A 72,089-nucleotide genomic window follows, 5' to 3' on the forward strand; every position below is an offset into this window, starting at 1 on the left:
TGACTTGGAAGCCGCTCCCTCAGCTGAAGGATCCTGGAGAGTTTCTCCCAACTCTTTAAGGAGTTCCCTCTGAAGCCTTGTAAAATGCATCAAATAGTTCAGCGATCAAAGAGTAAATGCCGCTGAAGAGAAAACACACTTCCCATACCTATCCATGGATCTAGACTCCTTGTTTGGTGGATGGATAAAAGAGGAAGTCTCCACAAGTTCCTTCTTGGTGGCTGCTGCCATCACCATAGCATCAACTGGCACGCCTTTAGAGAGAAAGGCCTTGTCATCTTGTGCAGTCATGAATTTGTTTGGCCTTCTGGGAATGGGCTCCATGGTGTCTGGAGCACTCCACACCTTTCGACTCACTACAAACAAAAGTGGGTCGAAAGGCAAAGACACCCAGGAGGCGGAAGGTCAGGAACCAAATGCCAAATATGTCCAGGTACATGAACTCATCCTCAGAAGGGGCAAGGGACTTCCAGTTTCTGCTCTGCCTAAGGATCTCCAGAATGTCTGAGAATTAGACATCTTCAGAGGAGACCATGGGGATCCTTCCGAGTCATCCAAGTCTGTGTCAGAGGTGATGGACTCAGGGGAGTCCACATGTTTCCTCTTACATTTTTTCTTCCTGGGAACCTCCTCTAAGGCATGCTCAGGAGAGGTCTTGGAAGAAGAGGGGTCACTCTATGGGGCATCCTGGGGCATCGGTTCCCTACCCTTGGGACGGAGAGAAGGATCCGAGACAGACACAGGTATCGATGGGGATGGAGCCAATGGAGCCAAGGGTGGGGCTGTCTCGGTGGACAGCAAACTCTTCATTATCTTGAAGGCACCATGATCTGGAACAGAGGGGAAGCTCCGGCTCTGAGGAGCCTGGAGACCTCCTCCACACTGAAGGCAATGGCTCCAAGACAGATGTGGGAGTCGAAATCACCTGCACTGAAGCTCCGAAAGGTAGTGTGGGGTCGGACAAGGGTCCGATGCCACTTCCTCCTTCTGAGTCAATGAGGGAGTCTCGGCACCCAGACCCCTCGACAGAGTGGACTGTCGAGGAGGTTGGAGCAAATGTCGGAACCGACAGAGTAAGGGTCATTGGAACCAACAGTTCCACCACTACTACTTCCATGCACTTCAGCTCCAAACTGGACACAGTCAGAGAAGGAACCGAGACAGGGGCTGGACTGGACACATGAGCCACTTCCTTCTGGGCTGGCCCTGACAACAATTGAGCAAATACCTGTGCCTTGAGCAGCCTCTTCACCAATCTCTCCACATCATCATCTGGTAAACTCCTGGATGATCGAGAGGAGTGGGCCGAGGACTGGTGACTACCTGCTACTGATTGCAAAAGTGGTAACTGAGGCACAGATCTCACCATGTCCAAAGAAGGAGATCTCAAACTCTTTTGAGTCCAGGATGGCTCCAAAGCCACAGACGGAGCAACCTGAGAAAAGGAATCCTCAGAGCCAACAATCCACTCCAAATGATCCAAAGGTTTACATTTTGCCTTTATCAGCACTGAAGGTGGAGCCGATGAAGATGCTTGTCTATCATCAGATTTTTTGGAAGGCTGAGTATCCAATGCAACCTCAACCTGAGGTTTTAACAATCCTCTCAAGATCAGTTTGTTGCGCATCTCCTGCAAAACCCACGTACTGAAGGCATGGCAAACTGAGCATGAGTTCTGCAGGTGGACTGCAGCTAAACAATAAACACAACTTGTGTGCCCATCCATAAGTGACATTTTTGGCAACATGAGTCACATTTTTTAAATCCTGACTGCTTTGTAGTTCTTTAGACATAATTAAACACAAAGAGTATAGAATTATTATTATTATTATTTTTTTTTGAAAAGAAGGAGGGAATAAAGATAAGGGGGTAGCCTCTAAGTGAAACAGCTACTGCTCCCAAAGGGAGAAAGCCTATAACTAAAATGGCTTCTCCCAAAGAAGCAAGGAGAGAAAAAGGGGACAAAACAACAACCCTGAAGAAAAAAATGAACCGACAACAACACATAGAAAAAAGGCCTGAGAGGAAATGACAGCCTATCAACAGCAAACAACAATAGGGGTGATAAGACAGGTTAACTCTAGCAAGTAATGAAAATTAACCTAAACAAAAAAGAATTATTACAGAAAAAATTAACTACTTAGCCTGAGCCAGCTGAAGACAATCTCGACGCTGCAAGCGGCAAACGAGATCTGGATAGCTACCGCTATGCATGCTGGGATAAGGGGTTAGCCTCGAGCCAGTAAGGACTCTTTGAGCTTTAAAAGTGGCTGAGTTGGAGCCGAGATCGGCTCCGAACCCAACCAGAAAGAAGGTAGGCTAGATGGACAACATAACATCAATATTTCAATAAACTCTAGAATACATCATCAGCTGGAGTTCTAATTGGCTTTGCTTTGCTTCTATTGGGATCAGTCTGTAGATTGCAGATTGTGCACATGCATGCAACTTTCTTTTTGATTTAAACTTATATATATGTGTTTGTGTGTGTGTGTGTGTGTGTGTGTGTGTGTGTGTGTGTGTGTGTGTGTGTGTGTGTGTGTGTGTGTGTGTGTGTGTATGTATGTATATATATATATATATATATATCATATATATATATATAAGTGTGTGAAAGTGAAATATGAGTGAGGGATTTTAGGATAGGGAGGTAAGTGTGTGGAAGTAGTGTTAAGTGTGTCAGTGAGTGTGTGATAGTGACGGGCTGAATGTTTGTGTTGAGGTTTAGGGTGGGTTAAGTGAGTTAGGTTGGGGTTTAGGGTTTAGGTTAAGGTTAGTGGATATGTTGTTGTGTGCAATGTGTAGTTGGCGTTTTTGTCGGTGTTGTGGTGTTGTATGTTGAGTTGTTGGTGGTAGACCCATATATATATATATATATATATATATATATATATATATATATATATATATATATATATATATATATATATATATATTTATAATATATAAATAATCAGATAATTGATAAAATTAGCAAATACAGACTACTTTAAGCCTCTTAACATAGATTCCACACACAATATAGCCATCATTGCTATGTACATTGATTTTGTACAATCTACACAGCTATGAAAAATTTGTGGATTACACGTTGCCCTTACACTATCTCTGAAGAAACCTTGAAACAGTTGCCAGTGCTTTCATTATTCAAGGATTAGTTGTTGATATTTTTTTTAAAAAATCACATAAAGTCTTTCACAATCTATTGAGAAGAAGTTTTACAATGCAGTGTAGAAATTTCATTTTTGGTATATGCACATTTGATGATGCATTTTGCACAGTTTAGTATTGGGTAAATACCACTCTCACTCTTCATTAATGCTGCCATCTATGCCTCCACACTTCCTTTATGTGCTTAAGACATGCTGCTCTTTAAATCAGACACCTCAATCATATGCATAGTAAAACAACTATACACAGACTAAGCTTTGTCTTAGGCAGAACTCAGTACAGATTTCTGCATCTCCTAACAGCATATAAATACACCCACACACACACACACACACACACACACACACACACACACACACACACACACACACACACACACACACACACACACACACACACACACATACACACACACTCTGTTCAATGCAGTAAAGAAACTTAATGTACTCCATTGCCATAGCTCCCCCTCTACAACACCTCAGTTAATAGTCAATAAGCAAAAATGCCTGGGGATTTGCATTGACCCCTCAGTCACATTCAAAGAATACAAGGGGAACATGACGGGCTGAGAAACTGCATTACTCAGAGTATATTATTTGATGTCAAGTCACATCCCCCTTGAGTCAATAAGAAACCTAATAATCGATGTTCTTATTTCCCAGCCAAACTCGTCAGACAAAAAACACAACTCGTACATATTACTATTGACAACAATTGCAGGTTCTTTTTCCTGACTCCCCAGCCTGGGAATCGTTGGATAACATTTAACTAAAGCAAAATGGCTACCTGTCCCTGCATGAGCTTCTTTCCTTTTATGTTTTCCTACGTTCAAGCTAAATGGTTATTCCTACCATTCACACATAAACTATCTCAGTATAATATCCTATATCAGTAATTCAAATTCTGAAGATTTCCTATTAATTGAATAATCACCATTCACTCTATCCCTGGGGCAAAAAAAACTGCTGTGAAAACCTGCCATTTGCAGTCATCTTCCAACAGGCAGTAATCGACCAAATTTAATACAAACTACTACTGAATCAGAAAGAAACATATGCCTTACACTAATAACTACTAATTATTGAATAAATAGCCACTATTTAAAAGTTACTAAAAGAAGAAAACACAGGTACATGTTAAATGCAAACCTTGTGATAAACCAATAACAAACTGCACTTGTGTGACAGGGTGCCACTTGTCTGTCATAAAAAATTCATGCTTAAGTAGACACTTTGTACTTTTCTTAGTCAGAAACTATAAATATGTCTGTTGTTCCCTTGTCAAGCTACAGCTTTGTAATGATGACTGCTTCCTTCCATACAGGCATGTATATATGTACAAATTATTCTGTCAATTTATGCCATATGCATATTCTGTAAAATGCTTCAAAATGTTTTTGTGTTGTTTTGCATCTCATCTCTAAGTTTGCAATCCTACAATCTTTGATTCCTTAATGAAACCTGCAGTCCTGAAAGGTCTGCTTCTATATGACTATTCTTTGGGTTTAAACATTTCACTCCTGTGCTATAAAATACATCTTCCTTTTTCCATGTTTATTGGGCAATAGTTCTACAACATTTGCCTCCATTAAGAAGTAGAATACTTTAGACAGAAATGTATTATCCAGATGTTGTGAAATGCATTTGAGTTAATGTGTACCTCTGATCCATGACAATGCTCTTTCGCTGTTTATAATATGTTGTAGCTGATTCCATGAAGATGTTATTTTACTTTTTATAATAGGCTTTGCTTTTTACCTGGGTCACAGCTTAAAAGTGTAGGACTAGTCCACTTACCTTAATTAATTAATTAAGAAAAAACTAAAGACCAAAATTAATTCATTAATAAAAAGAAAGCTAAAAACTGGTGAAGGCCTTTCTAAGCCTAGTCAAGTTTTTGCAGAAGAATAATGACGTTCTGTACTCAAATAGGACATTGAGAGCCAGGCTCTTATAGGTTATCTCTATCCATAAGAGACATGGGTGCTAGGCCTGATGTAAATTTCCTGTTCCTCATCCACTGGTCTAAATTTAAAATGGATAATAAACAAATTCAGCTTCATATGGAGGAGAAACCTAGTCCATAGAAGAGGCAGTCTCTAGGACACATATATGTCTCTCCAGCATGTTCTGTTTAAGTCACAGACAACATTAAGGCCCTTAGACTTTTTATTTCTGGTACTGTTTGACTTATGAATATGTAGGAGCTTCATACGTGTGGGGTCTGTGGATGCCTTGTAAGCAAGGCATAGATCACCTCTCAGCAATCTATAGGAGACTTTGTAAAATTAAATGGCTTTAAGTTGCTCTGCATAAGGCAGGTTTATTGCATTTTGCATTTTTTTTTGTAAGGAACCTCTGAGGTCACTCTAGTTGCTGCATATGCCTGGTCATGTACATATCAAAGGTAGCATTGCACTCTATGACTGGTCTATTAAGGGCAAAGTACAATGGGATAATAGCCACTTTGGACTTAGAGGCCATGCCCTTACTTATAAGTGATGTGAAAAATTAAAGGAATTCTTCACCACTGTGGCAACATGGTGGTCAGAGGTAATTCTACCATACCTATCAACCTCTTAATGCAAATAATCAGGACAAAGTCTAAAATAATGGGGGGACAGAGGCCCCAAAATAGGGACAGATTTTAAATATTGTACTTATAAACTTAGAAAGCTGCTAGAATCACAGGATTTGTGTTAGCCTGCATTTTTTGAAGGAAATAAAGTCTGAAACTGAAATATATATCATCATTTGTTCATTATTTAGTGACCAATCCTCTGTGATTTGTCAGAAAACCACATATTTTTTGAGGAACAGATCAAATATTTGAGGCAAAAATCTGGACATTCTGTGAAAATCAATACAGTTGAGAGGTATGAATGCTACTGTCTGCGTGCACACTCAGATGGGTCTATGTTAGTTTGCCAAAAGTTATTTTCAGTGAACACCTATTCATTGACATGTATTCAGTGAAGATGACTTCCGCGATCCGCTGAATTTTCCAATGGCAATGAAACAATTGCCCCACAGCACAACGGAACCCACAAATAACTCAATAAAACCAACCCAAATGGGAGGCTTCACCCCCCACACCTCACAACTATATGTACCAACTCCAAGATCAAACTACAGTGCAGAAAAGGGCAAAGTTGTGAAGTTGGCCATCTGCTTCATTCCCCTTGAAAAATTCACTGAAAATATCTTTCAGAGAACTAATACAGACCCATTTGGATACCTGACCATTAAATTGACTCTTACAGGTGTATTATCAACATGGTAATTAGACAGGATGGTTGACTTCTCAAAAGGCACAGTTATGCATTTCTTAGCACTGAGTTTAAGACCATAATTTTGCTACCATTTGTTAGTGAGACATAAGCCTTCTTGAAGAATGCAAGTGCCTGCAGGAGTGTCAATGATAACCCCAGCTTACATTCATCTGGAAGCTTAGTCAGCCATAAGCCTTCAGTGTTTGCTTCCACTTCAAAGAAATAGATTTCAAAAAGGAGCAGCTGAGCCTTGGAGGAGTGTGCTGGTGACTGGCCTCTTGGTGGTAGAGGCCTCACCTATTTTGACCTCCTGGGATCAATCACTGAACCAGCCAGTTATCCAGTGGGTGAGGAAAGGATTCATACCTGATTTAGTGAGATTGTCTGTAATCCCTGAGTGGGGTATTGTATCAAAAGTCTTGGCCAGGTCAAGATAAGCTGTGTTCACAGTCTTGCCCTCATTCATTGCTCTGGTGGCCCTCTCAAAGAAGTCCACTAGATTTAATAGGCCTGATCTTCCCTTAAAAAAGCCAACTGTGAAAGGTCCAGTGTTTGCATGTTACCTATATTCTCATTTATTATGTCAAGATAATCCTTTCCATGGCTTTATATATGAGACTGCTCATATTTATCAGCCTGTAGTTATCCAGATCAGTGGTCTGACTTCCTTTGTGCAAGGTAATGACTGCAGCCATCTTCCATTCCTTAGGCACAAAATGTGACTGTAGGCTCCAGCTGAAAAGTGATTCAAGTGAACCTGTGTCATACAGTGTTTTTGGCCTTGGAAAGTGCATTAAAGACCTGTTACCTAGTAATGGTTGGAGAGATTGTGGTATATGGTATTTCCTTTGGACTATCAGGGGGAGTTGGTGGAGAAATTTAAGTTAAATATGTCAGCCAAGAGGTAGGCAATGGCCTCCAGTTTAGACTAGGTGATGCCATTTACAAAAAGTTCTGCACATTAATGCATGTTTCCCTTGAGGTTACATACAAAGCTGTAGAAAGCTTTGTGGTTGTCCTTTGCCTGAAAAGATACTTTTCCTAAAACTTTAGCATTTGAAGTAAAAATTAACCCTCGTAGCTGCCTGTTTAGCTTAGTCAAGGTTTTTTAGTATGTTGGGCTTTGTTTCTCCTACTCTTGTCCAATAATTTTTTCTTTTGCTGCATAACTAAATGATATTCTGATTCCACTTTTGAGTTTGTCTTATTTTCAATACGATTGATCACAGCTTGCTCTATACAGCTATTAATATGGCTGTACAGGGATTTTGTACTACAGCTCAGCGTATGCTATGGTGTTTACTGGGTTTGGAGGTGCTTGGAATTTAGACAAGGTGCACTTTGTAGAGAGAAGTTAGCTTTGGAATAGTTCCTAAAGGTTTTGGTTTTACTGGGTCCCAGATTTAATTTTCATTTCAACCAATACTGCGTTATGGTCAAATCTGAGGAGTTAGAACATTACATTGAGCGTGGAACATCTCTCTCTCATGTTTATGAGTACAAGGTTAAGGATGTTTACACACCAGTTAGGAAAATGGTCCTATGGTTCCAAGATGTTGTTATTAATAAGGTTAAGGAATCATTGAACTTGTGTATTATAAGTGGTATAGGATTACCAATCTATGGAGGAGTTGCTTAGAACCCCCATGAAGATCATATTGGGTTGGAAAGTGAGGGGTTCTAGTACATTAAAATATATAGTTTGGGGTTCCTGGGACATGAAGGGGAGGTCTATATTATGCGATTGAAGTGTCTACTCTTTGAACACATAATCATCGACAAATACACAGCGAATGCTGTAAACCGCAAACAGCCACATCCGCAAATTTTTTCCTCAGGGAAAAATTCAGTTGGTCATTATCGGGAATTGCCCTTTTCTTCAATGTAGAGCAATCTCACAGTTGGTATATTTAGTTAGGGGTGTGTTGGGGCTCAGCCCCCTACATTAGGGGGTGTGGGAGGTGAAGCCCCACCCCCCACTTGATTAGTGTTTTAAAGTTTTTTTTTTTTTTTTTTTTACAGCCACATGAATTTTTTCCCTGAGGAAAAAAATCACAGATGTGGCTGTGTATTTGTCAATGTTTAAAGAGTAGACTCTTTGATCACATAATATAGACCCGAAGGGGGACCTATAGGTTGTAATGATGTGGTACAAGACCCTGTTTATGATGAGTTGCACATGTATGAGTTTCAGTGGGTCATCCACATTAACTAGTTTGGATGTATGGCTGTTTTTAATATAAACTAAGACTCCTTCAGCTTTAGTTCCCTCCTGTGCAGTAACTGGTCTAAATGTGTGAAAAGCATTATAAGTTTGCACTGCCATGGTACATTCTGTGACTTTAACATTCTTCAGGGAGAGAAAGGCTTGCAGAGTTCATCTTCTTGTTTAGACTTCTGGCAATGAGCAGTACCACCTTCAGATATTCCTTCATAGGTTCAGTTAAGTCAGGAGGTAGTTTGACATTGCCTAAGAAAAGGCACTATGGGGGTGGAAAAGGTCTTTGCCTGTATCCAAAAGCCTTGCGTGGATAAGTGCAGACTGTTCCTGGCAAAGCAGCATGATCTGTCAACCATGTCCTCCCAGGCCATTAATTATTGTACCCCTTTGGACTGACGCAGAAGCTAAGCCAGTTGTTAAATCAACCATATTCTGTTGGTAATATGGCATCATCCTTGGAGAAAGTAATATGATGCTCAGAGCTAGGCTCATGCCTGATGCTTGATCATGTCTCATTTCATATAGTCAATGGAGGTATGTTTCAGGTCATTAATACCCACATGGACTATGACAGAGTAATATTGGTACCTGTGGTTCAGTGACTTGAGTACTTGTGTGACTTGGTAGATTCTAGCCCCAGAAAGGCAGCTAACCATGACTCTGTCCTTAATCTGGTGAGGAGGACATTGGTGTTCCTCACTACAGAATCACAAATGACCAGGAAATTTGGTTGTGCTCTGGTTTGCCTTAAGGGTTTAGTAGTAGAGACACTGGAAACAGAGTTACTATGTGTAGCTGTGTGTGATGTTTTAAGAGTGTTTATGTGACGGCTGAGGACATTTTTTTGATTGTGCTGTGCAGGAGGACTTAGAGTTTTAAGAAGGTTACATGTAAGAGCTTCAGCATAAGTAGTTTTATATGTAGATTCTTTACCCATTGCGGTAGGCAGGGTGCAAACATCACTGATAAACTCTATAGGATTAGTTTTGATTGTATTAGAGAGTTTTGCCTCAAGTGTTAAAGTGTATTTGCACCTCTTACATACTTTATCTGTTTTATTAAGGATAAGTTAGTTGTTAGTGTGGATGATGCAACTGCTACAATGCCTCAGAATACCTATCTGAAACAGACTGGTCATAGAGAGAGCTGGGAAGTACACATCCATGACTGCTGATCTACTAGGGAGGGGTGAAGGAAATTTAAATATTGAATGGGTCAATAACACAATGAACTTGATCAGCAATGTTCAGCTATGTGCAAACTAGATGCTCCAGTATTTAAAAAATCTGTGTAAACAGTACAGGTACTTCAGAGGGAAACTTGCACTGTGAGAGATTGGCATCTGCACAGATTACAATGAGGAATTATGCTGTGAGATATCGACATCTATACAGATCTCTGCTAGATGTTGTTGCACGGAGAGGAACAAATGTCTGAAGAAATGGTGGAAAGAAATCTAACTGACCCTAGTCAAGACCCCTTACAACTCCAAAAAGAACAAAATCTAAAACAAAAAATTACAATATTAAAAGCAAAGTTAAAAAAATGTAAGTAACCAAATTTTAAATGAATATCTCAAATACAAAATCAAATGCAGACAGAGATCAGCAATATTGAGGCAGAGAAAAGCAAGTCACAGAGCACTACAGCTAAAGATAAAACCAAATACTTGTAGTTAACTGAAGAATGCTATTTCTTAGCACCTTCGTCTAATTAGATGGATTTTAGTCACTTTCAGTAAAGGAATTCTTTTCCAAGGTTCTAGTCATGACCTCTTAAAACTCCAAAAAGAAAAAAAAAACTAAAACAAAATACTTTGCAATATAAGAGTAAAAATAAAAAAAATGTGTGTAAACAAACCTTAAATGAATAAAGGTTTAAATGAATAAAGCCGATCCAAAATCAAATGCAAACACAGATCATCAATATTTAGGACGTGAACAGCAAGTCACAGTACTACAGCTAAAGATGCCACTAAATACTTCTAGTTAACTGAAGAAAGCTATTTATTTATTGATTGATTGATTGATTGATTGATTGATTCATTCATTCATTCATTCATTCATTCATTCATTCATTCATTCATTCATTTATTTGATATTTGTTGACCAGATTAGTCTGGCTGAGCTAGTGACCATTATCAGCAGAGACCCAAGGAGAAAAGTTCCAGGTTATTATAAATCAATGTATAAATAGTTCATAAAAATATTTCAAAATAGAAATAAGTTTAGATACATAATTAAAAAAAGCAGCTATACCATATATAGTTATACAATGAGGCAGTGAAAATTGGATGTACAGGCATTTTTATATTGAAGCTAGGTGTTAGGAAGGAGCTGAGTGGAAATTTTCCAAGTTAGGTTGTAGAGGAGTAAAGTTAGAGAGTAGTGGAAAGTTATAGCTAGAGAATAAGGGAAGGAAGTTGATAGAAATAGTGAAGTTGCTAGAGAGAGGTTCAAGAAGAAGGGAAAAATACACTAATTCTTGACTGTAGTTAGTACTGCAGTGGTGGTGCTGCAGTAGCGTTGTCGCCTCACAGTAAGATGTTGTCCGGTTCGACTCTCAGCAAGAGCATCTTCTGTGTAGAGACATGTGTGAATGGGCGTACCTTTGTGGAAGGTTGTGCGTTAGGGCTGGCAACTCGGCACGTAAAAATCTACTGCCAATCATTAGCGGACCGGAGTTCCATGTGGTGATCCCTAACTGGGAAAAGCCAAAAGACACAACAACAACAACTTGACTGTAGCTAGTGGAAGAAAGAGAGTAGAGAAACTAGAGTGAGTAAGGGTAGTGGCATTAGGGAGAGAGAGAGAGAGAGTGAGAGAGAAAAGTAGTAGAGAGAAAAGGGTAAAAGGGTGGGTGAGTAGGGGAAGGGGAGAATTCATAGTGGGGATGAGAGTTAGGTAAGAGGGGGAAGGGAGATAAGTTATGTTGCATCATGACAGAGGCAGGACCTAGCCTTTAGTAGGTGGTCCTTTAGAGTTTTTTTGAAACAATTTGAGTTGGGAATAAGTCTGATGTTTGGGGGCAATTTCTTCCAGGCAGTTGCGACTCTGTGGCTGTATAGAAGTTTACCTATGGATTTGTTACGTTTATGTATATGGAGGAGAAATTGATCTGAGCTATGTAGTGTACAATTTAGGACATAGGGAAAGATGAGAGAAGAGAGAACAGGACAGGTATGGAGTTGGTTTAGTATGCAGTCAGTGAGGTAAAGTTGAGGGGACAAGAGCTGATGGTAAAATTCCAGCCAGTGCAGATTTTTTTTAGTGCAAGGCAGTGGTGAAAGCAGTATGATAAGTTAGTTGTGAATTCAGCCATTTTATTGTAAGGTAAGTTCAAGTTTAGTTATAAGGTTAGTTTGAAGGTGAGCGAAAATGGGGCTAGCATAAAGAAGTGAAGGCAGTAAGTAGGCTTGAGCCAGAGTGACTTTGGAATCATTAGTCAAGAATTTTTTGTTCCTATAAAGTAGGTCATGTTTTTGATGAGTCTTTGTAATGCAGTTATCTATGTGGAGATTGAATTTAAGCTGATCAATTATCACCCCAATAGTTTAGTGTGAGGTTCTCCTTTAATCAGTGTGTTATTAAGTGAGGTGACTGAGAAGGAGGATTTGAGGTGTTGGTGTGTCTTGGGGAGAAAAAAGAAGAGTTTAGTTTTGCTTGCGTTCAGTAGAAGTTGATTGGAAGTGAGCCATTTTTCTACAGAGTGTAGAGATTCTTGTGTGAGAGAGAGAAGGTGAGGTAAATTATCAGAAAAGGAGATAGTTGTAGAGTCATCTGCATACTGACTGAGAAAGGAGTGTGAGCAGGCATGATGAAGGTTGTTACCAAAAATATTGAAGAGGAGGGGTCCAAGGATGGAACCTTATGGAACCCCTGCATGGACTGGAAGGAAAGGGGAGGATGCAGAGAGCCATTTCACTGCCTGATGTCTGTTAGACATTTAACTTGAAAACCAGGTGATAGTAGGGTTGGAGAGAGTGAAATTAACTAATTTGGATAGAAGTAGGTTATGAGAGACCATATCAAAAGCTTTAGAAAGGCTGAGGAAAAGACTAGAGACTAGTTTATTGTCATGAGCAGCAGAGATGGCATGGATAAAAGAAATTAGTGCAATTGCAGTGCTGTGTTTAGAGCGGAAACCATGCTGGGTATGGGCAATGAGGTTTTCTTGCAGTAGATGTTGGAGAAGTTCTTTGTGGGTACATTTCTCAAGAATTTTTGAAAGTAGACATGATAACAATAGGTCTGTAGTTAGAGGGTTTCATAGAGTTGCCTCCTTTATGCAGAGGCGTGACATAAAATGTTTCCATATATCACGAACAATGCATTCTTGAATTGACCTTTTTATTAACAAGGAGATGGGGTAAGCTATGAAATTAGCTGCAAGTTGAAGGTAGAGCTGGGTAAGTTGTTACTGGAGGGGGAGCAAGGTTTTAGTTTACCAAGTAAGGATTTGATATAGGCAGTGGGTATGGGTTTTACAGTAAAGTTGGATGAGTTAGTGGTGGGAAGGAGTGTGTGTAGTTATTAGTATCTCCTTTTGTTAGTTTCTGTATAGAGAATACAAAAAGCACAGACAGAGTGCAAATACAGTTACTATTAAAACAGAAAAGCACTCGGATAGCTGTTTACTCCCAGAACACTTCAATAGCACAGTACACCACAGCCCAGAAAGAAAAAAACATTGAACACTTTCACAGTTCATTTTTGTCCAAGACTTCATCAGAAGAATGAAGAATGAAGGATTCTTCTGATGAAGTCTTGGATGAAAATGTGCTGTGAAAGTGTTCAGCGTTATTTCCTTTCTGGGCTGTGGTGTGCTGTGCTATTAAAGATGTTTTGGGCATAAACAGCTGTCCGAGTGCTTTTCTGTATAGAGAAGGTACTAAGAAGTGTTGCAGTTTGTAAGTCGGTGCGATTAGGGAAGGGATTTGGTGCAGAGGGTTTTCCAGGATAGACCAGTTTGTTAACAATATTCCAGAAATTTTGGGAGTTATTGTAGGGCTTTGTTTGAGGGTTTAGCCAGAATTTTTATATCAAGGTTAATTTGTTTTTCTTTTAAGTTGTGCAGTTCTTTGTACCATTGCAAATTAGATGGAGATTTGTGTCCAAGTTTTCCAGGCATTGTCCCTCTTGTGCATAAGGATATGAGTGTCCAGAGCAAGTCAGGGAGAAAAGTTAGATTTAGTATGAATTTTTCTGTTAAGTGCTAGGGAACTAAGAAAGATGGTATTAAATTTGAGGACAGCTTCTTCAAAGGGAAGAGTGTGAAGAAAAGACCAGTTAATGTTAGAAAGAATTTGGTTAAAGGTGGTATGGTTAAAGTTTAATAATTTATGCCATCTTTGTAGAATCGTGGTTTGGTCCAATGGGAGAAGTGTCACTGAATATATTTAGGAAGGTGATCACTGAGGGAGTTGGGGAGTGTAGAGGGGTTGTGATAGTGATTGGGGAGGCCAAAAAGTTTAATACTGGAGTCTGAGGAGGCAGATGATAGAGAAAGCCAGTCAATATCACCAACTGTAATTGTTTCATAAGAAATAGCTTGAGCGATCCAGGACAGGAAGTTTTCAAGAATTGGAATGTTATTTCCAGATGGTATGTAAATGCTAGCAATAGCTATAGTTTTTTGATTGCTTAGTTTACAGTTTAATACTAGATGTTCTGCAAAGTGAAAATCATTTGGAGGGAATGATAGTGGAAGAGGGTGAGATTGTCAGAGTTAATAATTGCTACACCTCCTGCTTTTTTAGTGAGTCTGTCTTGAAAAAATATATTGTATCTTGGGGTAATATTTCCTTGTTTGATATAAGAGGTTTTAGCCATGTATTGGAGATGGTGAGACTAGCAGGAGAGTGGAGAGATATCAAGGAGTGCAGTTCAGATATTTTATTAAGTATGCTTTGAATGCTGAGATCTAGAATAGTTAATGCTTTTTGTATTGGTGGTGGTGAAAGCCCTGGTGGGAGAATGGGAGGAGGAGGAGCATTTTGAGGGAGTAGAGGTATTAGGATTGGGTCCAGGATTGGAGTGTATGTCACCGGAGAGAAGAATGTTAAGTAAAGCATGTACTGGGCTAGAAAGGAAGGGGTTAAAGAAGAGATACTTTGGCTTATTTTTGGATGGTAGCCAGGGTTGTGGGAAAGTTTTTTATTTTAAAGAGCAGAGTGTTATTGTGGTTGAAGACAGAAAGGGTTTTGGGGAAAAAAAGGTATGTAGTAGAGAGATGGTTAAGATGATAGGAAATGGTGGGAGATGAGTAATTGATAGAAAGGGCTCAATGGTATGAGGTAGAGATAAAGAGGGAGATAAGGAGAGTGGTACAGAGGAGAAGATGTATTATGATGTGCTGTAGTGTATGAGGAATAGGTTAAGAGAAAAGGGGTTAGGGATGAGTAATAAAGACTGTATGAAAGGTTGATGATAAGAAAAGAGTTAGAGAAATGCAATTATTAAGTGGGGATGTGAAAGACAGTCTGAAATAGGGTGGGAGGTCTTAAAGGGTAGGAGGGACTGGTGGGTGATCGGAGGATTTAGCAGGCTGTAGGGTATTACCGAAGGGTATGGTTTGAAGAGGATAGAGTATAAATGTAAGGAAAGTGGAAGGGTGTGGTAATGGGGGTAGGGTAGGGGAGCTGAGTCAGCCTGAGTGTAGCAAGGGTGAATGGAGTGGGCTGACCCAAGAATGCAGAGTGCAAAGTTAGATTAAGAAAGCAAACTGTCAGTAAACAGTAATCCTTGTTGTAATGTTTTGAGTTGGTACTAAAATGTTGACAAAAATGTTAAGCAGGAGATGATGCCAAAAAGGATTAAAATTTGAGGGAAAACAGAGAGAAGGTAGGTGTAATGGACCAAAATTTGTAGTGACTGTGAAGTTAAGCTTCTATATAGTTTAAGGGAAAGAACTGAAACTAGCCCATAGAAGATGGGAAGTAAGTAGAGATAAAACTAATAGAAAGAATGGGACCACAGAGAGCTATAAGAGTGGCACAGATAGAGGTTGAGTGGGGAGCAGTGAGACAAGCTCAGTGTGCATGTTTCAGCTCAAAATAGAAGGTAAATAAAAGGCAAGCAGATTGCAGAGGTAAATCATGCTACATATAGATGGGCAAATTAACAAATCCAGAAACTATCAATTAGTTAAGGATCCAATAAGAATAACTTACTTTATATATTCAAGAACTGTCTGCTCAGGAAAACAATTTAATGTGAGAAGCCACATTAATAATTGTGACTGTTCAGTGATGCAGGGGAGTAATTTAGCTCCATGCAGGGTAACTCTAGTCTCCCATTGGATAGTTTATATACCCAAAACTGTCCGCTCAGAAAAAAAGTTAATGGGAGAAGCCGTATTAACACGGGGGTGTAATTTAGATCCATACAGGGTAATGCTACTCTTCTGTTGGCTAGACAGATGTTGAATGGCATTCACACTGCAACTTGGCAGCTACAAAAAGGTTGCTGTTGCAAGGGTCAAGGTTTCTGCTCTCCCACTAATGAGCTGGATTTTATTCATTGTCTCCAAAATAATTATTTTCTAACTTATCCTAAATCCTAAAAGAACAAAATCTTAAATGAATAAATCCATTCCAAACTCAACTGCAGGCAGAGATGAGCAATACTTAGGTAAAGAATAGCAAATCACAGAGTCCTACTGCTAAAGATGCCAGTTAATACTTGTAGTTAAATGACGTACACTGTTTTTCAAGCTCTAATTAATTGTACTTTATTTACAGTCTACAAAAACATTATTTTCTAACTGACCTGAGCCAGAACTTCTTAAAACTTCAGAAGAACAAAAAACTAAACCAAAATAAAATACAATGTGTAAGATCAAGTTTCAGTTAAATGTATTTTGTTAGACAAAAATGCAGTATTGTCTTTGCTTAAGTTTAGAAAGGCAGCCATATTAAAGCAGGCTTTTATAGTTTGCAAACGGTTTCACTGAATGCACTTTCAAACAGTGAAAATAACCTTCAGTCAAGAATACTGATAAGAACAGAATGAGCAGTACATTTCAGTACAGACATATTTCATTTGTATGGTACAAGGCTTGGGAACCAAGGTTAAAGAGGCATGTAGACATTTACAGGGATTTGGTATTGTAAGGAGATACTTCAGATACAGTCACTTTGTTAGTTTGTTTGGACTGATTTACAAAAAGTCATCACAGTGCAGTCTTCAGAAGTTTTATATAATCACTTGAGAGTGGGTAAAAAAGTCAAGTCAAATATCCAGCATTCCAGAATACTAATCATATTATTCATGAGGATCATAATATTTGTGCAGAAGCTACAGACATAATTAGCAGAATATGAATGCAGAACCTACAGATATAATGATCTGCTCTGTTACATTCTGAGTATGGAATTTATGGACAGTATAATGAGTGCAGAAGCTATGTACAGTAAGATTTGTTACAGATATTGTTGAAATCTACCTCACCTCTACATAATAAAACATTGTTCACCAAACGGCAGTGTTTGCAGATTTTATTTTGAAAGGTACAAGACGATTTGGCCCATAAAGGAGAGACTGGCACCTGTTAAGCACAGTTCTTGGTAATTAACAGATGGAGACATTCATTCTGGGTTTTATTTACTCTCTGCAAAAGAAATCTTTTCTAACTGACTCTAGCCAAGACCTCTTAAAATTCCAAAAGGACAAAAAAAAACTAAAAGAAACAAAATGGAATATAAAATCAAAGGAGAAAAATATAAGTAAGAAAAAATAATAAAGAATGCTTTTTTTCAGTCACTCTAAGACTGAAAACTTTGCAAAAGAAACACAAACTGATTTCAGAAAAGCATTCGAGGTCCATTTTGCTGATTTTGGTAATAAGGTAGCAGAAGAAGTAGCAAGAATCAACAAAACCAAACTTGAATGCTTTATTAAATTTTGTTTTTGCATATATTTCTATTTATCACATTTTAGTTTTAAAGTAACATACAACAGTAATTCTGCATTTATATAGATGTATCAAGATTTATTAATAGAAATCAATCAATATAACTCTAAATGTTTGTTGACTGAATGGTTGAGGAATGTAGGTGGGAAGTCAGCAATGCAGGCAACACCTACATCCAGTGGGAAGGAATAATTATACAACAGAGAGTACTTTAGCACCATGGACAGCTCAGTGCATTGAGGAAAGTGACTAAAAAGCATTTTTTTTTTTACTTTTTAGTTTTTAAGTAAAATCCAACAGTAATTCTAACTTTAGCAATCAGGACAGCTCAGTGCATTGAGGAACTGTGTGTGTGTGTGTGTGTGTGTGTGTGTGTGTGTGTGTGTGTGTGTGTGTGTGTGTGTGTGTGTGTGTGCGTGAGCACATGTAGGAAATGCTGTAGAGAGATATGACAGCAGACAATGCCTACAACCAGTGGGAGCTAATCATTATGCCATTCATAGTACTTCAACACCCTGGACAGCTCAGACACAGGAACAGCTACTGATAGGCGTGTGACAGAACCACAGAGGGTCAAAGCCACAAAGCCAATAAAAAAAAGCATAATAATAATAATAATAATAATAATCACCATAATAATAACAATAATAATAATAATAATAATAATAATAATAATAATAATAATAATAATAATAATAATGTGGAAATAACCAAACCTTAAATGAATAACTTCTATCCAAATTCAAGTGCAGACAGAAATCAGAAGTATTTATGAAGACAAGTCACATAGCATTATAGATAAAGGTGAAACAAAATACTTGTAGTTAACTGAAAATGCTGCTTCTAAGTTCCTTCCGCTAATAAGATGGATTTTATTAACTGCACAAAAATATTTTATAACTGACCTTTGTTAACTCCTAACAGAACCAAAAGCTAAACAAAATAAACTATAATATAACAGTAAAGATAAAAAGGAAATAACTACAACATAACTAAATAACTTCAGACCAAAATCAAATGCAGACAAAGATCAAAAGCACCTATGCAGAGAACAGCAAGTTACACAGCACTATAGCTAACATAATCATTAAATACTTGTAGGTGACAGACAAATGTTATTTCTCAGCTCCACAGTAATTAGCTGGATGTGATTCACTGTCTGCAAAAGAATTAGCTTCTAACTGACCCTAGCCAACAGTTCTAAAAACTCCAAAAGGAACAAAAACTTAAAGAATACAAAATGAAATGAAAGAGCAAAGATGAAAACTGGAAATAATCAAACCTTAAATGAACAGATCCAATCCAAAATTAAATGCATAAAGAGCTCAACAATATTTAGGCAGAGAACAGAAAGACTGAGAGCACTAAGATTGCTGTTTCTCAAACTCTCCCACTAATAAGATGAATTTCTTCACAGTCTGCAAATATTTTTTTTTCTTACTGACCCTAGGTAAGACCTTGTAAATCTACAAAAGAACAAAAACAAAACAAAATGCAATAAAACAGTAAAGAGAAAAATAGAAGTAAGCAACCTTAAATGAATAAACCTAAAACAAAATCAAATGCAGACAGTGATCATCAATACTTAGATAACAGGTTTCGGAGCCTGAATGGCTAACTGAAATCAACAGTATTTTAGAGCTCCATATAACTAGTTAAATAAGACAGGAGAAATTTTTTTTCTTCAAAGTATAAAATCTTATAGATAAAGGACTTCTTCTTTCAGCTTTTCTCGGTTAGGGGTCGCCACAGTGGATCATCTGTCCGCTCATAATTGGCAGTGGAGTTTTACAGTGTCGAGTTTCCAGCCCAGCGCCCAACCTTCCACAGAAGGCACACACACTCACACCTAGGGCCAATTTAGAGTGTCCAATACACCTACTGCATGTCTTTGGGATATGGGAGGAAACCGGAGCACCCGGAGGAAACCCACTCAACCACCTGGAGGACATGCAGACTCCGCACAGAAGGCACCCCAGCCGAAAATTGAACCAGAGAACCTCTTGCTGTGAGGCGGCAACGCTAACCACTGCACCACCATGGCCGGCCTTATAGATAATGGACTAATGTACATAATTAGAAACTTTGGTGAGGTTTTACAAACAATTTCCTGTCAAAAACTTGGAGATATATTCACTTGTTAAAATGAGCAACTGAAAGAATTCTCACCAGGATGTTGCCTTAAAGAAGGAACTACAACAGATGACATCTACTCTGCAGGAGTTGTCTTTGAAGATGGATGATTTTAAAGATAACCTGGAAATTCTTAAAATAAGCAGTCAAAAACAGGCTGACACCCTCAATGAAATGCTACAACAACACCAGACAAGGATAACAGGAATAGAGGTTTCTCTAAATGATTTAGAAAGCAGACATAAGGAAGTGGAAACAAAGAAAGAACGGCTTCTTAAACAAAACACTTGGTTGGTTAATAAAGTAGACAACTTGGAAAATAGGGAGAGGAAAAATAACATCAGGATTTTTGGATTACCTGCAAACACAGAAGGTGAGGATATTATTTCATTTTTATCAAGCTGTATCCCTGCCTTTTTAAATTTAAATGAAGGACTTTCCTTTGGCATTGAAAGGGCACACAGAGCTCTTGGGAAACATGGCACTAACTCAAACTCTCCTCCTAGGTCAATAATTATCAAATTTCTTTCATACTTGGACAAGGAACTGATTTTAAGATCTGCTTGGAGGAAGGCACTTCTAAAATATAAACAGAGCCTGACAAGATTTGATAATGACTATTCATCTAGAATAATGGAACAAAGGAAAAAAGTGTGGCCAATGATAAAGTTTCTGAAACAAAATAATATCTAGGCACAACTTGCATATCCAGCTAAAATAAGAATACTGTATGACAATGAAATGAGGACTTTTATTGACTTAGAGGAAGCCTCTTCATTTATTAAAACTAATAATGTGATTACTTTACCAGAAGATATGGATTGGATGTCACCTTCTCTCAAGAGAACAAAAGAAACAAATGTCTGGACAGATGTCAAAAAGAAGAAGCAAAAGACTGATACTGTTAAAGCCAAGTCTCTCAAAGCATCTACTATGATATGAATTGTTTTAGCATTACTTTAAAGGACCAAATTTACTGCTTCAAATTTTAAAACAAAGGTAACTAACTACTGGAATCGTTATCTATATTTTTTGAAAATAGATGACACATGAGAGTTTTCACATTACCTCAAGTATGTAAAACAGGGTACTTTTCTTTCACAGAAGGAGGGTTATATACCACATAAAATATTTATACTGTAAATCAACATACATAGTATATGTGTATTTTCTCTTAATTTTCTCTTTTCTTTATCTCTTTTCTCTTTTCTCATTATTTATTTGAACTGCATCTTGTCTCCCTTTCTAAATTCTCTCCTATTTACTATACTAGTATAGTCTGTATATATTTAATAACTCACTATCTATACATAGATAAATAATAGTCTAAAATAATCTAGTTTTAAGGTAGACTAATTGGAATAGTGAACTTAATTAATTGTTATTACAATATTTATTAGATTAATGATAGTCACTGTTATGCTTATTGGGATTGGGGACATGTTCGTGATTAACTCTCAAATGTTCCATTCATGTACATATGTCCTTTGAATTATTTCCTTTTAGTATTAATAAATACATAAAAATGGAGGGAAAATGTATTGTTGGTTAAGAGAAGTAAAGCTTTCTTCACATTCTATTTGTGTTGCCATAGCAACAGTAAACAATTGCTGCAGTGTCTAAGGACACTGTGAATCTACGAAGTGCATTTAGCCTCACCAATAACAAATAATAAGAAAAAGTAATGTTTAGTTATTAAAATGAAAAACAACCTAAACAAGGTAAAATAAATACACAATAGGATTATTTGTAAATATTTTATGATTTATCCTCACAGGATTACATATTCCTGGAAACACAACTGAAATGTTCCCAAACTGCATGTGCACTGAAATGTAGCTGCTTGATTAAAAAATATTACTCACTTTAACATGCTCATTTCACAAGCTGTCTGCATTGTAAAGGTTACATTTTATAAGTTACATGAAATTGTCAGTCTCTAGAGTACATGAAAAGATACATATTACTTTTTGCAACGTTATCTTTGCAGTTACCTCACACTCTGTACAAACTCACTTGGTAACTGATAGCTATTCATTTAAAATATCAGTTTAAATATTAAATGTACCCTTGAAATGCTATTGACATTTTGACAAAATATAATCTGAACTGTAAAATGAATGGCTTGAAAGAAGTGAAGTAATGCATAGATTTCAAAGGCAGTTCTTGACACTACAGTAAAAGTAAATATCTATATTCACAAGGAAGTATTGAAATGTTTTAGTCTTCCAGTTAAAATAGTTTACTGACTACATTTTGCAATATCAGAAGGTTTGAAAAGCTAGGAAATTACTATTCTTTGTCTTTATAATGATTATTAGACAGATGTTAGACTCTGCTTAGTTTAATGAATTGTGACATATGTTTATGAGGAAAAGTGGACTCACTTACTCACATTGGACAACACATTCCTGGAAACTCAACTGAAACATCCCCATACTACTTGTGAATTTAAATGAAACTGCCTGATTAATAAGCATGATTTACTTTAACAACCTGAATCCACAAGCTATCTGCTCTATATATGCTACATTATATATGTCACTTGCATATGACAGTCTCTAGAGCACACAAAAAAAATCATATTATTTTTGCAACATGGTATATTTGCACTAACCATACATTCTAAACTAATTCAATTGGCAACTGACAAGTTATTTGAAACATCAGTGTAAATATTAATTGTGCCCTTGAAATACTGTCGCTGTTTTGACAAAACAAAACCTGAACTGAAAAATGAATGATTTGAAGAAGTGAAGTAAGTATTGTAGAGATTTCAAAGACAGCTATTGACACTACAATATAAGTAGAAATGTTTACATGCAAGGAAAAAATGAAATGCTTTATACTTTTAGTTAAAATAGCTTATTGTTAACTTTTTGCTTTATCAGAAAATTTAAAGAGCTAGGAAATGATTTCTAATTTGTCTTTATAATATTTACCAAAGTGATGTTAGTCACTGACTTGTTTAATGGATTGTAAGTCATGTACAAGATGGACTACTGAATGTTATTTCTGTTTACCTATATTTGCTGAATTTCTTTTATTAGTACTGATTTAAAACAACGTAAAGAAAGGGAAGGGAAATCTATGTTTTTGGTCAAGGGAGGAGAGGCTTAAGAGTATTCTAACTACCTGGAGAACTCTCTAAGATGCCCTAAATACTATTTGATTAATACTTACCTAAAGTAAGTCTTCATTAGCATATAGGTACCTTCATATTCATTCTAGACCTGATGAGATTGCACATTCTGGAAGCAGGAGGTGCCCTATGCAGGATGGGAATTGTCAGGGTGATCATAGTTCATTCTTAGACTCTGCTTTGTAAATCTATAAATATGTAAAAGCACTGCACACTAGAATGTAGGGCGCCTCTACTCTGAGTCAGGATACCACTGATAAGCCATGTCTTTTCATAAGTGTAAGTTGAAGTTGGTGAGCTGAAGAGTGGGAAAGTAAAAGAAGACAGTACACCTACAGTAAATTCATATTTCATTGGTAATCACTCATTGATACCTGTAGAGTCCTTTTAGTCAAATTATTTTAGTAATAATCTATTTTTTGTTGGCTTATTTAGTGTATGTTCCTCTGTTGCATTTAATTTATCCAAAATGACATATCTGACATGTTTGGGATCTCTTAAGGGTAACTAAATATTGAATATTTTCTACATCAACATAATAATTGTTTACATTTCTAATATTCCATCCTGATATATAAAATACTATAGAACAATAATAGAATAATATAGAATTTCATATCTCTTTTAAGAAAATTCTCCATATAATAATTTAACAAATGGAGCTCAGTTGATATTGTTGGTTAAAGGTATGAGTGATAATCCAATAGATCTATCTTTATCTATTGGATTAGGAATGACTTTCATTCCATGTTTAATGGGAAATTCATATTTACTTGTATTTGATATTTTATAATTAATGTTTTATAGAAGTACTTTTTTAAAGCCTGACCAGAATTTTACCCTACTTATATTTAAAGAAGAAAGAACATTAAATTACACTCCCAAGTTTACACACATAAAAATAACATCCAATGTTATCAGAGAATATGGTAAAACTACTATAATCAAAATTAAAAAAAAAGCAAAAAGTTTCTTCCAACAATAACTTGAAATGGATTTAACATTCTTATCATTAAATACTAATGGCTTAAATAATGCAAATTAAAGATCAAACTTACTAAAATATTTAAATCTAAATAAGGCACAAGTAGTATTTCTGCAGGAAACACATTTTAAGACTAATGATAACTTTATTTGGAACCCTAAGGACTACAGACTCTTAGCTCAATCCTCCTATAGAACAAAGACAACAGGAGTATCAATTCTCTGGAAGAAAAACAGAATCACTCCAAAAGTTATTTATAAATATGAAGACAAAGAAAGTCTACTAGCATTTTTTTATAATTACATTTAATAACAGAATATGGACCTTAGCTAATCTATATTGGTTCCCAGAAATTGGACCAGGAATGGTTAAAAACACCTAGATTTTATTTCCAACAATTATAAAGGAAATCTTATACTGGGAGGAAACTTTAATTGTACCTTAGAAGCTTCTGAAACCACCAAGAATTCGACTTTTTGCATAGCAACTATTTCAAATTCCTTAAAAAAATGAACTGATTCATTTCATTTAATTGACACTTTTAAAGTAAAAGATGATAAATCCTTATTATTTTCCCATAAAGACCATAGATTTGGGACACAGACCAGAATAGACAAATTATTCGTAGTTCAAGATTTACAAACAAAAATCCTCAACTTCTTAATAGTTCCAGGGCCCTTCTCAGATCATGACTCTCTGATAATGAAGCTCCAAATAGAGTTTAAACCTTTAATCCTCTCAACTAGAATTCCATCATATGTCACAAAAATTAAAGAATTCAGTCCCTGGATGTTGTCAGAACTACAATTATTTTTTGAAATGAATAATACAACATAAATCAGTAGAGCCATGGTTTGGGACTCATTAAAAGCGTATTTATTTGGTAAGACCCTTAGCTGGTACAAAAACAAAGTTAGAGAGTGGGACTCTGAATCATTAGACTTGCAAACCAGACTCTTGACAGCAAAATTAAAAAAAAAATCAGAATTGTCCAGAAGTCAAAAAAGAAACAGAAGAATTAAATAAAAAATATAATGAAATTCTAACGCAAAAAACTTGTCTAGCCTTGGAAAAATTAAAAATAAACTCATTAGCCACCTCCCCAGATATCTACAAGAATTAAAATACAATCTAAAGCAAATTACATTAGTAGTGTATATCATGAAAATAAAGGGGAAAAATGTAGGAGACATCCTTGAAGTATTTTGGTTCCATTATATGGAACACTTCAAAAAAGAAGGTTTAAATGCCAACTAAATAAACTTAGATACAAACCTTATCAATATAAAAAAAATTCCCAAAAACTTAAAACTAGACCTATAAAAACCTATATTCTACAAAGAAATTGTTGACAGGATAAAATAAAGTAAATCTAACAAAGCTCCAGGGATCGATGGTATAATTACGGAAATTTACAAACTCTACCCTTCAACAGTAATCTCCCTTTTTCACAAAACTTTGCTAGAAGTCCAGTCAGAAGCAAAAATACCACCCTCATGGAAACACTAATTCTAAAAGATAATAAACCATCAGACCTTTGCACCTCATACAGACCTATATCATTACTGAATAATGTTAATTATAATTATAATTGAATAATAACAAAATATTCATGTCAATACTATTGAACAGAATGAAAATTCCACTTTCAAAGACAATTAATAATGATCAAACTGGATTTTTATATAACAGGCACACACATGATAATAGTAAAAGGATACTTACTCTTATAGATTATGTGAAGAAAGAAGATAGAGAAACACTTGTAATCAGATTAGACATAGAAAAAGCATTTGATTCCCTCAACTGGGAATATCTATTTAAAACTTTAGCATTATTTGAATTCCCTCCTCCCTTCATCTTATTACTAAAAAATATATACATTAATACCTTAGGCTACATTAAATTAGGTCCTTTCACCTCAGAATATATCCATATAACAAAAGGTAATAAACAAGGATGCCCCCTTTCTCCTATTTTATTTGCTTTGGCTATAGAAATACTTGCAGAAATAGTGCGCAATAATCCAAGAATAAAAGGAATAGAAGTCTATGACCAGTACATATCTAATATAATGCTTTTTGCTGATGATATTTTATTAACCCTATCAAACTCCAGAGAGTCATTAGGAGAGCTAGAAGAAGTAATGGAGAAATTTTAGAAGATTTCAGGTCTACACTTTAATAGATCAAAATCAAAATTTCTATTTTTAAATAAGAAAAAAGAATTACAAGTTACAGATAAATCCATCATAGGAAAAAAAAAGACTTACGCTAAATTATTTAGGAATAGTGTTATGCAAAAATATAAATGAAACAATATTAATAAATTCTAAAAACATTATTGAAACAATAAAAACAATATAGAAAAGTGGAACACAATTATATTAAATTTTGAAAACAGATTGCAATTAATAAAAACGGTCTTATCGCCAAAAATACTATATGTAGCATTAGCAATACAGTTAATTCCTGAAATATGCAGTCTTAAAGAAATAAACTCATGTTTAATAAAATTTTTATGGTATCCCAAAAAGAAGATAGTTGCTCTAACTCATCACATTAGACCCTGGAAACAAGGAGGATTGAACTTCCCAGAATTAAAAACAAGTAATCTCCATGGTATCCCCGAAGTCTCAAAGCAACCCTGTGCTTAAAATTACAACAGACTGGATAAACCCAAATTATTTTGCCAACTGGAAAGAATTAACAATGGCTATATTAACAAATGTATTTAATATGTTAAAAAAAACATTTTAATAATAGACAAATCAAACAAACCCTGGTACATACTATGCATACGTATACAATATAATATAACAAAACCTTCAAAAACAACAGTGATTAATTCATACAGCAATTCCTTTAGGAAACTTATCAATGCAAACATAGATCTAAAACTTTGGTTTGACCTTTTAACCCCATTTACCATCACTAAGAACTTTCCTCACAAAATATATAGGGAAACAATAACCTCCTGGGAACAAAATGGATTCTTAGGCTGGTTTCAATGTGTAAATAAATTAAATGTTTTAGATATACATATGATCAAAACTGCTTACAATATTCCAACACAGGACTAATTAACCTTACAAAGCATTCTAATGTACACTCAAGATTTATGGAGATTAATTAATAATTCCTCATTTAAAGATATTCCAAATCTAATACGTTTTCTGTATGAATTTATATATAATAGTTGTGAAAAGAAAACTTCCATTTCAAATCTATATAAAGAGTTAATAACATATAAAACAATTCCCAAACCATCATACTGGCAGTTCTTAACAAAAGGTCAGTCATTGCAGTCAACAGAAGAAATTAAAACTAACATCTTACTATCAGTTAATTACACCTCTAACACACAGTACTGGAAAATATTTAACTGGAAATACTTACATAGAGCATTTTTAACACCAGATAGAATTAAAAAGATCAGTACTACTACAAATGTTTTTTTTTTTTTTTTGCTGGAGATGTGAAAAGTCAAATAAAGCAGACTGGATTCATATTTTTTATGAATGTAATAAAATTAAATCATATTGGAATTGAATCAATCATTTTTTGCAAGCTTTATTTAATGAATCCTTTACCTTAACTAAAGTATTGATAATTCTAAATGTGAATGAAGGCCCCTACCTGAATAAAACAAATATGTATATGTTATGGACAATACTTGCTATATCTAGGAAATGCATAACCAGAAGCTGGAATTCAAATACATCCCCGACCTTGGAAGAATTCCACACTTTACTGAAGACAAATGCATTGATGGAAATAAAAATTATAGAACTCTGAATCTATCCCAGGCCATTGGTAAATAATCCTTGGAAGAAAGTTATATCTTTGTTGGACACTCTGCAATAATCAATATTGTATCTCTGATAACTGATCTGTTAATTATATATTTAATAACATATAGTGTATGTAATTGAAAGTCAGGCTACTGTAAATATTGTATATAATTGTTTAAAATGTTTAAAAATATTAGGTAAATGTTATTTTAATTGAAAATAAAAAAAATATTTGAGAAAAAAATACTTAGATAACAACAAGTCATCAAGTCATACAGCACTACTGCTAAAGATGCCAATCAATACTTGTCATTATCTGACAAATACTATTTCTCAGCTCCTCCCACTATTTATCTCAATTTTATGCAGTGTCTGCAAAATAATTATTTTCCAACTGCACCTAAGTAAGACCTCTAAAACCTCCAAAAAGAAGAAAAATAAAACAAAACAAAACAAAATGCAATATAAGAATAAATACAAAAAGTTAAGTAAACAAACCATAAATGAATAAACTCAATCCAAAATCAAATGCAGACAGAAATCTTTATACTTAGAGTACAAGTCACACAGCAATAGAGCTAAAGATGTACTTAACTGAAGAATGCTATTTATCAGCTCCTTCCACTAATTAGCAGGATTGTATTCACTGTCTGCAAAATAATTATTTTCTAACTGACATTAGCCAAAATATCTTAAAACTCCAAAAAGAAAAAAAAGAAAACCAAGAAAACAAAATGTAATATAAAAGAAAATATAAATAAATAGATGTAACAATTCTTAAATGAATAACTCCAGTTCAAAATCAAATGCAGACAGAGATCAGCAATACTACAGCTGAAGAAGTGACTAAATAATAGTAATTAACTAAGTGCTATTTATCAGCTCCTCCCACTAATTAGCTGAATTTTATTCACTGTCTGCAAAATAATTATTTTCTGACTGATCCTAGCCAAGACCTCTTAAAACTCCAAAGCACAAAAAAACTAAAATAAAACAAAATAAAATATAACAGTAAAGACAAAACAATATAAGAATTCAAACCTTAAATAAAGAAATCAAATCCAAAATCAAGTGCAGACATAGATCATCAATTCTTAAGCTGAGGATAGCAAGTCACATACCACTGTAGCTTAAGATGCCATTAAATACTTGCAGTTTACTGAAGAATGCTATTTCCAGCTCTCCCTACTAATTAGCTGGATTTTATTCACTGTCTGTAAAATAATTCTTTAATTGACCTCTTAAAACTTCAAATTACAAAAAAATAAAATAAAACAAAATGCAATATAACATAAAGAAAAAACAAATACAAGAAACCTAATCTTAAATGAAGGAATCCAATCCAGAATCAAATACAGAGATCAACAATTCTTTGGCAAAGAACAGCAAGTCACATAGCACTATAGCTAAAGAAGCCATTAAATACTTGTAGTTTAATGAAGAATGGTATTTTTCAGTGCCTCCCATTAATTAGATGAATTCTATTCACTGTTTGTATAAGAATTCTTTTCTAACCAACACTATGCAAGAAATGTTTCAATACTCCAAAATGAAAAAAAAATAAAACAACAAAAAATACATTTCAGTCTGATGAAGAACCTTGTATTTGAAAGCGCTTACTGTGTGGATTAAAACTCCTTTTATTCAGACCGCCTTGGTTGTTGGAGCTTCTTTTTGTTTTTTACTTTGAAGTCAGTTATTTTGGGAAGCTCCTACAGGTTTCCTGACTGGAGGTATTTTTTTTTTTCATTTGATATACAGTTAAAGATATACTTAACTGAAGAATGCTATTTCTTGGCTCCTCCCACTAATTAACTCGATTTTACTCACTGTCTTCAAAATAATTCTTTTCTAACTGACCCTAGCCAGAACATCTTAAAACTCCAAAAATATGAAAATAAAACCAAGAAAACAAAACAAAATGTAATATAACATTCAATATAAAAATGGAAGTAACAAAACCTTAAACAAATAACTCCAAATAAAAATCAAATGCAGACAAAGATGAACAATACTTGGCATAAAGCAGGAGTCACTCACACCTACAGCTAAAGATGTGAGTACATACTGGTAGTTAACTGATAAGTGCTATTTATCAATTCCTTCTACTAATTAACTGGATTTATTCACTGTATGAAAAATAATTATTTTCTAACTGACTATAGTCAAGATTTATTAAAACTCCAAAGTACAAAAAACTAAAATACAACAAAATGCAATATAACAGAAAAGATAAACAGAAAGAAAACAAACCTTAAATGAAGAAACCCAATACACAATCAAATACAGAGATCAGCAATTCTTAAACAAAGAACTGAAAACTCACATAGCACTATAACTAAAGATGCCATTAAATAACTGTAGTTTACTGAAGAATAATTTCTTAGCTCCTCCCACTAATTAGATGGATTTTATTCACTGTTTGCATAAGAATTCTTTTTCTAACTAACCCTATGCAAAAAAATTTTAAAAATCCAAAAGGAAAAAATAAAACAGAGAGTATTAAAATAATAATACAAAAAAAAAACACGGTGACCAAACTTTAAATAAATAACCAAAATCAAATGCAGATATAGATCATCAATTCTTAGGCTGAGAAAAGTAAGTCACACAGCACTACAACTATAGATATGACTAAATAACTGTTGCTTACTGAAAAATGCAGTTTCTTATCTTCTCACAATAATTAGCTAGATTGTATTTACTGTCTTCCAAATATTTTTTTTATTGATAATAGCCAAGACCTCTGAAAACTCCAAAAAGAGCAAAGAGCTAAAACAAAAAAAAACAAAATTCATTGTAAGAGTAAAGACAAAAAAATGGTAGTAAGAAACCACATATGAAAAAAAAAAACACAATTTAATGGACACAGAGATCAGCAGTATGTAGGCAGAGAACAGTAAGCCACTTAGCACTACAGCTAAAAATGGCACTAAATACTTATAATTAAATGAAGAATTATATTTCTCAGCTACTCCCACAAATTAGCTGAATTTTCTTCACTATCTGCAAAATAATTATTTTCTAACTTACCCTGGCCAAGAACTCTTAAAACTCCAAAAAGAACCAAATAAAAAAAATAAAAATAAAGCAAAATAAAATACAACATAAGAGCAAATGTTAATAGTTGAAGTAACCAAACTTTAAATGATTAACTCCTATCCAAAAAGAAATGTTGACATAGATCAACAATATTTAGGCAGGGAATAGCATGTAACACAACATTCCAGCTAAAGATGAAAGTAAATAGTTGTAGTTAAATTAGGAATACTATTTCTCAGCTCCTCCCACTTAGTCAGAGATTATTCACTGTATGCAAACAAATTATTTTCTGATTGACCCATGTAGACAGATATCAGTGATAAACAATAAATAGGCAGAGAACAAGAAGTCCTACAACACTACAACTAAATATGAAACCAAATGCTTGGAGTTAGCTGAATAATGCTATTTCTCAACTCTTCCCACTAATTAGCTGGATTTTGTTCACTGTTTACAAAGTAATTCTTTTATAACTGACTATCAATACCTCTTGAACTACAAAAAAAGAGTATAAAAATGCAATATATGGGCAAGGGTAAAAAGTTGAGGTAATCAAACCTTAAATGAATAGCACTCTCCAAAATCAAATGCAGAAAGAGATCAGCAATATATAGGCAGAAAATAGCATGGAACACAGCATTACAGCTAAAGATGAAACTACCTGCAGTTAACTGAGGAATGTTATTTCTCAGCTTCTCTAACTAGTTGGATTTTATTCACTCTATGCAAAATAATTATTTTCTAACTACTCCAAAAAAGAACTAAAAAGTAAAATAAAAAATGCAATATAAGAGAAAAGATAAAAAATGGAAGTAAACAAACCTTAAATAAATAACTCTAATCCAGAGTAATGTGCAGACAGGCATCAGCAATAATTAGACAGAGAATAGCAATTCTCATGGCACTACAGTTAAAGATGAAACTAAACACTTGTAGTTAACTGGATAATGCTGTTTCTCAACTCTTACCACAAATTATCTGGATTTTATTCACAAATAATTCCAAAATAATATGCAGACGTGCATCAGCAATAATTTGGTGGAGATCAGCTAGTCGCACAGAACTATATCCAAACATGAAACTAAGTAATTTCAATTTTCTTAATAGTGCTATTTCTCAGCTCCTCAGTCTAATTAGCTGGATTTTATTCACTGTCTGCAAAATAATTACTTTCCACCTGATCCTAGCAAGACATCTTAATACTCCAAAAAAGAAACCCTAAAAACATGTAAGTAATAAAACCTTAAATTAATAACCCCAATCCAAAATCAAACTCAGACAGAGATCAGCAATACTTAGGCTGAAAATAGCTTTCACATATTTCTATAGCTAAAGATGTCACTAAGTACTTGCATTTAACTGAATAATACTATTTCTTAGCTCATCCCACTAATTAGCTGGATTTTATTCATTATCTGCAAAATACTTAATTTCTAACTGATACAAGCCAAAATCTCTTAATACTCCAAAATGAATAGAAAAGTAAGTAAAACAAAATGCAATATAAGAGCAAATGTAAAAAGTTGAAGAAACAAAATCTTAAATAAATAACTGCCATCCAAAATCAAATGCAAAATAACAGCAGCTATGATTAGGAGAGAACAGCAAGTCTCACACTTGTAGTTAATTGAATAATGCCATTTCTCAGCTACACCTACTAATTAGCTGGATTGTATTCACTGTCAGCAAAATAATTATTTTCTAACTCACCCTATCCAAGACAACTTAGAACTCCAAAAGGAAGAAAAAACTAAAACAACAATAGGGTTACCACCTATCCATTTTTTTCCTGACTATCCAGAAATAAAATCAATTCTCCAGTAGTATGGAAAACACTCTACAAATTTTAGTATTCTGTTTCAAAAAAGGAAGCAGACTATCAGAGTTTGTTAAATCAGCTGATTTGCTATGCTTTTTTAAAAAAAAAGCATAGTAAACCAGCTGAAAACAGGCATCAGGAATGGAAAAAGTGGGCATTACCTGACAGGTGATGTCATAGCGGTGTCACAAAATGGGCAGAATGTGGAAAGACAGGGGGCGGGAATGGTCAGGGTTATAAGTGAGGTGAGGGGTGTATCCTTAGTCCAGTTTTAGCCACAACAAAAGGTGGCAACCCTAAACAACAAAAACATGCAATATTAAAAATAAAAAATGGAAGTAACCAAATCGTAAATGAATAATGACAATCTAAAATGAAATTCAAAGATCAAAGTATTTAACCAGAGAACAGCAAGTCACACAGCACTACAACTAAAGATGCCATTAAATACTTGTAGTTAACTGAAGAATGCTATTTATCTGCTGTTCACAATAATTAGTGGAATTTTATTCACTGTCCTCAACAGAATTATTTTCTAATTGACACTAGCCAGGACCTCTTAAACTTCCAAATACAATAAAAATCTAAAACAAAGATGCTATATAAAAGTAAAGACAAAACACAGAAGCAACCAAACCTTACATGAATAACTCCAGTCCAAAATCAAATGCAGAAAGGGATCAGCAATACTTAGGCAGAAGTCACACAGCATTACAGCCAAAGATGCAATTAAATACCTCTTATTAAGTGAATATATCTATATCTCAGCTCCTCCCACTCAGCTGGATTCTATTCACTATCCGCAAAAGAATTATTTTTTAACTGATCCTCGCCCAAACCTCTTCAAATCCCAAAAGGAGTAGAAAACTAAAACAAAACAAAATTGAATATAAGAATAAACATAAAAATGGAAGTAAACAAACCTTAAATTAATAATCTCAATCCAAAATCAAATGCAGACAAAGATCTGCAATACATAGTCACATAGTCAGAGAACAGTCACATTTCACTACAGCTAAAGATGCCACTTGTAATTAACTGAAGAATGCTACTTCTCAGACCCTCATCCTAATGATGGTGCAGAGGTTGTGTTATCACCCCACAGCAAGAGGTTCTCTGGTTTGATTCTCAGCTGGGGTGCAATCTGTGAAGGGTATGCATGTCCTCCTTGCATTTGTGTGGGTTTTCTCCCATGTTACAAAGACATGTGTCTGGAGTGTTTCTCCCTGACCTCTGCTGAAAATTGGCTTCATTCCAAGTTGTGCTTTCCTGGTAAAATAATTAGCTGGCTTTTAGTCACTGTCTGGAAAATAAATATTTTTGAACTGCTACAGTCATACAATATGCTCGTACAGTGACATGGCAAGGGTGCCATTGCACACAGTGATAGATATGGTGACTGCCACATTTTGCTTTCCAAACCTGTCGGTATAGGTTGTACAACAGTGAATGCATCCCTGCATCTTACCAACCAGTGAAAGGCAAAGGCTACATTACTCTCTGCGTCCATGTATAATGGCTCAAATGTGTATGGTCTGTGGAAACTGTAATATTTTGCTGGCATGGATAATTTCCCATGGGATAGTACTGTGCAGTCATTGGCATTTAATCTTTGTCAGTGGCTCAGACAACAAATGACTGTATCTTAGGCCATCCTGGATAACTGTTTGTTCTTGTGGGATTTTTTGACAGCTCATAATATGCAATAACCTGCTAATGTACTCAGTCAGAGGTCACTGACAGTGGCTGTGCCTGCAGAGACTGAATAGCTAGAAGGGGTATGCCAATAATAGAGGATGGTGAACTTCATTGATGACTGGTATCATTGCAGCATAGGTCTCCCAATGCTATGTTCCCAGAGTATGACTCACAGACATTTACCTATACACCAGCTGACATAAAACCCTGTACATGACGTGCACAGTTTCCACCATGGCCTGCTGGCCTAGTATTGTCATAAACCTTGTCAGACTATTGGTTGGTGGAGTAAGACTGATGTTCAACATCTATTGCATAGTGCAACAGTTAATGGGCTCTGTCAGTCACAGTTGGTATGCATGATCTGTTCTTGTGCAAAAGTAACAGTGTTTGGTTCAGTGTCAGTATGTGTATAACAGTGTTACTGCTTGTATCCATGCTAACTCCTATCATGGCATTTCAGGTGACATTACTCAGAGATCTGGGGGCACCGCTTGGCACTACAAGCTAATTGTCCTCTGTGCAAGTAAATATCGCAGTTACATCCAGCATGTTGCAAAAAGAGAGTCATGCAAGGTGTCTGTACAGAGCACAGACATACACATTAAGAAAGTGTAATATGTATGCACTGTGTTGCCTAGTTGTGCTGTGGCTCACTTGACCAAAGTATGGTCCAGATCTTTACCTACCATGCTGTGAAACAGTACCGTGACACCCCCACACTGGGAACCAATGTATTGCATCATGTGTCTATCAATATGTGTGACCCTTAAAGTTCCCCCAATGTGAGGTCCTCTCTGGTGGGATTTGGCCACAGATTAGTCTCTTTGAAAAACCAGCATGTACTCCCCCTTGCAGACAATGCAGACATATATGTGAAGAAAGCCATTTATTACCTCCTGTGGGATGGTTGAAATAGTGTGACTGCACCTCCCCATTCAGATGGGACAGGCATGTATGCAGAGCTGTAAACTCATGCATTATGTCAACAACATTACAACTGCATCAACTTGGTTGTGCGGGACAGGTGGCACACAGGCTTGTCATGGATCAACAAACCTGACTAGTGGACAACTGCCATTAGCAGGTTGTACAATAACAGGTGGACAGGTCTGTGTAACAGTTGGAGTGAGGGAGCCCCCCAACATGGAGGCACTACTTCCTCATCTAATAGAAGCACATAGTGTTGTTGTGATGATGTGTAGACATGATAAGTGATAAAATTAGCCACCCACACAAAACAGAACCACAAGGCAAAGTGTAGTTACATGTGTGGCCTCAAAGAACAGGCTCAAGTTGTCGCTGACCTCATTCATCATGATGCCACATATGGTGGGTCTGTAGTCATACCTAACCTGTACTCCCACACTGTCTGTGTCAACTACACTCCCTTGTCTCCAACATATGTGACACTTCACATTCCTACAACCTGTCCCATAATGTTCATACTTACAGACCAGTTCATTACTGGCCTCTCAGTGGAAGCTAGACAACATCTATTGCACATGCTAACATACCAGACTGTATCCCACATGTGATCTGACAAGAATTACAAACACCATTGGGCAACTCTTGTAATCATACTGACACCACTGGCCACACACCAGCTGGGTGAACAATGGCAACTTTTACACCCTTGCACAGAGGTGGTGCATCCATTGAGCAACGGAACTATACGCCTCTTTGTTTATGTATCCATATCTGTATGCCCATAGGGGCAATCATCATGAAGCTGATCAGCACACGCATATATATGATCTACACACAGTTGACTATACACAGTTTGGATGTGTGACAGGTGGAGCATAACTGTTACATGTGGTGAACATGTCCAAGGCAGTCACCAAGGACCTGGGTGAGTGTACATCAGGGTGTGCAACCCCCAAATTGAAACAATCTATATAACTATATTCCCTGCTTGGGAAACATTTACAAAGCACCCACTTAGGCATCGACAATACAGTCATTGTTGGGATCTCTAAGTGGCCCATTGATGGCATGCATACGCAACATAGGGACAGCTGCCTCCAATAGCTGATCTATAAGCAGAAGTGCTCACCAGGGCACAGTCCTGGGTCCTCTACTGCTTGCAATCCATTGAACCACAGTACACACAAGTATTGACTGACTGTGGCTAACAATGTTGGCTGATGCCTGCAAATTGTGAGCACTCATACAGTGTTTGTGGTATGTCACTATCCTGCATGTGGGTATTGGGAACACATGCAGAATTGTGAGCACTCATACAGTGATTGTGGTATGTCACTATCCTGCAAGTGGGTATTGGGAACACATGCCTGTTGGCATACTAATGGCCATAAACTCTATATAAATATATATGCAATATCATTTCCATCAGTTAGACTTATGTAGCTGGCAAGTAGCACATCAGTAGCAACATGATGTACATACTCAGGGGTGAAAGAGATGGACACACAGACCTGGCCACACAGGTTTACACCTAATGTGCCTGTGATCAACATGTCACTATAGTGGTATGGCAGGAATCATATGACATAGCTGAGGCCACAGTCACTAGCACATGACATACTCTTAACCTCCACATATTCTACCCTCAGCATGCCAATATCTGAGTGAAATGGCCATTTGTTGCTGTACATTTCAAAGCAGTACTGGAAATTGCACACAATAGTGTTGTCCCTCACAAGGACACTTTATGTCTTCAGTATGTGCTCATTGGGGATTGTCTGCAATGAGTATCATTGTCACCTGTGGCATATAGACTACTCAGAGGTGATCTGTGTCTTGCATACAGAGCAATGTGTGACCCTGCTTGATTGCATATGCTGCCTATCTGCAGGTGGCATAGTAGATGGATAACTCACTGCAAGGACATTAACCTAGTATATGACTTTATTACTATATGCTTGAGGAAAAGATTTGTCTAGCAGAGGTAAACACACCCTTGATACAGAACCTTGCCTAATGGCACAAAGAGCACCTCAGTGCACCTTAACACATTACATCTGCATGATTGGCTGGGTTACCGTCATCTCAACACAGGATATCTGGCTGGTCCATCTTGGACTGGGGCAATATGTGCTGATCCTCTAACTATGGGTATAAAGATGTCTATGATTGTGAGAGCTGTATGGCTATTATGCTAGTTAAGTTCAAATGTCCTATGGTTCCATAGCATGATGTAAAATGTTCTAACAGCTCACATGCAAGCATGGCTACATTGAGGCTAGCACCACTGCCAATCACTGCATACAGGACACACCAAGGTACACATGTAGTTGGCTGTATGTAGATGAGAACACTTACCTATGTAATGGTACATACTACAGATCACAGTACGTGTTTTACACAACACACATCATGTTTGCTAGTACTATCAGTTTAGTACATGTCATGCTTGATGACATCAGCAGGCCTTATTGCGGTCATTACTATGGGGGGGCCACATCACCTGCTATAAATAAAACACTGCAAAACTCTACATATTCCTAAGTTATCTAGGTGATCATATCTATGCTATATGGGCATACACACACAGCAAGTAGGCTGGAGTAAGTTTAGAACCAATACCTATCTAGTTTTATTCACTATAGATCACAACACTTATTGCACGTGCCACAGCTTAAATCTGACAGCTCTTTGTTAGCTGGTAGTCTTAAAGTGGATAACATCACATGGCCTTGTAGAAGTGGGCTGTTTGGAGCCCAGTAGCAAGTTGTAGGGCTAAAATGTTCATAACCATTACAGATGGATAGCCTGTGAGAACATGTTAGTTGTTCTGCAGGGGGATACACACACCAAATAGCCTGAAGTGAGATTAGAGACCCTACCTATCTAGTTTTATTCACTAAAGATCACAGTACTTATCACACACCCCATGGCTTAAGCCTGATACTACACTGTCAGCTTGTAGTCTTAAGGTGGATGACATCATCAGTCTTTGTAGAAGAGGGCAGTTTGGAGGCCAGCAGCAAGATACAGGGCCAAATATGTCATAACAATTCACGTGTATAGCCCATGAGGGCATGTCAGTTGTTCATCAAGGGTATACATAAACACACACAAGTACACCAAATAACTTGGAGTAAAATTAGAACCCCTATTTTTTTAGTCTTATTCACTACTGAGCACAGTACTTATCACATGCACCATGGCTTATGTCTGATATTACATTGTCAGCTGGTAGTCTTAAGGTGGATGACATCATCAGGTGTTGTAGAACAGGGCAGTTTGGAGGCCAGCAGCAAGTTACAGGGCCAAAATGCTCATAGAAATTGCAGGTGGATAGCCCATGAGAGCCTGTCAATTCTTCTGCAGGAGAATATACACAAATGCACACACAGACACATATACTCTCACACACACACACACACACACACACACACACACACACACACACACACACACACACACACACACACACACACACACACCAAGTTGCCTAGAGTGAGATTAGAACCTGTACCTATCTAGTCTTATTCAGTATAGATCACAGTAGTTATCACATGCACCACAGGTTGAGTCAGCTGTATATTTGATTGCAGGCACAGTATTTTGCAATACTTAAACTAGACTTGTGTTGAACAGCATCTGTATCCTGCAGAGTGATATTGCTTTATACTGTTATCTACATCTAGTATCCTAGCACTGAGATAACTGTTATTATCCTAGCTATGTGTGTACAGTTACCAGTATGGCATTATTTGTCTGCTTGCAGTAAGATAGGCAAACCTGTGGGCAGGAACAATGTGCCCTGTCCATGCATGCATTGACAACATTATACATTACACCACCTGCTCACTTGTGTCTCTCTATGTGATGACATTCAGCAAGCACAGGGGTGTGTAGGTAAATGGATTATGTACTGTTGCGCCCTTAGTTTGGATCCTTTGAGCAACAGTATGGATGTGTGACACTTCAAATTTACTCACCATCATTAGGGTATGTAGGACAATGCCAACATCCACACACACATTTGTGTAATTAACAGGGATGTATATAAATATATATATATATATATATATATATATATATATATATATATATATATATATAAATGTAGCTGTGTGTGTGTATGATATGCATATGTGTCATGTAGATATATGGGGAGAGTCTATGTATGATTATGATAGATATAGCTATATAAATCATTACATATCTATTTGACACTACATAGAAATAGATATACTATACATGTGAGAGAGAGACAGTGACAGACAGATATGTATATGTATATGTCTGTATGTATAGACATATGTATACATAACAGGTCATTCTAATGACAGGGCAACAGAACTGCATTAATTTTAACTAAGTGTTTGGGCATGCCCAGTGGGACTGTCAGTACTTATAAAATGACTCCAGGGCCCACCAACCTGTACTCCAGTTTGGGATTTTGTGTGTTTCCATACCTCTCAACTGTCCCGAGATTTGCAGAATGTCCAGAGTTTTGGATCATAATTTTGGTCTGTTCCTCATAAAATTTGTGGTTTTCTGGCAAATCGCTTGGATGAACTGAGGATTGAAGTCAATAATAATGACATGCATTTGAGTTTCTGACTTATGAAAGCAGTATTTAAAATATGCCCCTATTTGTTGGTCTTTGTCCCCTCATTTTGTCGGGCTTTGTCCACATTTCTTGCACTAAGTGGTTGAGAGGTATGTTACAGACATTGGCATCTGTCCTTGCTTCTGCAGTACTGCACTTCACTCAAAATGTCCATGGCATTCCCTAGCTGTCTACTGTACTTAATGTGTGACTGAGGTTCATAATGTTACACCACATACAGAATGACAGTATGTGAAAACACAAACATAATTATATCTCACATGCGAAAGATGTGAATATTTCCAGATTAGCACTATCAGCACCATCACCCATGCTAACTTCCCTAATCCACTGAGCCACACAGGCTGCCAGACAGTAAAGAGTCATTTTTCACACATTCAACAGCATAAATATGTACATTGATATTTCTGCTTTACGTGGAACATACAGTGTGTATTAGAGTACTATGTTACAACCCTGAGATGGCCTGGTCTGCAGATATACCATTGTTGACTTACTGTTAAAGCAGTTATATGGGAACACTGCTGGGTTGGGGGTGGAGGAACAACAGCACATGATCTACCGGGATGGACAGTAGTCTAAATATCATGTGACTCCACTGTTTAACATCTCCCTTGACTGATGTATTGAATATTCCAACTACAAGGCCTAATGATTATTAGGGGGCACATACTATTGTAGTTTATTGGCTGTTTGGGCTGTTTTTCCATCTCTTTCTACTTTCTGGTTTAAAAGCCCATGTTTGTGCGGGTTTGAACTTGTTTAAGGTCTGCAAATCCAGTTTTGGCATCCTCCCGACTACAAGAGCAACATGAAGGAAAAAGAGATATTCTAAGTGCCTCCATTTTGATTTTCTCATAATTTATGGCTCTCTGCACTTCTTTTTTGTCATTTGTAATGTATCTGCATTTATTTACACTCTCTTTGCCTTAATATTGCTACATACTCAAGTGTGCTAACTTGTACTGCATTTAAAGTGTTTTTGTTACTGTTTTAACTGCTTTTCTGCAAAACAACCAAAAAAAAAAGTTCTGAGCTTGTTTCCCACCTTTCCTGTAACTAGTCTAATCCAGATAGAGATTTGCTGTATCCAGGAATGTTTTGTAAGTTTCTGAACCTTCCAGACCTTTCTGTGTTGGAGGGAAGTCTTCTAGCTTATCAGTTGGAGTGGTAAGCACTAGGTAGCCTATCTACCACAAGAGGAGTGGCTTCTGGTCCAGAAATTGTAGTTTACTGGCCGTTTGGACAGCTTTTCCATCCCTTTCAACTTTCTAGTTTAAAAGCCTGTGTTTGCATGGGGTTGTGCACAGCACAGTGGTGCTCAGCTGACGTAAACTATTACCAGTGTCAGAAAGTCTGCTTTTCAAATTTTCTCTTAGAACGTGCTTGTTCTTTTACTTCTTGCACTTCAATTAGCTTAATCGGCTAGCACTTTAACAGGCCTTTGTAGCATTTATTGTAGCACACTTAGGTGCTATCAATGCTAGCTGATCCTATCCAGTAACAGCACCAGTAGTTATTAGTTATGACCATCCCTGCTGGTATGATTGTAGCACAGTTTCCTGTGCTTTCTCCTGCTAACCTGGTGCACTTGGGCATTCTGAGACAGTGTGGAAACTGTCTAATGTACACAGACAACCCTCTCCTCTTACCTCCCAACACTCATACATGTGAGAGATGCACTTATATCACCAAACTGGAAGGACTGGATGCTCCAACCAAGACCAGACTAGCTGGTCAAGAGGAGAAGGTCAACATCTGCAACTCACTACATAGAACACATAGCCCTCCAAAACACGAACCATCACAACCCACACATAGAAACACCAACCATACACCCTCCTTTGTGGAGGATCTGAATAAAAATTTAACCAAACAGCAATGACCCCTGAAACAGAAATGCACTTGACCACTATAGCACAACACCAGCCCCAGAACACATAACTTACCACCATAGTGTGCCCCTCAACCTAAGCCCTTAAGGCAAAACACTTTGCCCAATTTACTAATCATGGGAGACTCAATTGTGAGGCACACTGATGTCCCACTCACTAGATTGTACAAGGAGAAGGTGACAGTCAGTTGTCTATCAGGTGCCAGGATCCACCACATAACACATGCACTCAGGTCACTCCACAACAAGTATAAATATGACTCAGTCATTGTCCATGTGGGTGCGGATGATCTGAGATGTCCCTCCCTGGACTGCATGAAAAGAGATGTGATGGAACTCTCAGATTATGTGGCCCAGGCAGGTATGACCCTAGCCCTGAGCAGTATTCTAACATCACCCAGAATGATACCACAGTATGAGCAGAAAATGATTGACTTCAATAATTGGCTAAGTTTCTGGTGTCACTCTAAGGGGATCCAGTATCTGTCTACCTGGGATGACATGATCAACAGATCTCAATGCTTTGCCAGAGACAACCTGCATCTGTCGCCCCTGGGATTCCGGGTACTGGCTAAGGCTCTTGCCACCCCTATAGTGCCTTTTTTAGGCAGTGTTCCAAAGACCAAAATTCCAGAGTAACAGCTACAAACAAATGCAATCTGCGGGTCATGCTGCTCAATGCTAGATGTCTAAATCTCAAGATGTACTCACTCGAAGGTCTCTTCAAAATGGAGAATGTCAACATCTGTGCTGTAATGGAGACCTGGTTTAAAGAGGCAAAAAGCACCCCTGCTCTCCCAGGCTACAGCTCATTCCATACCTTTTGGCCCCAGAATATAGCCGGAAGCTCCAAAGGTGGTGGTGTCTCCATATTCTTAAAGGAAACGCACACATCTAGACTGGTAGCCCAGCATAATGCATCTGAGATACTGCAGATACAACTAACACTGGATAAGATGGTGATACAAGCTATAGCCTGCTACAGAACCCCAAACATGTCCCTAGATTCTCACTCCAAGTTCCTAAGCATCCTGGAATATATCAAGGTCCAGCCCGATACTCGCATACTGGGTGACATCAACTACCCTTCCATCAACTGGGAAAACTGTTCAAGTACCAATGTACAAGCCCAACCCTTTCTTGAATTTATCAATTCCAGTGCCCTGGATCAGCTCATTCTGACCCACACTAGAGGAAGCAACATCCTTGACCTGGTATAACCAACATGGTAGAACTTTGCTTCACACCTATAGTCAATTCCTTCCTGGTTAAATCTGACCACAAAGTGATCGCCATGGAAATCTTCATCTCACCTACAACACGCAGCTAACTTGTCGGCACCCATGCCATTGGAAAATAGCTGCATGGCTGCCAAATAATACATCAATGCACTGTACGAGCATGCACACAATTGCATGGGCCTTGCCATACCAAATAGAACTAACACACTCTCCTCCAACAAAAGGAAGCCAGTCAGGTGGTCCGCAGCCATCAATAAACTCTACAACAGAAGGAAGAAACTGATGCAAAAAAAATGTAGTCATAATACAGGAAAACCTCCATTATCAGTCTCAACAAAAAGCTGAGACCCCTTGTCAAATCCTCTAAATCCAGGTATGAAGGAAGAATTGCAGCTGACGCCAAAACTAACCACACAGCTGTCTATAGCTATATCAAAAACCTCCAATGCAGTACCCAGATTTGCTCTGAGTTATTGTACAATGGCACCTCTTATACTGAGTCATCAGATATAACAACATATTGGCTGACAGATTCAGTGACAACTTTACCCCTCTCTCCACCCCAAAGGGCCCTATCACAATACCAGAATAAAGCCTGGTACCCACCATTTCTGTGGGACAGGTAAAAGCTGCATTGTACAAAGCCAAGAATACAGCATCCACGGGATCTGATAATATCCCTGGCTGCATCCTACATGAATTACAAAATGAACTGGCACCACATCTGTGTGCCCTGTAACAAATGACGCACTGCTACAGTCATCCCACTCCATAAAGGGGGAGCAACTACAGACCCTGAGAACTATCACCCATTAGCCTGATGAGTCTGGTATGCAAAGCTACGGAGTTTATCATCATGGACCTGCTTAACAAAGATACTGGCAATCTCCAAACTCTTGATCCCACACAGTTTGGCTTTGTCAAGGGGAGATCCTGCCTGCTGAATCTGGTTGACTTCTTTGAAGCAGTCACCAAGGCTCTGGATGAGAGTAAGGCAGTGCATACAGCCTATCTTGACCTGGCCAAGGCCTTTGATACCATTCCCCACTCAGGTATCATTGATAAACTCATCAAACTAGGCATCAATCCTTACATCACTGGTTGGGTTGCAATTTGGCTCACAGACAGGACCCACAGAGTGAAAGATGTGGATTCCAAGTCAAACTGTCTACCAGTCAAAAGTGAAGTCCCACTTGGCTTGGTCCTGGGCCCTCTCTTGTTTGACATCTACTTCTTGGAATCCCAGGCCAACACAGAAGGACTCTGGCTGACCAAGTTCACTGATGATTGCAAGCTAGAAGTCATTATCAACTCCCCAAGTGATGCAGAATCCTACAAAAGGGCCTCTCTGATACCAGTAAAACATGCAGAAGGCTCTTCAGAGGTCACTTGAATGGATTTTATTGTTCACCATACACCCAAAACAATCCAACTATAAAAACGTACATAGAATACAAAAAGTCCATAACATGAAAGTACTTTGCGCTTTCACCCTAAATCACTTCTGGGCAGATGCCCAGAAGTGATTTAGGGTGAAAGCGCTAAGTACTTTCATGTTATGGACGTTTTGTATCCAATGTACGTTTTTATAGTTGGATTGATTCGGGTGTATGGTGAACAATAAAATCCATTCAAGTGACCTCTGAAGAGCCTTCTGCATGTTTTACTAGTCAACGTAGTTTGTTGTTTTACTCTTTGATACCAGTGTCTGATGTCTGAACCATGGCCTGAAGCTTAACGCCAAAAAATGCATTATTATCCGCTTTGGAAAAAACTCAGCTCCCATGAATTACCATGTTGATGGCAGCCTGCTGAACAATGAAGGGGCCATAAGATCTGGGCACCCAGTTTGACAGCCACCTCATCTTTGACCACCACATTGCCACTGTGGTCAGAAAGTTCTTCTATGTGGCACATTTAATATCCAAAGGTTTCTCATCCAGGTAGAAAGAGATCATCATCCCACTCTACTCATCTGTCATTAGACCAATCATTGAATATAAAGCAGCATTTGGCATATACCTGACAAGACACCTACAATAGCTGGAAAGGCCACAAAAATACCTCACAAAAAGGATCCTAGGCCTTAAATACATGTCCTGCATGAACAGATTCAAGAAAATTCAGCTGTTTTCAGTCTCTTATCATCTACTTAGAGGTGATCTCTGTTTGACTTACAAAGCCATGTCTGACTCAGCCCTACTTGAAATGCTACAGCTAAAGAAATCACAACCCTCCCCCCATGCCTCATGCTCCAGAGATCACAACCTCATTACCACAATTAACAGAACATGCTGCAGGCACAGGTTCATCTCCCAAAGATGCCCATACTCTGGAATAAGCTTGCCATTCATGTCAAGCAGAGCATCTCGCTGGCTCTCTTCAAGAAAAGTCTTGATGAGTGGATGGATAACAGAAAGTTCAGCCCAGGGATTACTCCAGTTGCCCTATTGAATAGGGACACTGTGAACTAACATCAGGTGGCACGGTGCCTGGGAAAATTTTTTGGGCTTGGCTTGTAAAGGCTCCATGGCCATTAGCCAAGTACACACCTATGAACCTATGAACCTATAGCACTGGGTATCTGTAGTCCCATGTGGCTGTTGCAGTTCTCTAAATAGCTCACTATATTTCCTTGCATAAATGCAGCAGATCCATACATACAATACTGTATTATATCAATCCTGACAAATAATGTGTTGGTTAGAGACTTAACTTGCGAATGCAGCAGTTGACAGACCTGTAGATCAGGGCTGACTCTTTGTGATGCAACCAGCACACAGCCAATACATAGACAGGTACAGGTCATGTGGGTTGCTTCGCTTCAACAATTTTGCAAAAATAAGGGCATTTCATCCAGAAAAAAGGAGGTCATTGTCCCACTGTGCTCATCCCTCATTATTCCCATTATAGAATACAATGCCCCATTTGGTATGTACATCTCAAAACATCTGAAACAACTGGAAAGGCCACAGAAATACCCCACTAAATGAATCACAGGCCTAAAGCAGATGCCCTATGCTGACCGCCTTAAAAAACTCCAGCTATACTCTGTCACATATCGTCTACTCCAAGGCGATCTCTGCTTAACATGCAAAGCCATGTCAAACCCAGAGCTGTTGGACATGCTACACTTAAAGAAATCCCAATCCTTCAGAGCCATACGCTCCAGGGATCTAAACCTTGTCATCACAATAAACAAAACATGCTGGAGGGATATGTTCCTGACCCAGAGACTCCCCAGACTCTGGAATAGACTGCCCATACATGTCAAGCAGAGCACCTCTTTGGTCCTCTTCTAAAGGAACCTTGACGACTGGATGGGAGAAAGGAAATTCACCCCAGGGATCACATCAGTCACCCTGCTACACAGGGGTCCAGGGAAGTAAATAGTGTGGGAAGAAATAGCCAGGGAATTGCTATGGATAGGCTTGTATAGGCCCTAGGGCCAATAGCCTAGTACCAACCTATGAACCTATGAACCTATTTATGTGAGTAAGAGACAGGTGTCAGTCCCTAGGGCCCTAGGTTGTCAGTGAATGTGCTATACGTTGTCTCTTAGTCAAAACCAGGGCATACTGGGCACACCTACATCTGCTTACAGGGACATCATCAGGGTGCTCCTCCTCTGAGTCCTCCTGTGAATGTGGCTGTGGTGACCTAGAAAGTGGGGGTGGGGCTATGTGCTGTTTCCCCATAATCATATTGTGTAGCATGACACATACTGTGAATATCTGTGCACATGTGGCTGGAGTATACTGCAGGGCTCCCCAAATATATCTAGACATCAGAACCATGACTTCAGAAGCCCAAACACACACTCTATGATATTTCTAGTTTGTGTGTTTGCCTTATTATGGTGTTCTTTGGTGGGTGTGTGTGCATTTCTGATGGTTGTCGTCCATGGTTCCAGCGCATAGTCAGCATCCCCCAGTAAATGGCCATGTGGGATCCCCCCCCCCTGCAAACATCTGGTAAATCTGTGATGCATGCCAGATATGGGAGTCATTATAACTGCCAGGGCTGCCAGCACATACATTCATGATAATGCCCTAGGCATTGCGCACCAACTGGAAGTTGATCAGGTGGTACTTCTTGCCATTGATGTAGATTCTACCCTGTTCTCTGACTATTCTCCGACTATTATACAGTTAACATCATTTAATTGGGCTAGTTTAAGTTAAACAGGGGTCAAAGCTAATTAATATGTCATTGGCTTTTAAATACACTCAGCACTGAGTGCCATGCAAACGTGGTGGAACATGCGCCTCATAACTAAACAAAGCTTAGAAGTTAGTGCACACAGACCCCTGAAAGCATATGCTCAGCATGGCCGCATGCCGTGCAAACAGGAAAAGCTAAGCTGCAATAAGCTTTGAAGTTAGTGGACACACCTTCCCCTGATGTCAGCTATCTTCTCTGAGGGGATATAGGGACACGATTACCCCTTTGTCCTATTCAGTAACTCCACCTCATTTGCATGGGGATCTGTGCTCACAGCCTGGAAACTACATGCTTCAAAGGCCTACCGTGTTAGCGACAGCACCAATGCACCATTGTAGATACTCCATGCAGGGTCATGTATTACATTTCTGTCATATAACATTAATTTTGTTTTTTTACAATATTTTAATTTTTTTTTATAAAGCATGTTTGTGCACTGTGGCACACCATGCAAACATGCACAAATTATTAAACAAAAATAAATTTAATTTAAATTATTTCCTTTAATTTTTCAGACACACTCAGGTTATTTTTGCTCATATCTGTACATGGTATGCCATTTCTGTCCATCTGTCTACATTTTTACAGCCCCCTTTTTTCTGTCCACATTCCTGTACACAGAATTTTTCTGTGTACACTAGGGACACTTACACGGGGTCTGCACAGTTGCCTATCTGCTTGCTGGATCACTCTACCTACCTCATTTGCATGAGATTCACCTGCTTATGAGGTTATTTGCATGCCACAGAACTTCCCATGTAGGCGCTTGCATGCGCACCACCCAGCAGTTTTTACTGAATCTAAAACCTGCTTAATTTCATGTAAGCAGTGCAGCATGATGTCTACATGGTAAAAAAAGACAGTGTAGGCTTTATTAAATTCCCCCATAAACACACACATAGTTTTATATATATATATATATATATATATATATATATATATATATACATATATACACATATTCACCTATTTCACCACCTCACTCTTAATGTATCTCTAACACTATTCCCCTGCCTCTTTTACCTCTTTGCTTCCTCTATCTACAACCACTCTTAATTCCTACAGTCTCAAAACAACCTACCTGTCTAGTCTGTCTCCTATACTCTACCCCCCATACATCTCCTACTAGCCATTCTTACCTTCTTTTTTTGTTTCCAAACTCCTATACAACTAGATCCTACCCACTTTAAATAAGCATCTGCCTATTAACTCACCTTGCTCTAAGCAGCTTAAATAATATTGTAACTAGTCACATTTTTTTCTGCTAATTGTTTAAAACCATGTTTGTAACAACTCACATACTTGTCTGCCAATTGTTAACACTCTGTATAATTGAATTGCCTGAGGAGATTTTTTTCTCTCCAGGTCTCTGCTTGGAAGATCCAGTAGCTGACTGTTACTACTATGTTACTAAAATTTGATCAATAGTTTTCTAGTCCTGAGGAGCTTTTCTCCCTGGGTCTCTGCTAAAAATGAGCCAAAAGCTCAGCCAGACTAACCCGGTTAACAAATGTAAAATAAATAAATAATAAATAATACAAATATATATATATATATATATATATATATATATATATATATATATATATATATATATATGGGACTACTTGATAAGCCCAGATTACACTTACCTGCCTTTTAAAAGGCCAAGATGACAAAACTGAAACTCCAGAAGACTGACTGCCTGTTACACAGACATTTCACTCCAGGTAAGTAACCACTTGACCAGCCCGGAAAACAAATTCAAACCAAACAATGAAAACCTAGCCATATGAGGGCTTCGCCCACCCCCCACCCCCACAGCCTCCTATGTGGGGACTGTGCCCCTCACACCCCCTAACTAAATATACCAACTCTAAGATCACACACTGCCATCAGGGTAGGGGGCAAAGGTCAACATGGTGGCCAAGCGGTTACTTATCTGGAGTGAAATGTTGCTGCTTCAGGTGGCCAATCTACTGGAGTTTCGGTTTTGTCATGTCTGTATTATATATATATATATATATATATATATATATATATATATATATATATATATATAGACACACACACACACACACACACACACACACACACACACACACACACACACACACACACACACACACACACACAATCATGCACCAACAATCACAAACAACACTAAACTCTATCCTGCACTTACCTTACCAACATGCATTTAATTTATTGTTCATCCAAAATCATAAAAGTCTAATGATTGAAACACTGCTTATTTCAGTATCATTCACTTAGGTGATAAACTGCTGATTTGTCTGAGTGAATGAGTCACACAAACAAATTATCTATCTATCTATCTATCTATCTATCTATCTATCTATCTATCTATCTATCTATCTATCTATCTATCTATCTGTCTATCTATCTGTCTATCTATCTATCTATCTATCTATCTATCTATCTATCTATCTATCTATCTATCTATCTCTATCTGTCTATGGGTAGATAGACATATCCATGTATATATACATGTATGGGTCTGCATCAGTCAATGTGCCGTAATGTCAGCTTTGAAAACTGTGAAACAGAAAGTTGACCACTCACATGAGCAAACAGCCAAAACATTGAGAAGCACAATATCAAGTATGTCTCACAGCAGCAAAGACAGTATTCCTGCTATGCAACAGAGAAAGAAAACCTATCAAAACAACATTGTTTTCACAGGGCAGCAAGCATCCTGCCCCCCCCCCATTTATTATATATACTAACTCAGAGATCATACATTCAATAGGGAAAGGGCATATTCCTGTACCTCGAGGATTGTCGACCCCAAATACTCTGGCTGCCTTTCGCTGCTTCAGAGAAGGGCTACTCACTTTCCTGCTGTGAGATGAACTTGACACTGTTTGTCTTGATGTTCTATACTTTTGCTCATAGGTGTAGTCAACGTTCTGGTCTCAATGTTTTGAAAGCTGACATTATGACATGTTAATTTTCTGAAGGGGACCCATATACTTATATTTATATTTATATTTATATTTATATTTATAAACATAAAAGTGTTCCTATTTAGATGACGCATTTGTAGACTTTTCAGGTAAATGACTGAGTCATACATGTAGGAACAGAATTCTTTCCAGAGACGACTAGAATGATTCAGGTTTGTGCAAAATATTTCCTTTATCTCTTAAATTCTGACTTTTGTCTTGGTTTAATCATTTCAAGTCCTTTGTAGGAAAAGAAAAGTTTTATTGCTACAGAGTGTTTCATGTAATGCTTTTTATCACCCAGAGTAATTTTTATTGGTAAAGAAGTGAAACAGTAATGGTTTTATAATGAGAGTAGATGAATATGTAAAAGCGCTAAGTACAGACTAAAATCATTCTTAAAAAAGAGAGCCAAACTGAGCCAATAACTTTTATGCCCTTGATAAACTCAGGTCAAGATGGAGTGGTTTAAATATACAAACATATTAGATAAAACACAGTGCCCTTAGATAAACTATAATTCTTCAATAATATTTTGTTACAACAACCACTGGCTCTAGCAAAACTTGTATAATTTTACAGGTTTGTAATATAAATTTGCAAGGAGAGAAATGTGCAGAGTGAATGTATTGGCATGTTGGGGAGAGAATACTTCAGTTCACAGCAGCAAAAGCATAGCCAAGTGGAGGTAAATGGAAGGGTAACACAGAGTATTATGTAGCTCACACCCTTCCATCTCCACATGGGAACACTGACTGTCACAATGCAGAATGTTGGTGAAATGTAGGATGGGAACATATAATCTCATTGAAGGCAGTTTTAGTGAATACAAAGAATTTGAAGGTAGTTCACTGAAACTACTTTTAACAGTGGAGATTGCCCTTTTCTGCACCGTTGTGCAACCTAAGGAGTTGGTATATATAATTCTGGGGCAGTGTGTGGGTCCTCCCCCTCCACACACACACTTTTTTTTGCATTGACTGAAAGTGTGGGACACAGGCTAAACATTAGTTAGGAAGATCACAGCATGGTTAAATTTGTCACTAGGTTTTGTTAATGAATGAATATAATTTAGTATTATTTATCACAGATATTTGTTTAGAAAATTGCAACCATGAATGAAAGGGAAATGCTATCAATATGCAACAAGGTGAAATAGGGCAGTTTAAGGCACACAACAAGGAATTGTTCCTCATATTGAAGTACAGTTGGGATGTATTAGTTGTGACTGGTGGATTAATAGTTACATTTACAAGTAAAGTTGTTCCTCAACTGTAAAGAAAAGGCCTTCTGACTGATTCTTCTGAATTTTGGTCTAGAAATCTGCTGTCTGTATTTGGTGTTTATACTAGTATACAAATAGATAAGCTTAATTCATAAAATTATGAGCATTTTCAAGATTAGGATTAGTCTGTTTTAAGCAAAGGTATCAAAAGACTGAATATTAGAGAAACAAATGAAAATACAGACAGCATGAGGTATTCATCTGTAAAACAATTTAAAAATAAAATGTAGTTAGTGTTATCATATAAACGAAAATTTGGGATAGGCACTAGCCACTGTATTTCATGGTAAATTCACATGCTAACTATGTGCAGTTAAGATGCAGTGTCTACACATTTAATCGACTTCTGTATGGTTTATGGATTGTACTGGCTTCATGGTGACACTATTCACATGTTTATTTTGTGTTCTTCATGGAACCTGGGTGGTGGCTTGAAAGTTTATGTGAACAGCCCACGCACTTGGACAAATGAATAAATAAAACACTGACAACACATAGCAGTACTTCAAGGAATCAATAAATGATTACAGCTTGAAAATGTTGCATTGTCCTTACTTGTTTCTACTTGCTAGGACCATGGATCTGCAAATTGTTATGGTAAAAGTATTATTATATCTGAGAGTTAATACTATTTTTTGGGAGATATCTAGATTCATTAAACTTGTAAAAACTGAAACCAACAGTGGTCAGCAGTGTGCCTTGATATGCAGAGATCTGTGATAATGCAGGAGTCTTCATTTTGGTATTGCAGCTTGGTGGTGTCACCACATCAGACATTACTGGGACTTAGCAAGCTGACCTGTGTGCAAATGTTTGCACATTTAGTTACACACTGATGCAATGTTGAAGGAAATAAATAAGCAAATAGCTAAGGAAGATAGTATATAAATAGGTAAGTAAGTAAGTAAGTTAGCGAGTAAGATATACAGAACTGCTTTATTAGGTTGAACATGAAAAGGTGTTTTTGGAAAATTATGTTATGCACAGTTGAGATTTAATAAGATAGACAGGAAGGCCATGTTATGTTGGACCCAAATCTAATATTCTAGAATTAATATGCAACAATGAGTTGCAGAGGCAACCACTTGAAGTTTCAAAGATGGGCTTTTTTTAGGCTTAATTCATAAACTGCAGTTCAGCTAGACCTGCTTACTGGACATAAATCTATACACCTAGTTAGTGAATTATGATTATGAAAGCTACAGATCAAACCTGAAAGAAAAAGAATGAATAACAGACAAACAAATTATTGTTGGAGTGGGTATTCCAGTGTAGATATATATATATAATATATATATATATATATATATATATATATATATATATACATATATATAATTTTAAAGTAGAGGTTATTTCTGGGTACAGCTCATTTTACAGAATATCTACAAATAGAGGATCCAAAAGGAACTCTGGTTAACAGTGAAGACTCAAAGGACAGAATTTGAAGAAACATACAGGGATAAAGAGTCAGAAACATGATAGGCATAGCATTATTTTGTGTTTTACAAATAACTGGTTTTGATTAGCTTTAGACATTAAAAGAGAGTGAGTCATAATTTAGAAATGTAACAAGAGATTAGTGGGTAAAAAGGAATACATGATGAAGAAGGAACTTAAACAGGTGTTCACAAACAAGAGTAATGCAGGAGATTGCACAAATCCAAGATAACTGAGACTTGCATACTAAAAGCCAAGGCTATGCTTCAATCAAGGTAAAAATTATAATATTAATGAGCGTTCATGGAATATAACATTTCCTGCTGAAATATATACTGCATAAAGCTGTAACTGAGTAGTACTACAAAAAAGTCACATATATAGTCTCTGAAGCTCAGTAGATACCTTTGGTTGTTAACAGCCAGAGGACTGTGGATTGTATTCTCACACTAGGTGGTTGAATTAATTTTCCTGCACTGACTCTGCAGTGCAGCATAATGGGGTGCTGTAGTCATGAGTGCAGCATTCTTTAGACAAGATATGAGACTGAGGTCCTATCTAATTGAGTTGGTGGCAGCTCTGGTGGACGTAAAAGACCCCATAGCTGTTACTGAAATGAGTTTATGCTTTATTTATTTATATCTATATACCTGTGTATGGATCTACTTTGGAAGCTTGAACTTTCAAAACTTCAATCTTCATATGGTCGAAACCATAACAACAGTTTTGAAAGTTTGAATCTTCAATAAAAAAAATGTTTTTCTTTACGTTTATGTGTGTGGTGGGGGGGGGGTAAGTTCCCCTGCACCCTACCACATCCTCTGTTAATTAAATATACAAACTATGAGATCACACTACAGTGAAATGAATGGTAAATTTGCCATCCCGCTCTGTATGGCAATCTCCATTTAAACTGTTCAAAGTTTCAAAACTTAGATCTTATGGTCTCAACTGTATGAAGTTCAAAGTTTTGAAACTTCGAGCTTCCAAAGTAGACCCCTGAGTATATATCCATATCTATCTATAGCTGTCTATCTATATTACTTTCTTTTAATATTTCTAGAATGTTTACAACATTTTTAGTATTTTATGTATTCAGTTTCACAAATATTATCATCTTTCAGTATATTCCGATCTTTTCTCTACAGCAGTCTTTTTATTTTAACCAACACATCTTCATCATTCATATTTTTATAATAGAGCAACTCATCACATCATCTTTCAGAGTACCCACACTGTTGCTATCAATATCCAATCTGATATTTTTTCTTTCTCATATTGCCCTTGCAATATAACCACATTTATATTTTGAAAACATTTCCATTTTATACTCATTTTGAAAAAATTCCAAAAATATTTATTCTTTTTATAATCTTTCAAGTAATGTTTTGTTGTGTTTTCATTACAATCTTTAATTTTTCTCTACCCTACTGCTTTATATTTCGTATTACATTTTAAAGGCAACTTATCCAATAATAAACCCCAGCCTCATAAAATTATCAAATTTCTTCCTTCTACCTTGTCTTTATGATGCTTTTTCTACATACATTAAATAATATGTCTTCTTTCTCATGATATACCATTCATTTTACCCTAGTTAACACCATTAATCTTAATCTCATCCATTTTACTTCTTTTCTTTCCCTTTTCATTTATCAAGATACATTTTCTTAATACCACAAATTATATACAGATGGCAAATATATAACTGGACTTTTTTATTAAATTCAAGCTCCTTCTTCTTTCTCACTTTATGCAATCCACCATCTAAAATTTGAAAAATTATTTTTCCATTTTTCTAGAAAACATATCCCATCTATTATCTATATCTATTATATCTATGTTTACTATTAAAACGTAGAAAGTCAAAAAATTGTAGTTAAGAAATTGAAAAATAATGCCATATCCATAATTTCTACCTGCCTATAATTCCAACCGACCTGTCTCCCATGTCCACATTTAACATTAAAAGAAATAGCAGGAGAATAAGGGCACTGTGAACTAACATCGGGTGGCACGGTGCCTGGGAAATTTTTTTGGGCTTGGCTTGTAAAGGCTCCAGGGCCATTAGCCTAGTACACACCTATGAACCTATTGCACTGGGTATCTGTAGTCCCATGTGGCTGTTACAGCTCTCTAAATAGCCCACTATATTTCCTTGCATAAAGGCAGCAGATCCATACATACAATACTGTATTATATCAATCCTGACAAGTAATGTGTTGGTTAGAGACTTAACTTGCGAATGCAGCAGTTGACAGAACTGTAGATCAGGGCTGACACTTTGTGATGCAAGCAATACACAGCCAATACATAGATACGTACAGGTTGTGTGGATTGCTTTGCATCAACAATTTTGCTAAAATAAGGGCTTTTTATCCAGAAAAAAGGAGGTCATTGTCCTACTGTACTCATCCCTCATTAGACCCATTATAGAATACAATGCCCCATTTGGTATGTACCTCTCAAGACATCTGCAACGACTGGAAAGGCCACAGAAATACCTCACTAAAAGAATCACAGGCCTAAAGTATATGCCCTATGCTGTCCTCCTTAAAAAACTCCAGCTATACTCTGTCACATATCGTCTACTTTGAGGCGATCTCTGCTTAACATACAAGGCCATGTCAAACCCAGAGCTGTTGGACATGCTACACTTAAAGAAATCCCATTCCCTCAGAGCCACACGCTCCAGGGATCTAAACCTTGTCATCACAATAAACAAAACATGCTGGAGGGATAGGTTCCTGACCCAGAGATTCCTCAGACTCTGGAATAGACTGCCCATACATGTCAAGCACAGCACCTCTTTGGCCCTCTTCAAAAGGAACCTTGATGATTGGATGGGAGAAAGGAAATTCACCCCAGGGATCACGTCAGTCGCCCTGCTAGACAGGGGTCCAGGGAAGTAAATAGTGTGGGAAGAAATAGCCAGGTAATTGTTACGGCTAGGATTATATAGGCCCAAAGGCCAATAGCCTAGTACCAACCTATGAATATTAGGAAGAATACCCCAGAAGGTTGGACAGTACTATCATACCATATAAGGTATACTTACAACCTACATGATATGACAGTCCAATGATAGGCTGGCCTGCTTGCATATGTAAGCCACTGTAGTCTGACAGACAAATGTTAGCAGATTCAAATCCCTTCCTATTATTCAAGGTACTCTCCATGTGCTGAATACACCACAGACCTCTGTATTGACTGTCTGTACCACATCAGATAGCAGTGGATGCTGTCACAAATAACTGAAATGAAAGTGTGTGTCAACACAGGAAGCATGGATGTCATATGAATAATCAGAGTTACTCATAATGCCAGGCACTAGCTACACATGTTACTGTCCGCACAACACTAAGCATTACAACATGACTGATTGTCTTTGACAAGGAAGCTGTCTTTGTCATGCAGGACACACCTCTTCCCAGAACTGAGCACCAGTCTATCTGTGTAGATATACTATAAATGCCAATACTCAATGTACATGCCACATGAGGACTTACAGCATGATATGTCCCAAATAAATATTTCAGTGCCATGCAATCACAACCTGTAATGATATATCATTGTCCAACATAAAAATATGTTCCGCTGTCAGGAACTGAACAGCAAGCAATGCAATTGTACTGACTAATAACATTTGTATGAACTGCAAGCACTACAGTGCAAGTTGCACAACTAGTATGACAAACCACCTATGCTAACTTACTATATTATCTGTATGTGTGGTAAACCATGTCTGTCATGAAAAGGATCATGGAGGTCCATCACAATGTTATTAAACACATTATCACCATAGTACATGTCAGGCATGCATTACAGTAATGGCCCAACAATGCTAACAAGCACTGAATGTGGATGTTATTAAACACATGAGCATTTAACAACAGAAAAAACATTGATATTTCCCAGGATAAATGCACCACAGTAGGAATGTCACTAATGAATCTGAGTGTTGTTGGGTAAGAGAATTTATTAATGTAGTGATAATGTATTTATATGCATTTTCTATATTTTTATATTTTAATAGTTATATAAGTAATGTATAATTTTTATTAAATGAAATGAATTCTTTTTATTAATTATAATGGATGTAGCTATTAAGATTTGTTTGCCTTGTAACAATATCTTTTCAATATTTTTTTAGTTGCTTACTAGTACTGTTCTGACATCTATGTACAATATATTAATCTAATTTTTGTAGACTTTTAAATTGGTTTAGTGTTAGTTTCCTGTTACTGGCTGAATTTGACAGGGGGTGTGTTATTTAAATGGTGCTTCTCTGGTTGTTATTTTTTCTTGATAAAGTCCCTGAATAGTCAGAGATGAAAGCGCTTGTTTTATTGAATGTGATTTTAAGTATTTGGTATGAATAAACTGATCCTAATTTATTAATACACCTGCTTGTTCCAGTGTCTCTGAAGCCGGAGCCTTTCTGTTACATTCAGTTTTTTTCAGTGTGGTAATTTCACAACAAGACCGACACAACATATTCCTAACATGAATGAATGGATTTCAAGTAACTACCCAAGATCACAAGCTAAATTTCTGTGCCTGAAATGCAAGTGACGCACAACCATGCTGAGGTACAGCTGAGACAGTGCACAGTTAAACTTAAGCGGGATGTTTAAGATAAAAGGATTCCAAAGTGTACAATATGTTCTTTTAGAAACATATAAAAGTATAAGAAGTATAAGGGTGAAGGACGCACCCACAGCTGGACTCAAACATCCAACATATGTAGGTACACCAGGTACAAAGCACATAACCAAAGTCATGCCACACAGGAGAATGTGCACCACAAATGTGGCATGCTTTAGGTATGTTAACAGTATGTAACCGCTATGTGGACAAAATGTTATTCTCCCTGGTGATACTATAAATTTCTAGTGTCACAGAGTGCCATAGTAATTCTATCCTACAATTAGATGTATATATAAAAGAGGTCATGATGTGACCATTGTTCATACTTCTCAACCTCTTAGAGTAAGAAATCTGGACAAAGCTATAAATAAAGTGGGACAAAGGCCCAAAAATTAGGGGCAATTTTTAAATATTGCTCTTACAAACCTAGAAAGGTGATAGAATAAGAGGTTTTGTATTAGCATGAATTTTCTAAAGGGGTATGAAGTCTGAAACTCAAATGTCTGTCATTATTTTATGACTTCAGTCTTGAATGATTTGCTAGTAATTTGCCAGAAAACCACAATTTTATGAAAAACAGACCAAAAATATGAGGCAAAAATCTGGACATTCTGCGAAAATATGTACAGTTGAGAGGCATGTCACGTTATATGATAGTAATAACTCTCTCACTATTGAAAAAGTAATGGAATTGAGTCACCTGCATGTCCACTTGCAACATTCATAATGTGCATTACCAGCAGTCAGTGCCACAGGAGAATATTAAATAAAATTACGACAGATAGCATCTATGAAGGAATGATAGAAGCAATGAATTGCCAAGGATATTTACCAGGTAAAATTATTTTTTACAGTCAATCAGGACTTGTAAAAGTTACCACTGCATATGTGTCTAAAACATTCATGACTGCACTGACAGTCACACTTGCAAAAGTTAAGCGATGATGTAGTTGAACATCCTACCTAGCTATTTACACTTTATTAGGATTAGGAAAACTGTCACAAATGCAGGTGCCACAGTAGAAGTCTGACATTAAAATAGGTTCAGTTCACATGCAAAACAATTACTTCATCAATGTGTTCAATCACTGGTATAGGCAGTAGACAATATAATTGTGTAATCATGTGGTCTCACTGATGCCATACAAAAAAAACTGATGTATATGATCGAAACATTCACCTGCCTCCCTCCTCACTTAATGAATGTTTGAATCAGTTCCCCTCTGAAAATGTTAAATGGCTATCTTTCAACCCATGACACAGAATTAAAGTAAATCTTTGTGGACATATTGCTGCCTAAACAAATAGTTTCCTTTTCATAATGCATAGAAAATAGTATTCATTACATTACAAACAGAATGCATAAATACACCACTGTCTAGCAATAAAGTTGCAGATGTGAAGGGTGACCTAAGGGGGTGGTGTAGTTATCTTTGGGTTTGAAAATGTTTCAGAGAATAGATTGAATGTACACATACTCACCCAACTCTAAACAAATACACATGCATACAATTCTACCAAGCTGGGTATTGACCTTCCTACCTGTTTTGATTGCACAATTTAGAGTAACGCAATATTCTCAAGCACAACAGGAGACGTTTGACTCTCTTGGAAGAGATTGCACTTTTGTCAGGATGATCTCATCAGTGTGTATCAGAGAAAATGTTACTGTAAAAGTTGGTGTATACATTTAAATACCATATCTGCATGGGAAATGGAGACAGCAACAAGCATTACAGACACACATATAAGTTTTGTATGACAAGCATCACACGTTCTACCTATCTATTTTGCATAATCTGGACAGCACTGTAATACTAGAAAGCACCACAGAAGGAGACTGATTCCCAAGGGAGAGCTAGCCTGTTTGTTAGGATGATCTCAGTGTGTTTCAGAGTGGATGCTACTGTAAAATTAGGGATAAGGGAGCAGTAAGAACAGTTAAATGTATTCTCAGGAGAAATGGATACACACCATCGTAAACACATACATGTAGACACACACACACACACACACACACACACACACACACACACACACACACACACACACACACACACACACACACACACACACAAGTCTTCCATGCTGGTACTGAACCTCCTTCTTAATTAGTTTACACGATCTAAAAAGCAATGTACAAGCACCACAGGAGAATTCTAATTCTGAATGTAGAAATAGCATTTTTGTCAGGATGACCTCAGTGTGTTTTGGTGGGGATGGTATTGTAAAATTAGGGATAAGAGAGCTGTGATAAAATTTAAATGTATTATTCACTGGGGAAGTGGATTCACTACCTAATGATAAACACAGTCTCACACATGCACATACACAAACACATATGTCTTCCATGCTGAGTTTTGAACCTCCTACCTAACTAGCTTACACAATCTAAAGAGCAGTATACTAGTTGCAAGCACCATAGGGGAATGCACACAATACCTATGTGAAACTGGATATTGGAATATTTGCAAAGATCAGTGCTTGGAAGAGATGGTACTGTGCATCCGAGGTCATGTACCAAATGGATATGTGTGCACAGGACAATGTGGCATCACTCTGATTTTCACATGTAATGTTATTCCTTGATAATGCAATGTACAGACTCTCCTTACTGTATATTGTGATAATGTGAGGGACATTGACAGTTTACACATAATGGGATGAGATGCACATTAACTGCTGTATGCCAGTGATTTATCAAACACACATTCCTGTGATGTCATGTCGGGATGATTGCACACTTGTATTGTCTTATACTTGCACTGTCTGTATTGGCAGGACACACAGGGAAACTGACATAGGATAGTCCATTGCAGAATGACAGTGATGGATATAGTGAGAATAGGTTAAGCAAGCTGGTAACACATTGCTAATGTAAACACTGTAGAGTAGAAATAGTGTTTCACCAACATTAATTAGTTGAGTTGACATCCTTAACAAAGAATGTTCATCTTTGAGAAACAATAATACAAACATACAAACTTTGTGCAAGAGAAACCTATGATTCTCTGCTCCCCTCTTTGTATTATTCATTTTTGGATGGTGCCACTGAACTGATTTGTGCTGCTGATGACAAAGTGATAGTGTCTACCTAATCATGTACAGAAGTGTTGAACTTAGAACAGAAGTCAGCAGTACTCTGTGTTGCTCTGTGTTGACTCCTGTGCAAAGACCATTACAAGACACTATTTACAACTGGTAGCAGGCAGAGTAGTGTAGCAGTAGGATAATGATGTGCCCAGTAAAGGAGTTTAGCCAATATATACAGGCAAAGTACTCAGAAAAAACATCATGATGCATGTTGTCATCCATATGTATCAGAACATTTTCAGCATGCCAGTAAGTAATTCAGACCTGAGTGTTATCGTAGCACAATATGTATAAATGGATATTTGTGAAATATTAGTAGCTGACAGTGGATTTCAGCAAACATGACTGTATGTAATAGTTTTTACTACCTTACTGAGCACTGTAATCCATACATTCAACTATTCATCTTGTTTAATGTACAGTAAACTGAATAAACATAGTTTACCACAGTGGTGCAAATCGAGACAGAGTAATATGGATGAAGGCAATCAATTTCAAATGTATTTCCTGTAAGCATTTTACTCCCATTTATCATTAGTTACATTTGCTGCCCGATGCCAAACACTGGGTAATTGCAGAGGTAGAAGAATAATGATACAGAAGGGGGTGATACTTCATCAGGGTGACATGGAGGTAGGGACAAATTTTTTATGGACGAAGCAGGAAAATAGTGCCTCAAAACAATTTATAGCCAACAAGTACAACTATATTATGAAACCAAAAACAGTCATTCACAATTAGCTGATGGCTGGAATAGAATGCATAACATTAAAAAATGTACACTACAGTAGAGCATTAGCTTAACATGCCACTGACAAATTATTACTTCCTGGCATTAAAATAACACTACTGAAGCAGATTGAAAACATATGGAAAAAGGAGGACTGGACACAGAAAGTTAGAGACAGATGCAGAGAGAAATTCCACAACTGTGTTTTATAGGATGTGTTCGAACATCTGTATGGTGTGGTAGCCTTACTTATGAAATCATCACTAATTAGTCCTTCTCTGTACAATAAACTGATTACTATAAGTATATATAAGGGGTGGGAAAGTGCAACAACCATAAGTACCTAACCAGGTTAAGGTTGGTTTACAAAGTCTCACTGTTGGGGCTGCAGTGCTTTTGACAATGATACCTTGCTAAACTATTCCAGTGTTATGTTAATAGAATGTGTTATATGTAGAGAAATACAGACATTTGCAATTAAATATATGATAGGAAAATGAACCATTATGAATAAATATACAGAAATACTGCTGTAATAAAACTCAGGACACTAAAGCAAATAAGCAGACTGCAAAAAGGGTAACTATCCCAACACAGCACATAGGAACTTTTGAATGCATTCATCAGCCTAATAAATGTTACATTTACTGTACCACAGTATTGTCTTTAATATTGCTTTACTCTGTATTCCCATACTGCAATGGAGTTAAGAACATTTGTATGGAAGTAGCCTGACCACTGCAGATTTAATGAAAATCATTAAAAATCAATAACCTTCACAATAAGAATTTAAACAGCATTCACTGTCACTCAACATTGCATCGCAATGCCAAACTCCATGCAAATGCCCAGGAAATAAAGTGAAAGTTTTTCCATGGAACGTTTCTGTCCATGTGTGTGTTTTTGTGAATCTACTTTTTTGACCAGATTAAATGTGTAAAAAAGAGGTGGATTGGGCAGTGGTGAAAATGGGGTTGGCAATCAAAAGATAGCACACAAGGAAATGAATACAGGAATTTACACTGAGGTTGTGGGAGAGCACTATAGCTATCCATTTCACAACATCAATTTACAATATTACACTCAATTTCATGACTTTGCAGTCATTGTACCAGTGATGAATGACAATGACTGAATAATGATATATGGCCAATTGGACTGAATCCATTGTGTCAGGTTGGGGTACATGGGGTCAATAAATCAGTGTTCGCTTTTTTAAGCATTCACTGATTTAATATAGACCTAGGCTGGCACATATGTGAAGTAGAGAGTTATGTATGGAGTGTCATTTTTTGTGGGACAGGTTTCAATTTATTTTGTAATTTTTTGGTGAAAGATGAATGTTGGGAAAGGTGATTAGGAATGACAGGATCAGGTAGGTAGGGTAAGTTAGTAAGCATCCACAGACAAACATGGATGGTGATGGAGACAAAAGGTTGGGGGAATACCATGATTGTGGTTAGGTAAGAGAAATTGGAGGCAGCCCCACATCTAGCATGAAAGCTGTGAGAATCAAGTCCTCACCCTCAGAACTGTCATCACTGTCTCCTGCAGCGACTACTAGAGTCAGTGTCAGACATGGTATAATCTTTGTAATGCAATGCAGGACCCTTTCAAGTCTAGTGATATCTGACCAAGGCCTTTCGCCATAATATCATCCACCAGCTCTGTCATCACCTACCAGGTTTATAAAATTGCCACCTCCATTAGTATTGCTCCTGGAGGAAACCACTGCACCAGCAGCCAGGACCTGACACACTTGAAGCAGGTAAGGCTGGGGTTGTGGCAGCAACACTGAGATGTTATAGCCCTGAAGTACTGGGTGTTTGTGCTGCCATCTGTGGAGGTATGGCAGACCGAGCTACAGTGATTAGTGTACCCTTCTCTGTGTTGTTGATGAGATGTTACAAGTTATGAAAACAGCAGATTGTTAGTGAATTATATGATGCCCCCCACAAAAAGAGACAGAGCAAGACAAGGGTGAAAAGAGACAAAAAAGATAATCAGATACATGTTATGTAACACTACTGTGCACTTTAAACCAACTTTTACTTGGCAATACCTAAACAACTCTGACAATTTACTATTGCACATCTTTGAAACATCCACATATGATGAAAAAGGTATTTAAGTGTATTAAATAAACAAATAGCACTGATGTGATATAAATAATCAGCTGCCATTCTTTCATAATGATGGATTGACCTTATGCATTCTATCTTAATAATTACAATTACCATCACGTAATTCTTCCTGACAGACTGTTGTTAAGATCTTATAAATAATTATCAATTTATAAAAAAATGCTGCTTCTGGATGCTGTTTCCATGTAATGCTGATATTCTTTTTTTCAATTCTTTTTATTAATTTAAATGCATGAGCAAATTATAACATTACATTATGAGGGAAATAAATACCATTTATAAGCCAAAGAACAAAGTAAGAATAAAAACCAAAACCAATATAAAATAAAGGTAACTGGTTACAGAAGGCACCTAAAATATAAATAACGACAGAAGAATTTCAAGTAATCAACAATTCAGCTATTATTTGTTTAACAGTTCCTTTAGCTTCATCCAAGAGTTGTATGTAGATGTGATTCTATTAGACCTTGATTTAATGGCCAACAATTCCAGATGACATACTTCATTCATAATGTTGGAAAATTCGCTAAAAGAGGGAGAAGATTGAATTTCTGAGTTCCTTGTTATGACTTTTCTGGCAAGTGATAAAATACTCCATAAAATTGGGTATTTCAATTTCTTAACACATCTGGGAACAGGACCATTAAATAAAACCAATGACTTAGTTAAAGAGAAGTTATCTGAAAAGAAAGACTGTAAAAAGATATTCATTTCATCCCAAAAAGGTTTAAGTCTGACACACTCAAAAAACATACGCTGCCAATTGGCTTTGAGATCTATTTTACATCTAGCATAGACTGTTCTAGTTTTGGATATCAACCTAACCCCATGTTAAGTAAAAAAGATCTATGAATGCATTTCTGGGTAAAAATTGTGCTATGTGAAGTAAAAAAGATCTATGAATACATTTCTGGGTAAAAAATATGCTATGTAAAGTAAAACGATCTCCGAATACATTACTGGGTAAAAATTCTCCACTTGTGTAAAGCTGGCATTCTAATTTTCTAATTGCCTAATGTAAGCAGCAACACTTATTTGGGAAGGCGTGTATGCTTGAGATGACTGGTGATGTATGCCTACTTGAGATTCTAGTGCTTGAGGGAATGAAACAATATTATTCCTTTCATTTTTACTTGATTCATGCATGCCCTGTGACTCTCTAAGATGAGTTCATCTCTTCTGGTGTGCCTCGCAGTTTGCAGCAGTCTTCTATGTAGCTGAAAAGAACAAAAAGACAAATATATATGAAAGAATAATGAGTAACTGCACTGGCTGGCTAGATAATTACTGCCATATCATAAACAGGTTGTGAAGTAGAATACATACACAAATGGGGTGTGTTCCCAATCATAAATTCAGACTCCCATTGGCTTAGAAGATCCAGCTTTGGCTTTTTAAGGTCACTATAGTGGTGATAACATTGTTTCCATTTGTGAGGAAAGGCAGTTGCAATGGAGGTATCCTTCACTAAGGTATTTCAAGCCTCACCCTTATACTGAGACCTGATATAACACCCGCCTCCACCCTCATAGCAGCCTACAGCTATAGTGATTCACAAGGAGTACCACAGATATCTTGGACTCCTTAACACCCCACCTTTGTTCTGTGAAATTAGCCCTATTCTCTCTCTCACACCAGCCATGTCTGCAAAAGACAAGCTTGCAAACTATGTTTGAATTGACATCTAATTCAGATGTTGCATGTTACTGGTATTGCACAAACACACACAGTCTTGCCAACTGCATATGAACAATTGTAATTGGATGAACTCCTTGGCAGACACATTGGTACTAATGACAGCAGATAGCAGTAAAGGTGTGAAAAATTACATTGATCTGTGATATGTATAATGTTCACACATTGTCACAGTTTCCAGTGTTTAACAATGGACTGCCTACTGCCATGGCTTTTGATAGCTGCACTTTGGAAGTGAATGATGGCTGAGTTCTGACATATTGTCTGTGTGGGCATTACTCAATGTTAAAATATTTTGGTAACAGCTGGGAACAGAACCCATGGGATACAGGAGGTAAAACAATATAACAATGTATTAACTGACATTGGTACAGGAGAGCTAACTTTACACCATGAACATTTGACATTTACTGATATCTGCATGAATGGAGATACACTTGAGAGAGACCGATATGTCTGTGGTTGTACCTTGAAATACATTCCTTTGTAAAAGTCATTCTTACTACAAGTAAGTATGGTTCACACAGATGCAGCTGAATGTGATGACCAAGGCAGGCTGGTTTATGTTACATGCAGACTTCAGAAGACATAAGGGTCCTAAACACATGGGATATATGATGAGCCACGATGATTACAACAAATGCATTATGCCCATCATGCATATGCTAGTTATTTTTATATGACATATAATTATTGTCATGTCTAGGAACGTGGACATATATTAGGTTGTGTATATATGTAGTATATTAGTCATATATGCTCAAAAATACATTGTCATTATGTCAGGTTTACTGATAAATTGTTTGCAGGAATTATGATTAACATTATCAGATTTCATTACTGTTAACAGTCTTATAAAAAACTTTCTGAAAATTTGCTTCTTCCACCCTTTTTAAAAGGTATCTTCTAGATGGGATTTAAACTCTTAATAGCCTGTATTATTTATCTAAATTAATTTGTCTTACACCTTGTGCCACAGAGACAGGTCTCAGACAGCTAGAATTGATCCTCTCATTACTGTCCAGAGTGCTCTAAACTATTTTTTCCACTTTTTGCCTTAGGTAACGAACCATATTTACATGAAACCAATCAGACAACAATTGTATCTTTGAGTGGAAAACAATAGGAATGTAAATATTGTGAATTACCTCAGTTACTCCTTGTGCCACAGTACAAGTTATCTGACAGGTGTGTTTTTTTTTAAATGGTTAATATCCAGAGTTCTGCAGGCTGTGCAAAGCCAACAGGCATTTCTGATCTACCTAAGGCAGTGGACAGAATAATAGTAACATGTTGTTAGCAATAGTGACAACAGTCAATTTATAATCAAAAATATATGGTATCACAACATGTAATTAATATATATTCTGACCAGTATGTGCAAAAGCTTAATGGCAGGGGATATGAACTTTGCATTAGATATACTTCAGCTACCATTTAGCTGCATTTATAGCTTCTCCCACAGAGAAAGATACATGTCCGATCTTTTCTTCCCTGAGTACTGTCCAGACTGCTGTCAGCTGGGCAATGCTGCCTGGCTTGTTTGCATGTCCTATGGCAGCCCAAACTAACCTTTTTACCTTTTTCCTTAAGCTGTGGAAGTAATTTTTATGCTGCCAAGTGGCGCTCCAATAATACTAAATAAGACAAGGCATAAAGAAGCCAGCACTGAAACATTAGGACTGTTGTGCTCAGTTTAATTTCTCCATGTCTTTTGGATTTCTAATACCATGATGAGAATGTTCCGCATTCCTAAGTAAGAGTATGATTCAAGTTTGTGAAATTAGTATTGTTTCAGTTTTTGATATTAGCCAGAAGTACTCTGCAGCAATCACAACGTGCCCCGAATTGACTCCTTCTGCAATTTACATGGAGTTACATGTAATGGTAGCATATCAAAATATTACTTTAAATTGTTTTTTATGACACCCATTACTCCTACTACTATTAGAACTGTATGGGAATCCTTCTTTCACATTGCTCTCATTTCTGCCTGCAAATCATGTTATTTTATGACTTTGTGTCTCTCTGGATGTAAGACATTGTAATCACTGGTTGTAGCGATTTCAATGGGCAATGCTACTTTTGTCATCTTTTCATGGATCACTATATCTGGTTTTCTCACATCTATTTTTTTTGAACAGTTAGTAATGGGTGACACCATGTGATATACATTTCATCATGCTCTAAAATGCTTTGTGGCTGATGTTATCAATGCTTCTCAGCTACTTCGATATTGTAATGTTTGAACAATTTCCAGTGCAACAGTCTTCCCACATAGTTATTCATTTCAGTATACAGGCCTCTGCCATTAGTGCATCACACCCAACAACAAGCTGTGTGACTGTTTTCCATTCTGTTTTATAGAATATTCATTTATCTGTTTCACACATATGTTTAATGGACTTTGTTGTAAACCAATGTGTATGTAGTCCACAACCCTGGGCCGCCGATTTTAACCTTTCATCTTTTGGTCTAATTCACCTCTCCTTAACCATTCATGTGTCAGATCCTAATCAACATGAGGTTGTTAAAGGAGTTTTCTGTACTTGCAACTATATTTATGCCTTTTCCACATTCTTGCCTTCTCATGTGATCCTTCACCTTATAATCTTTCTTTTGTTTTTTGGCACATTCAGTTATTACCTGACTTTTGAACACTTCTGGTTTGATTCCCATTCCCTCTGGACACAAATATGCTTCTGCTAAACTAAGCAGGGAAGCCATCTTAGATTTGTTCTCTTCATTTCTCAAAACTTTCATTATGTTTGGATCTGAAGAGGTCAACAGATATAGATGCAGTCGTATGATTGCAGATCAATACATGTAATCAATTTTGAGTAGGCCCATACCTCCTTCAGAAAGATGAATATATAATCTTGGTATACACTGAATTTTATGTATCATTTGTATCATTTGATAAGTATAAACTGAATTTTATGCATCATTTGATAAGCGTGTAGTAGTTTTATTGTTTTACTTTCCAACTGATCCAATACTCATTGAGGCCAGTCAGTCACCATTAAACTGTAAGTTAGAACAGGAACAGCAAATTAGTTTATAGCGAAGACTTTGTTCCTAGATGTCAAGGCTGTTTTTAGTATTAACTTTAGTCTTCTGAAATATTCTCCACTGAGTTTTGTTCATATTTGTTCATTTTGTATTGTCAGTCCTTCATCAATTCCCAAATATTTATGCACTCCTTCCTGCTCAGTTTCCTTTGTATCCCATTCCTGTCCCAGACTGATATTTTCTTTGTGTCGCAGTTTGCTGTTTTTTATGTTATTTTTGCACATTTATCAAGAGCAAATAGCGTTCTTATATCATTTGAGAAAGTTATAAACACAGTTGTGCTTTCAGCTCCTAATCTGATGAACTATACAGTTTTAAATCATCCACAAATAGAAGAAAATTCTTTATACATTGTTGTTTTCTGGGAGCCAAATTGTAACCACAACCTAATCTGTTAAGTAGACAGATTAATGGGTTAAGGGTAAAACAAATGAGCAACAATGACAGATTCATCCTGTACTATCCGCCTATGAAATTTTATCGCAGGGATAATATTTTGTCCTTTATAATGGCTTAACTGCAAAGTGGTTTGCCACTGTTTCATGACCACTATAATGTAACTGATCAACATAGGGTGCATCTTATACATCTGCAAGCACTTCTTTTTCTATGAATGTGGGATGCTGTCAAATACGGTTTTGTAATTTATCCATGCCATATATAGATTCTTCCCCTGTTTACAACTCTCCATTATGACACTATTTAACAGCAAATGATCCTTTGCTCCATATGACTTTCTTTTCTACCCTTTTGTTCTATTGCCATGATTGAGGTTTCTTCTAAATGACTATAAACTCTGTCGGCATCAATTTCAGGGTATAGTTTAAACATCGACAGAAGGCAAGTTAGTGGCCTATAGTTTTTAAATTAGCTTGTGGTTCACACTTCAGGAGTAATACCATTTTTCTTGTTGTTAACCAGGTTGTTGTCTGTCCAGGGTGCTTATATAAGTAGTTGTTACTCAGGGCTAAATCTTTTTTTTTTTTTTTTAAACAAGTTTATTGTTTTAACATACAAGAGAAATATCATAACAATTTTATACAAGTAATTAAAATAGATATGATTATAACATTCAACAAAATAACCAAAGTATTTACAAAGACATCCACTACAATCAGATCAATTAATTAAACTAAAATACCATGCTATTGAAGTTAAGATTTTTTTAACAAGTTTTGTAAAGTATCCCATACAATATAATAAGATGTTTTTCTAGTAGTTCTTGATTTTATTGTCATCAATTCCATATGGCACACTATAGTCATAACATTTTTAAATTCATTGAACGAAGGAGGTGTATCTGAAATCCAATTTCTGGTTATTATTTTTCTAGCCACTGCTAGAATAGACTATAACAAGGGAAGCTTAACCTTTTTAACACTTTGAGGTACAGGTGTGTTGAATAATATAAGAGATTTAGAAATAATGAAATTATCTGTAAAAAAAGCCTGCAAAAAATCATTGATTGACTTCCAATATTCTTTCAGTTTTATACAGTCATAAAACATATGAGCCCAGTCAGCATTAATTTCTACGTTACATCTTTTACATAGATTATATTTATTATTTATTTTATTCATCATAAAAGGTATATAAAAGGATCTATGTAAAAATTTCCATGTAAAAGGTCTCCAGACAATGGAAGACGTAGTTTTGTAGGCAGATTCCAATATATATTGTTTATCTTGTTGATTTGGTGGGTCACCATTAATGGAAGTGAAATAATTCCAGTAGGTATCTACACTGTAAAAAGTTTCTTGTCTGATAATTTTATGTATGTATGAAAGCTTACCTTTATCAGAAACTTTATGTTGTAAATTTAATATCAAGTAATCAATCAGTGTTGGAATAGATTATTTAACTGTTATAGACATTAGATCAATTTTATTAATGAGATGTTGTCTAAAGATCTGAACTTCTAACCAACAAGTTTCTCTTAGATCAAATTCTTGTTTTAAGAAATCTAGATTTTTAACTTTATTATCAGATAGCAACTGATACCAGTACTTTAGATCGTTATCTGTAGCTAAATGAGTTCCTTCAGAAGTGGATGACAAAAGCATACCTCGAGTATACATTATAGGGAATATAATAAAATTCCATTCCTTATATTTAGGATGCATGAATATAAAATTACGATAACTAATAATAATGTTTAATGGGTAACTAACTATATATTTAGGTGTAATAGGTGAAGTGCAAAATTCTTTTAGTAACCATAGCATGGAGTTATTTACAATCATATTTTTATGTGTTAAGGAGATTTTCATGAAGTGAATACTAATTAGTTCCCAGTAATCTTTCCATTTTGCAACATATGACTGATCTATTAACAAAGTAATAACTTTTACAATAGAAGAGATAGTATATAAGTTAAAGTCTGGAAAAGAAATACCCCATTGAGACCAGCTATTAGTATGTTTCTTTAATGCAATCCTAGGTCTATTAGGTGCCCATAGGAAATTTAACATTAGTGCATTTAATTTTTTGATAATTATTTTTGTAGGTGGGAGTATTATTGATTGTATTAAGTATAATATCTTGGGGAATATTATCATTTTACTAATTGTAAGTCTCTTTTCCATAGTAAAAAACATATTATTCCAGGTATTGAAAAGATTTTGTATATTAAGAAGACAGGTATTATAATTATTATGTATAATAAATTTAATATCTTTAGTTAATATTATACCTAGATAAGTTATCTGACCTGAATTGGGTATATATTTAGTAAAATCACTAATGAGAACATTTTTTCGTGTATATATAGGCAGTATTTTAGTTTTTTCTTCATTGAATATTAAACCAGAAATACTTTTAAAATTCATCATTTTATCAAATAGAGAATGCATAGAAGAATTAGATCCTGCTGATGTAATTAGAACATCATCTGCAAAGAGTTGAATTTTAGATGTTGTATTTTCATCTATTTCAAATCCCTCTATACCAGTACAATTTCTGATCAGATTAGCCCAAGGCTCCATTATTAAAGTGAATAATAGTGGAGAGAGTGAACACCCTTGTTTTGTACCTTTAAAAATGGGTATTTTTTGTGAGACATATGTTCTTATCTTAATATAAGCCAATGCTCTTTTGTATAGATGCTCAATTAGATTTACAAATGCATCGGAGAAGTTTGTGCACTTCAGTAAGGTAAACAAGTAGTCCCAACTTACTGAATCAAATGCTGAACTTATATCGAGACTAATAAGTGTTAAATCTTTCTTTCTCCTATTTGCAAAGTCAATTAATGTTAGAGTTCTCCTTATATTATCAAAAGTATTTCTATTCACAATGAAGTCTGTCTGATCTATATTTATAATGCCAGGGATGATTGTCTTCAATCTATCAGCAAAAATACTCATAAACATTTTATAATCAACATTAAGTAATGAAATGGGTCGATATGAAGTACATCTAGTTGGGTCTTTATTAGCTTTTAAAATTGGCGAAATAAATTTGTATTGCCAAGATGGGGGGGGGGTTATTAGCTCATTTTGGGCCAAAATAAAAACCTTATGTATTAATGAGTATGTACTTTTAGAAAGAATTTTATATATCTCTGGTATAATACCATCATTACCTGGTGCTTTGTTTGATTTAAGCTTGTTTATTTGTGTAACAACCTCTGTATATGAAATACTTTTATCCAATAGTTTAATCTGTTGTTTATTAAGTTTTTTATTCATGTTTGTAGTTATGAATTCCTTTATTTTATCTTTAGGTTCCATGTTAATGTTATTATGATTAATTTTGTGAAAGTGATTTCTAAATTCATCTAGTATTTCTGGTAGACTAGAAACATTCTTCTTTTTCCTTAGAGAAAATTTCTTTGATATGATTTTGCTTATTCAACCTTTTGTTTTGTTTTTAAGTCTATGTAAGTATTTGGGGCTTATTGAGTAAGACAAAAACTTGTATTTCTCTAAAGTTATTT

The sequence above is a fragment of the Protopterus annectens genome, chromosome 6.part0 (assembly GCF_019279795.1).
Source record: "Protopterus annectens isolate FY-2018-M chromosome 6.part0, PAN1.0, whole genome shotgun sequence".
Taxonomy (NCBI): Eukaryota; Metazoa; Chordata; order Ceratodontiformes; family Protopteridae; genus Protopterus; species Protopterus annectens.